The sequence below is a fragment of the Bufo gargarizans genome, chromosome 6, assembly GCF_014858855.1.
Source record: "Bufo gargarizans isolate SCDJY-AF-19 chromosome 6, ASM1485885v1, whole genome shotgun sequence".
In the NCBI taxonomy this organism is placed as follows: domain Eukaryota; kingdom Metazoa; phylum Chordata; class Amphibia; order Anura; family Bufonidae; genus Bufo; species Bufo gargarizans.
The window spans coordinates 280,029,263-280,101,351 of NC_058085.1; the positions used below are offsets into that span (position 1 = coordinate 280,029,263).

At 42.8% G+C, this 72,089-nt stretch overlaps 2 protein-coding genes across 5 annotated transcripts; one reads left to right on the forward strand and one right to left on the reverse strand.

The window, feature by feature from the left end:
- Positions 1–21,127: 21,127 nt before the first annotated feature.
- PPP1R3D (protein phosphatase 1 regulatory subunit 3D) lies at positions 21,128–32,657 on the reverse strand. 2 transcript variants are annotated; one of them, XM_044296908.1, is made up of 2 exons: positions 31,288–32,657; positions 21,128–21,631 (listed from the first exon to the last, which is right to left on the reverse strand). In XM_044296908.1, exon 1 carries the CDS (start codon positions 32,269–32,271, stop codon positions 31,363–31,365), a length of 909 nt encoding a protein of 302 aa, XP_044152843.1. In that variant the 5' UTR covers positions 32,272–32,657; the 3' UTR covers positions 21,128–21,631; positions 31,288–31,362. The 2 variants fall into 2 exon arrangements, with proteins under 2 accessions (XP_044152843.1, XP_044152842.1); XM_044296907.1 differs by lacking the exon at positions 21,128–21,631 and adding an exon at positions 28,173–29,591 and having other exon boundaries at positions 29,934–32,657.
- A 26-nt stretch (positions 32,658–32,683) lies between these two features.
- Positions 32,684–57,101, forward strand: FAM217B (family with sequence similarity 217 member B). Of its 3 annotated transcripts, none has more exons than XM_044296905.1 (3): positions 32,684–33,134; positions 38,437–38,509; positions 55,924–57,101. In XM_044296905.1, the coding sequence occupies exons 2-3, from the start codon at positions 38,472–38,474 to the stop codon at positions 57,044–57,046; spliced, it is 1,161 nt and encodes a 386-aa protein (XP_044152840.1). In that variant the 5' UTR covers positions 32,684–33,134; positions 38,437–38,471; the 3' UTR covers positions 57,047–57,101. The 3 variants fall into 3 exon arrangements, with proteins under 3 accessions (XP_044152840.1, XP_044152839.1, XP_044152841.1); XM_044296904.1 differs by lacking the exon at positions 32,684–33,134 and adding an exon at positions 33,239–33,376; XM_044296906.1 differs by lacking the exon at positions 32,684–33,134 and adding an exon at positions 33,395–33,510.
- The last annotated feature ends 14,988 nt before the right edge of the window (positions 57,102–72,089 follow it).

Here is a 72,089-nt window from a genome sequence, read left to right on the forward strand (position 1 = left end):
GGCGGAGGTTTGACATGTTGCTGTAGCAGCAGGTCACCACCACACATGACTCGCGTATGTGGCGGAGGTTTGACATGTTGCTGTAGCGGCAGGTCACCGGCACACATGACTCACGTATGTGGCGGAGGTTTGACATGTAGCTGTAGTGGCAGGTCACCGGCACACATGACTCAGGTATGTGGCGGAGGTTTGACATGTTGCTGTAGTGGCTGATCACCGTCACACATGACTCACGTATGTGGCAGAGGTTTGACATGTTGCTGTAGCGGCAGGTCACCGGCACACATGACTCAGGTATGTGGCGGAGGTTTACAAGAGTGGACAGAAGCGCCATTCACACGTCTATAGTTCTGGGTCCACATCCGTTCTGTAATTTTCTGGAACGGGTGCGGACGCATTCATTTCAATGGGGACAAAAAAAGATGCCAACAGCACACCGGCCAAATGCGGAACGCACGCGGCTGGTGTCCGTGTTTTGCAGGAACAGTCTGCAATAAATGCTCAGCAATACTTACCTAGTGGATCCAGCGCCGCCACCTTTGGTTCTCCTGGCCATGCCCAGTTTACCCATTTGCAGAGGTGACATCCACAACATATCATTGCTTCAGCCAATCTGTGGTCTCTGGCAGAAGCTGGACGACCCCTGTAACACCTAAAGCGCCTGTCTATTCTCAAAGGTGGGGTGTGCATCTGTATGTCATAGCCTGTAAACAAGCCGTAAGTGTCTGCATCAGGAATAGCCCTTTAGGGGTCATTCACACGACCGTATATTTGGTCCGCATCCAATCAACATTTTTTGTGGATTGAATGTGGCCCAATTTATTTCAACGTGACCGCAAAATATGCGGACAGCACATCGTGTGCTGTCCTCATCCGTATGTCCATTCCACTGCCCTGCAAAAAAAATAAAAATAAAAAAAATAGAACATATCCTATACTTGTCCATTTTGCAGACAAGAATAGGCATTTCTTACATAGTTCATCAGCTGCGGAAGAGGAAAATGCGGGATAGACACGGCCGGTATCCATGTTTTGCGGATCTGTCATTTGCAGACCGCAAAACAGATATGTTGGTGTGCATGAGCCCTCAAGTAAACCTTTCAGACTTACCAACGTTTCTGTTGTTTTCCTGCAGAGTTACTTGGCCTCAGCAGTGACATATCTTAGGGTACTTTCATACTTGCCTGCTGGATCCGTCAAAACGTATGCCAACTGATGGCATTTGTAAGACTGATCAGGATCCTGATCTGTCTTACAAATGCATTGAAATTCCCGAATCTTTCCGGTGTCATCCGGCAAAATGGATCCAGTATTTATTTTTTTCGGTCTGCACATGAAGGACGGATCCGGCATTCCAGCACTAATACTAGGGATCGACCGATATTGATTTTTTAGGGCCGATACCGATAATTTGTGAACTTTCAGGCCGATAGCCGATAATTTATACCGATATTCTGGGAATTTTCATTTTTGACAAAAAAATAAAAAATTCCCACAAATCTGCTGAAAATTAATGTTTATTGTTAATGTGTATATTTTTTTGTAAATCTTTCTTTTTCATTTATATTTAATATTTTGGTGTTATTTTTATTTTTGTAATTTTTATTTATTTTTTTTACTAACTTTTAGTCCCCTTAGGGACTAGAACCCTTGTCCTATTCACCCTGATAGAGATCTATCAGGGTGAATAGGAGCTCTCACTGTCCCTGCTGCTCTGTGCTTTGTGCACACAGCAGCATGGAGCTTATCATGGCAGCCAGGGCTTCAATAGCGTCCTGGCTGCCATGGTAACCGATCGGAGCCCCAGCATTACACTGCTGGGGCTCCGATCGGAGGAGCAGGGGAGAGGGGATCCTGGGGGGGGGGGGGGGGCGCACTGCGACTGGGGTGGGGGGGCCCTATGCGCCACCACTGCTTAATACTGGGGGGGAGGGGGGACGCACTGCGCCACCACTGCTTAATACTGGGGAGGCTTGGGGGGGGGGCGCACTGCGCCACCAATGTCTAATACTGGGGGGGGGGGGGACGCACTGCGCCACCAATGTCTAATACTGGGGGGCTTGGGGGGGGGGGGGGGCGCACTGCGCCACCAATGAAGCTTAAGCTCTAATTTATTCATATACAGGAAGCGGGAGCTGGCTGCAGGATCACATAGCCGGCTCCCGACCTCTATGAGCAGTAGCTGCGATCCGCGGCACCTGAGGAGTTAACTACCGCAGATCGCAGCTACAGCTCATAGAGGCTGAGAGCCGGCTATGTGATTCTGCAGCTCCCGCCTCCTGTATATGAATAAATAAGAGCTTAAGCTTCATTGGTGGCGCAGTGGCCATAGCTCCTCCCCTCCTCTTGTCCCCTGCCCTCTCATTGGCGGCAGCAGCACAGGGGGAGGAGACACTGCTCCTTCTCCCCTGTGCTGCTGCTGAGGGAACACGGAGAGCGCTGAGAGCAGCGCGATCTGTGTTCCCAATACGCTATTGGAATATCGGCAAAATAAATGCCGATACCGATAGCGTTCAAAATCCTGAATATCGGCCGATAATATCGGTAAATCCGATAATCGGTCGATCCCTAACTAATACATTCCTATGTAAAAAAAAATGCTGGATCCGGAATTCAGGCAAGTGTTCAATTATTTTGGCCAAAGATAAAACCGCAGCATGTTACAGTATTTTCTCTGTCCTGTCTCTGTCCTGAACAGTCAAAAAGACTGAACTGAAGACATCCTGATGCATCCTGAACAGATTTCTCTCCATTCAGAATGCATTAGGATAAAACTAAGGCCTCTTTCACACTTGCGTTGTCGGATCCGGCGTGTACTCCACTTGCCGGAATTACATGCCGGATCCGGAAAAACGCAAGTGAACTGAAAGCATTTGAAGACGGATCCGTCTTCAAAATGCTTTCAGTGTTACTATGGCAGCCAGGATGCTATTAAAGTCCTGGTTGCCATAGTAGTAGTGGGGAGCAGTGTGTCCGTGCGGCTCCTGGGGCGCTCCAGAATGACGTCAGAGCGCCCCATGCGCATGGATGACGTGCCATGCGATCACGTCATCCATGCTCGTGGGGCGCCCTGACGTCACTCTGGAGCGCCCCGGGAGCCGCACAGACGGTAATTATACTGCTCCCACGCTCCCCACTAAACTTTACCATGGCTGCCAGGACTTTAGCGTCCCGGCAGCCATGGTAACCATTCAGAAAAAGCTAAACGTCGTATCCGGCAATGCGCCGAAACAACGTTTAGCTTAAGGCCGGATCCGGATCAATGCCTTTCAATGGGCATTAATTCCTGATCCGGCCTTGCGGCAAGTGTTCAGGATTTTTGGCCGGAGCAAAAAGCGCAGCATGCTGCAGTATTTTCTCCGGCCAAAAAACGTTCCGGTCCTGAACTGAAGACATCCTATGCCGGAAGAAAAGAACCCAGGTGTGAAAGAGCCCTACACAGTTCTTTTCCAGTATTGAGCCCCTAGGACGGAACTGAGTGCCGGAAAAGAAAAACGCTAGTGTGGAAGTACCCTTACCTTACATGTGACCGCAGCTGGTGGTGATGTTCATATGGTGCTGTGTGATCAACTGAACCTGGTAAATGTTGTGCCCAGTATGAAAGCTATTCCCTATCTACAGGATAAGGGATAACTGATAGGTGGAGGTGTGACCGCAGGGACCACCAACAACGAGGTCCCATGTTCCTGTCCCGATGAAGTAACAGGCCGAGCGTGCTCCTTGCCACTGCATTCATTCTCTATGGGACTGCCGGAAATACCCAAGCGCTGCATTCTGCTGTGTCCGGCAGTATCATAGCTATGCTCGGCCTGCCGCTCCATCAGAACTGATGGGTGCAGTCTGAACGTTTCAGTTATCTCCTGTCCTGTGAATACTGGACAACTTTCTAAGGCTACTTTCACATCTGCGCTTTCCCTTTCTGTCATCTCAATACCGGAGGAAAACGCTTCCGTTTTTTCCCCATTCATTGTCAATGGGGACAAAACTGAACTAAAAGGAACGGAGTGCACCAGAATTCGTTCCATTCCGTTTCAGTTGCACAAAAAAGAACTGCAAGCAGCGTTTTTGAGTGTGTCCTGGGATGTGGAGCAAGATGGATCCGTCCTGACACACAATGTAAGTCAATGGGGACGGATCAGTTTTCTGACACAATAGAAAACTGATCCGTCCCCCCATTGACTTACATTGTGTGTCAGGACGGATCTGTCAACATACAGACGGTTGTATTATCATGATGGAAGCGCTTTTGCTCATCCATGACGGTTCCAGCAAAAACGCAGATGCGAAAGTAGTTTAGATGGACCACAAAGAAGAGGTAAACATTATAGTTTTTTTAAATAAATATGTTATGCTTGGTTAAAAAAAATATTTATTTCCATCCTTTACTTTAGTGACAGAAGCTAGTGTGCACCACTGCCAGCATGTCATCTGTTACTTGGAAACAGTCAACAAGCTGGTTCACAGATCCAACTTAGGGTACTTTCACACTTGCGGCAGAGTGATCCGGCAAGCAGTTCTGTCGCCGGAACTGCCTGCCGGATCCGTCAATACGTATGCCAACTGATGACATTTGTAAGACAGAGCAGGATCCTGATCCGTCTTACAAATGCATTGAAATGCCGGATCAGTCTTTCCGGTGTCATCCAGTTTTCTTTCATCTTTTTTTTTCGGTCTGCACATGCGCAGACCGGAAGGACAGATCTGGCATTCGGCACTAATACATTCCTATGGAAAATAATGCCAGATCCGGCATTCAGGAAAGGTTCAGTTTTTTTGGGCCGGAGATATAACCGTAGCATGCTGCGGTATTATATCCATCCTGAACAGTGAAAAAGACTGAACTGAAGACATCCTGACCGGATTGCTCTCCATTCAGAATGCATTGGGATGAAACTGATCAGTTCTTTTCAGGTATTGAGCCCCTATGACAGAACTCAGTGCCGGAAAAGAAAAACCCTAGTGTGAAAGTACCCTTATTTGAGCCTCCTGTAACATAGAGGAGCCTTTAGTTTTTACTGTATCAGATTATTGTACAGTACAAAGGATAAAGAGTTCAGGTAAAGTAATATATGTACTTAGTGACTCTGAGAAATGTGACCGTCTCCTCCTCCCTGTACTGATGCTATTGATTAGTATACAGGGCGGCTCAATGGAGCAGCAAAAATGTGCCTTATCTCATCGGGTAAACATTGGCTACAGTGCCAGGTACTGATTTTGAAAAATAAAATCACATGAAAGGTGCTCTTTAACCCCTTCAACGCCGGGCCTGTTTTCACCTTCCTGCCCAAGCCATTTTTTGCAAATCTGACTTTATGTGGTAATAACTTTAAAACGCTTTTACTTATACAGGCCATTCTGAGATTGTTTTCTCGTCACATATCGTACTTCATGACAGTGGTAAAAATGAGTAAAAAAAATGAATCATTTTTATTCATAAAAAAAATACCAAATATACCAAAAATTAGCAAATTTCTCTATTGTTATAATAGATAGTAATACCTCCAAAAATAGTAGTTACTTTACATTCCCCATATCTCTACTTCATGTTTGGATCACTTAAAAAATGACATTTTATTTTTTGGGGACGTTAGAAGGCTTAGTAATTTGGAAGCAAATCTGGAAATTTTTTGGAAAATTTCCAAAACCCACTTTTTAAGGACCAGTTCAGGTCGGAAGTCACTTTGTGAGGCTCACATAATAGAAACCACCCAAAAATGACCCATTTTAGAAACTACACCCCTTAAGGTATACAAAACTGATTTTACAAACTTTGTTAACCCTTTAGGTGTTCCACAAGAATTAATGGAATATGGAGATGAATTTTTTTTGGCAGATTTTGCATTTTAATCCATTTTTTCCAGTAGCAAAGCAAGGGTTAACAGCCAAATAAAACTCAATATTTATTACCCTGATTCTGCGGTTTACAGAAACACCCAACATGTGATCGTAAACTGCTGTACGGGCACATGGCAGGGCGCAGTAGGAAAGGAATGCCATATGGTTTTTGGAAGGAAGATTTAGCTGAACTGGTTTTTAGATGCCATGTCCCATTTGAAGCCCCCCTGATGCACCCATACAGTAGAAACTAAAAAAAGTGACCACATTTTAGAAACTACGGGATAAGGTGCCAGTTTTATTGGTACTATTTTGGGGTACATATGATTTTCTATTGCTCTATATTATGTTTTTTGTGAGGCAAGGTAACCAAAAAAATGTATGTTTTGGCACCATTTTTATTTTTACAGCATTTTCCTGAGGGGTTAGGTCATGTGACTTTTTTATAGAGCAGATCGTTACGGACGTGGCAATACATAATATGTCTACTTTTTCTTATTTAAGTTTTACACAATAATAGCATTATTTAAACTGAAATAATGATATTTTAGTGTAACCATAGTATGAGAGCCATACTTATTTTTTTTTTGACTGATTCTCTTAGGTAGGGTCTCATTTTTTGCGGGATGAGGTGACGGTCTGATTGGTACTATTTTGGAGGGCATACGCCTTTTTGATAACTTGCTGTTGCAATTTTTGTGATGCAATGTGACAAAAATGGCTTTTTTTTTTTTTTACACATTTTTATTTTATTTTTTACGGTGTTCACCTGAGTGGTTAGGTCATGTGATATGTGTATAGAGCTGGTTGTTACAGACGTGGCGATACCTAATATGTATCCTTTTTTTATTTTTTTCACTTTAGCACAATAAAAGCAAAAAATCATCATATTTTAGTGTCTCCATTATCTGAGAGTGATAGCTTTAAAAATTTTTGACCGATTCTCTTATTTTTTGCGGGATGAGGTGATGGTCTGATTGGTACTATTTTGGGGGGCATACTCCTTTTTCATCACTCATGACAAAAATGGCTTTATTTTTACCAATTTATTTACATTGTTCACCTGAGTGGTTAGGTTATGTGATATAGAGGTGGTTGTTACGGACGTGGCGATACCTAATATGTATTTTTTTAATGTATTTCACTTCAGCACAATAATAGCAGTTTTGAAACAAAAAAATTATGTTTTAGTGTCTCCGTGTTCTGAGAGCTATAGTTTTTTTTTATTTTTGTGGTGATTGTCTTAGGTAGGGGCTCATTTTTTGTGGGATGAGGTGACTGTTTTATTGATACCATTTTGTGGGACATACGCCTTTTTGATCGCTTGGTGTTGCACTTTTTGTGATGTAAAAAAATGATAAAAATTGCTTTTTTTACACCGTTTTTATTTTTTTATGGTGTTTATCGGACAGGGTGGATCATGTGATATATTTATAGAGCCGGTATTTACGCATGCGGTGATACCTTTATATGTGTGGGTTTTGTTTTGTTTTTCAGTTTTTTTTTATTATAAAATAAGGGGAAAGGGGCGTTTACTTTTCTTTTTTACTTAATTAATTTTATTACTTTATTAATTTTATTAAAAACACTTTTTTTTAGCTTTTTTTCTTTACTTTATTTATGATGTTCACTTTTGGGGGTCTGATCCCCTCTGCTATGCAGTACAATACATCTATTGTACTGCATAGCAGTATTGTAATGCATTGCCTGTTAGTGTTTGACACTGAGTTATACACAAGGTTGCCTAGGAGACCCAACCTGAGGCTGGATCTCCTCGGCACCCGTAGAAGGCAGTTCCCGATGCCATGCAAGACATTGGGCAGCCTCTGCGCGGCATCGGGCTGCCTTGTGTCGCATCGGGTCCCGCCACAGCAGCGCGGGGATTCGATGCGATCACTCACCCGACACAAAACCCTTCTATGTCGCTGTCAGTGCGGACCGCGGCATAGAAGGGGTTAATCCGCCAGCGTTGGCTTTTACAGCGATGCCGGTGGATACAGCAGGGCCCGGCTACCATTGACTGCCGGGCCCCTGCAGTGATTACGCGCGCACCGCTCCGGTCCCCGCGCGATCACTATTATCAATTTGCGAAAACGCAGTGGTTCCCATGACTTAGTAGTAAGTCATAGGTCGGGAAGGGGTTAAGCTCTTTGTTAGGCCTCCTGCACACGACCGTTGTGTGCACCCGTGGCCGTTGGCCCGTGTAACGTTTTTTTCTGCGGTCCCATTGACTTTCAATGGGTCCGTTGAAAACTTGGCTACTGCACCGTTTTGTCACCCGCGCCCGTGACCCGTGTTTCCTGCCCGTCCAAAAATATAACCTGTCCTATTTTTTTCACGGCTAACGGGTCGCGGCCCCATTCAAGTGAATGGGGCCGTGAAAAACGCGGTTGCACACCCGTTTTGACATCCGTGTCCGAGCCCATTTTATTTCATCCTTCTGGCATGGGCAAATTGTCTGGCCAAACTTGTGGCAATAAAATTGAAAAATAATATATACAGGAAGTTTTAGGTGACAGGATATGCTAATTTCTAGCCATCTGTGGTAAACAGCTTGTGTGTGGTGAGGCAGCCATTGCAGCAGGTTATTTTCATCCACCATGCCGCGATGGAATGTTGAAAAACTAATAACCCTCGTCCAGGAGAGGCCCGAGCTATGGGATACCCGTCAAAATTCCTATAGTGACCGATTAAAAAAAGATGCTTCGTGGGAGAAAGTGGCACAGAGCATGCGCAAAAGTGAATGGGCCAAAGCTGATAGCCGAGGCCGGGCAGAATTAGGTAAGTGTTAGCAATGTAGTTGTGCTGTCCTTGCCCTCTGTGTGGCCCTAAGATGTAGTTTTAAATTCCCTTAGGTGACAATAGTGTTTTTTTGGTGGTCCAGCCTCCTTTTGCCTAAAGGCCTGTACATGGTTTTTAAAAGAGACGTCTATTTTTTCCCTTTATTAATGATTTACCTCACAATTGTCTATTATGTCATTTCTAAACAGTTAAACAAACCAAAACCCGCTGGGCGAGTTGCCGGGACCAATTCTGTCTGGAGATGACCAGCAAAGGCCGGAGGAGTGGGGAGGGAACCTCGAGGAAACGGGCCTATATTTATACGGCCCAGTTGCAGTTTCTAAGGCCAGTAATAAAATTGAGGCCATAAGTATTTTTAATGTATTTTTCAAAATGTTTAATATTTTCACACTTACGTTTGATTTTTGACGAGCTAGTGTCCAAGAAACTAATGGATACAGTTGTGTTGTTCTATTGAAGACCTATACTTTCTGTAGGGCAGCCATGTCATAACTGACTACATCCAGCTCTTTACCAACTGAAACTCCCAGCATGATAGAATAGCTGTAAGCTAATCAGTCCTGCTTGGAGTTGTAGTTGGGCATCCGCTGGTGGGCAATAGTTTGTACATGCCTGGTGTCGGTTAGCTGCATCAGTTTTGTGGTGGAGTCAAACCAGGGGCCACCGCTTATGAGCTAAATGATGAGACGACACGTGTAGTGTGCAGATGGCGCCTCCCTTCTCTGTTTTGTTCGTGTAGAAGCAATTTATTGACCCTCCTGGAACATAGCTGTTTCCAATTGGAACAAGAAAAGAGAATAGAGATAACACTTGCGCACTGCACGCATTATTTCCTCATACAGTATATCATCGTGTTTGTCAGCTCCTAGTCACACACCAATATTTTAAAAAGCTTTCAGAAAGCCTCCCGTTTAAATGGGAGCCCTGAATAGTGTTTTTTGGTTAAAAAAAATTGGGGCGACATGAGATTTGTACCATAGCGACCTATTATCTAACTTTTGGATGTTTTGGAAATGGTTACCCTTTAGGTATTGGCATTGTCATTTATATTGCTGAAATGGTATTGCACCAAACACAACATGGGTTCCTTACATTGCTCCTATAAAATGACAATAACCAGATCCTATGCAAAAGGGTAAAACTGATGTTGCAACTACGCTTGACCAGCAGGATTAAAACTACTACTCTCACCATGGTCAAGTGTGGCCTGGTACATGTTGTTTCTCTGTAAATGATGTTCTACTAGGTTCAAATTACATCTTGTATCTTTGGATGGTGGTAGCGGGGCACATACAGATGAGTTGGCCTGAATTTCAGCACTGGTTTTGGTCCTTGAATGAGGAATCCTCTTCAGAGGCTGGACAGCTCCAAACAGCAAACAATATTTTCCCATTTCCGGAACATTAGGCCTTTACAAGACTTATCCCATCGATTAGATTTAAAATGCAATTCAAATTAGATTTCCACATTTCACATTGAAGCTGTTATTCTTTGTGTAAAATCAAATCTCTGATGTATGCTGCCACTCCGTATATATATTGTATTCACACGGTTGTTTTCGACTAATATAATCTATGTACTTTTGTAATGTTGAAATCAAATGATCTAATGTTTTTTTTATTTTTTTTTCAAATACAGTACTGTGGACAGTCTGGATCCGTCCCAAGATTCAGATACGTCGGGCAGTGAAACCCCTGCAGTATTTTCACCCCAAGCAAGTCCTGCTCCAACGCCGGCTGAGGACCCGGAGGACTCCACACTGGCCGAGGCCCCCATACCACTGGCCAGTCCATCCCGGATTGTCCAGCCCCAGCCCAGACGTCGCCGCCAAGTCCCTCCCTCTACCTCTGGGCAAGAGAGTCGGGAAGTTATTGACGCCCGCGTCATCGATTTTCTTGCCCAGAGGAGGAGTGATGGAGTTAAGGAGAAAATGTTACGGGGCTTAGGGCCGCTAATGAAGCATGTCATTCCTTTGGAGCATCATGAGTGCCTTGCTTCATTAGCGGTCGTTATAAAAATGTTTGCTCTACCCAACCATGGTGACATTCTGGGGAAGCTAAATGGCATGAAAGTCGACATTGAGAATGCCGGACAGCAGCAAAGGCCCGGACCCTTTGAATTTGCACCCCAAACATCCCAAGGGCCTTCTTACCAACAACAACCCCAGTATGGACTACCCCAGGGCCCAATGCAACAAGTGGGTCAGCCCCTTTACCCGGGCAGTTTCACATCTGTGGCACCTCAACAGGCCAATGTAAGGCCACGGTCCACGTTTACACCGGCATCATTCACTCAAGACCTTCTGAATTTGTAAACCTGTTTTAACTTTTTGTTAGGAGCACTTTATATGTTTTTTCCTTAATGTTGGAACCATTGGCTTCCATTCGATTATGTTGATCTCAAGCTTCACCATAAATGTTGTTTGGGCCAAAAAGTAGTCGACTGTTTTTTATTTGGCACACTACACAAAACATTTCCTTTTCAAATTTCTATATAAAAAAGAAACACCACACACTTTAAGCAACACTTTATTTGGATGAGCAACATCTTTATTTTGGGATACGGTCATGATGAGGTATTAGAAAAAATTTGGGACCAGAAAATACAAATATAAAGATGTTAGTCAATTTACATTTTGACCTAAAGATCATTTATATTGCTTTATATGCAGATTTAAATGTGTGATGTCCAAAAAATCTCAACCCGTAAGCCCACGTCAAGGGTCCTCATTATCTTGCGAGTCCCTACACTCAACTACCACAATAATTTTTAGTATTCGATCTACAAAATAAAAAAAAGCTAAAGAGCCCAGAAGATTTCAAAAACTGCCACGAATAGCGTCCCTCTGCCATGGCACGGACTCCTTTGGGCTGTAAAAGTAGTCTGCATAGAGTTCCCGAACTGCAATGCCTGCAGTCCCAGGTCGTCTATGCAGGGTCCTTTCCAAACCCAAATCTGAAGACGTAGGAAGCTCTTCCATGTCAACAGAAGAGGAAGCCTCGTGAATCCTGGTGAAGTTGTGTAGAACAACACATGCTTTAATCACCAGGGTAGCATTCTCCGGAGCCATCTGTATGGATGACAAAAACACCCTCCACTTGCTAGAGAGTATCCCGAAAGCGCACTCAACATACCGACGGGCACGATTCAACCGGTAGTTGAATATTCGCCTCCTGACATCCAAACCACGCTTTGGAAAGGGCCACATAACATGTGGAGTCAATGCAAACCCTTCATACGCCACGATGACAAATGGAGCCGGCGGACCTGCATATCCGGGCAGTCTTCTGGAATCTGGCAGGGCAAGCTGGTTGGCACGAAGCCGCTCACCCATTCTAGAAACACTAAAGATGCGAGCATCCGCAGTGCTTCCATAGGCCCTGATATCAACCATTATAAACCGGTAGTTACTGTCAGCAACAGCCATCAGCACTACCGAAAAATATTGTTTATAATTGAAGAAACGGCTCCCTGAGTGTGGCGGCTTCTTCACACGGATGTGCTTGCCATCCATTGCCCCAATGCAGTTTGGAAATTGCGCAGAATTTTGGAAGCCCTCTGCGATCCGAACCCAATCGTCCACCTTGGGCTGCGGCATCACCGTCTCTCGGAGTTGCTGCCTGATGACATGGCAAGTGTGTCGTACAATACTCGAGATCGTCGAGGTTCCTAAAAGAAACTCAAAATGCAGTGATGCAAAAGAGTTCCCAGTTGCAAGGAATTTGTTGAGGAAAAAAAGAAAAAACCCCAGTAAACTGCAAATATAAGGGAACAACAGATTCCAGATTTAAGTATAATGTTGTATACACCATGATTGTAAGCACCCTATGTCTAGTGGTGGTGAACCTATGGGACGGGTGCCAGAGGCGGCACTCAAGGCCCACTGTGTGTGCACCCACACCCATTGAAAAGACTATGGTTTCCAAATATAGACCCTTGAGTTTACAAAGCAGTCATCAGCACAGGGCACACTATGCAAACTACCGGCAGCACTGATTTGAAGCCTGAAATTATAGAAAAATGCAATGACGTTAAACTATATTGTAGTACAGTATTCATGCAAAATTGCTGTGTTGAAAATTTGAAAAGAATTCTACGGATCTGGCTACAACATTGCCAACTCAGTCTGATAACGTCTCGCCATCACTGCCCTATGTCCTTGGTTGATTAAACAGAAAAAAAAAAGGTGTATATGAGCTAAACACTAACAGCTATTGGGGTGTGGGCAGTACTACCACAACTAAGTTACATCAACTATGTTTAGCCCCTTTATAAATGCGGAGAGTGTTGTGCACGTTCTAAATATTGTGAACATTAGGCATGATGAAGACGTTTAGCTGGAAATCTCAGGGGTTCGCAGCAGCACAATCCTACGAAATAGGGTACAGACTGGTATATAGACTTCTAACAGGATGGTGCACGCAGATAGAGATCCTGACTGAGGGACCAAATTATTTTCTAAAAAAGAAAAAACCCTGCACTCGCCAGTAATTCAAGAAAAATATGAAATTATTCACTCAGACAGGCAGGATACAGCCTGCTGTAACATGGCTGACTGAATCAAACAACATTTTAAACAAACTACTGGCGAGTGCAGAGGCTTCATGGATTGTCTGGAGGCCGTTAGCTAAACACAAGTTTGAAACTTGCACAAAAGCAAACCCAAAAAAACAATATTGGGATGTTAGGTACCAGGGATTAACGGGATAAAAAAACAACCACAAACAAATGAAAGAAAAAAAAAAAAAGGGGAAAGAAATGTTACTTCTGCAAACATTAGCACGTCTAACAGCAGCCATTTTCTAGCACATGTTCCTCCTGACGGAAGCAGTGCACATTACTGCTTTAACTATAAAAGTACTATACTGCTTACCTCAACGTGACGATGAGCCTTTCCTCAGGAGTAATGCTGCACCTCATATTGGTGTCCATGAAGGTAAGGACAGTACGTAGAGACGACAGCAAGTGATCAAAGGTACCCACTGACATCCGACAGAAGGAATAGAACTTCGCAGGATGCAGGCGGAGATCTTCGTAGAGGGAATGAAAGTGTCCTTTCCGGTACCGTTGGGAAACTATCGGATGGACCCCAAATCGTCGCCTTCTACTCGGTTCCTCAGTCAACAAAGGAGTGCGCGGTCCCCATTGCCAAGGAACGAGCCAATGCAGTAAGACCTCTTCCTCTGAATCAGACATGGTGAAACAGCAAAGAGAAGTAGCCAAATGAATCTCTGTACTCTGTGAAAACTACAGAAAATGGCCACAAATGCATACTCAGGTGCCCTTGATTTATACCAGTATCCTGGGTGGAGTTATTAAAATTACTTTTTTTTCACCATGCCAAGTTTTCTGACGGTCCGCAAAAAAAAACGGGAACACGGACACACGGAAGCACAACGGGAGAAAAAATGGGCACGGATCACGGAACATCGGAACCACGTTTTGCGGGCCGTTAAAAAATACTGTCGTGTGCAGGAGGCCTTAGGCAGGGTTTAATAGGAATGTGGCAACCTGCAATCTGGTTTGTGGACCCTTCAGGCCCCTCAGTCTAAATGACAGCTCAGGTGCCGTGGTTGCAATTGACTATCTCATCCGAAGAGCTAAAATGTCCGAGATTAGAGTTGGACACTGCTGGCGGGTCTCTGCTGTGTAAAAAACATATGGCAGATGTTGGGAAGGAGTTAGCAGTAGGTGATGTGAGGCGTTCAGAAAACCCTGTTTCATTCTCCGCCCCTTAGTTCTGTACTTAATATTACTGCATCATGTCTGTGCAGAATGCACCCTCTACAGGTGAAACTCGAAAAATTTGAATATCGTGCAAATTTCCTTTATTTCAGTAATGCATCTTAAAGGGCTTCTGTCACCCCCCCAACCCCCAATTTTCAGTTTTTGACTTATTATATTTATTAATGTAAGCAGATTCCATATATGCCCCTCTTACCTCGGGCTGTGCAGTAATTACAGTAAAAAACGTACTTTCATTATATGTAAATTTCTTCACTACCAGCAAGTTGGGTGGACTTGCTGGTAGCCACCGCATCCTCCACTTGATTGACAGGGCCAGCGAGCGCTCTCCTCCTCTCGCTGGCCCTGCCTGCAGCCTCAAATCCCGCGCCTGTGCCGTACTGGTCGTCATTCGGCGCAGGCGCTCTGAGAAAAGGATGGCCGCTCCTTCCTCAGTGCGCCTGCGCCGATGACGTCAGCCCCCCGGAAGAGAAGACTTCTCTTCAGGGTGTAGGGCTGACGTCATCGGTGCAGGCGCACTGAGGAAGGAGCGGCCAAGCCGAATGACGACTGGTACGGCACAGGCGCGGGATTTGAGGCTGCAGCCAGGGCCAGCGAGAGGAGGAGAGTGCTCGCTGGCCCTGTCAATCAAGTGGAGGAGGGGGCGTTTTTTCAAACAGGATGCGGCGGCTACCAGCAAGTCCGCCCAACTTGTAAAGTAGCACCAAACACCACTACACTACACCCCCCCTGTCACTTATTAACCCCTTATTAACCCCCTGATCACCCCATATAGACTCCCTGATCACCCCTCTGTCATTGATTACCCCCCTGGAAGGCTCCATTCAGATGTCCGTATGTGTTTTGCGGATCCACGGTGTCCGTGTTTTGCCGATCCACGGATCCGGAAAACACATACGGACGTCTGAATGGAGCCTTACAGGGGGGTGATCAATGACAGGGGGGTGATCACCCCATATAGACTCCCTGATCACCCCCTGTCATTGATCATCCCCCTGTAAGGCTCCATTCAGACGTCCATATGTGTTTTACGGATCCACGGATCGGCAAAACACATATGGACGTATGAATGGAGCCTTACAAAGGGGTGATCAATGACAGGGGGGTGATCACCCCATATAGACTCCCTGATCACCCCCCTGTCATTGATTACCCCCCTGTAAGGCTCCATTCAGACGTCCGTATGTGTTTTACGGATCCATGGATCGAATCCGCAAAACACATACGGACGTCTGAATGGAGCCTTACAGGGGGGTGATCAATGACAGGGGGATGATCACCCCATATAGACTCCCTGATCACCCCCCTGTCATTGATCACCCCCCTGTAAGGCTCCATTCAGACATTTTTTTGGGCACAAGTTAGCGGAAATTGATATATTTATTTTTTTTTTTTTCTTACAAAGTCTCATATTCCACTAACTTGTGACAAAAAATTAAATCTCACATGAACTCACCATACGCCTCACAGAATCCAAATGCATAAAAATTTTTAGACATTTATATTCCAGACTTCTTCTCACGCTTTAGGGCCCCTAAAATGCAGGGGCAGTATAAATACCCTACATGTGACCCCATTTCGGAAAAAAGACACCCCAAGGTATTTGCAGAGGGGCATATTGAGTCCATTAAAGATTGAACTTTTTGTCCCAAGTTAGCGGAAAGGGAGACCTTTGTGAGAAAAAAAATATATATAATAATTTCCGCTAACTTGTGCCAAAAAAAAATAAAAATGTATGAACTCGCCATGCCCCTCATTGAATACCTTGGGGTGTCTTCTTTCCAAAATGGGGTCACATGTGGGGTATTTATACTGCCCTGGCATTTTAGGGGCCCTAAAGCGTGAGAAGAAGTCTGGGATCCAAATGTCTAAAAATGCCCTCCTAAAAGGAATTTGGGCCCCTTTGCGCATCTAGGCTTTAAAAAAGTGTCACACATCTGGTATCGCCGTACTCAGGAGAAGTTGGGGAATGTGTTTTGGGGTGTCTTTTTACATATACCCATGCTGGGTGAGAGAAATATCTCTCTATAATGACAACTTTGTATAAAAAAAATGGGAAACTATTCCCATCAGCAAATCCCTTAGGGTGTCCTACTTTCCGAACTTTTACCCAAACCATTTTTTTTTTTACCCAAACATTTTTTTTAATCAAAGACATGTAGAACAATAAATTTAGAGAACAATTTATATAGAATTTTTTTTTGTATTATTTACAACTGAAAGTTAAAAATTTAATTTTTTTGCAAAAAATTACAAAAAAAGTAAAAATGTCAGCAGCAATGAAATACCACCAAATGAAAGCTCTATTAGTGAGAAGAAAAGGAGGTAAAATTCATTTGGGTGGTAAGTTGCATGACCGAGCAATAAACGGTGAAAGTAGTGTAGTGCAGAATTGTAAAAAGTGGTCTGGTCATTAAGGGTGTTTAAGCTAGGGGGACTGAGGTGGTTAATAAAAGTGTAAAATGATTATTGTGTTGTCTATGTTTGTGCAACATAAAAAGATAATTATGCCCTGTATATAATAAAGTGAACAAACTATAAAAATTTGGAACTAAAAACTCTGTTTATTAACATAGAAAATCGTCAACTAGATTATTTTAGTTTTTGTAATGTAAAAAAATAAACATTTTGGCAAAGAAATACATTATAAATTTACAAAACCCCCTAGATGGCGAAGGGGGACCCTGATGCTGAGAGGCAGGGTAGCCAGTTTGGGAAGGGGTTCCAGAGTATTGGGATGGCCCTGTTTGAGAAGAGGGGGGCATATGGTGGCCGTAGTTGGTTTCCCCTGATGCTGAGAGGCATGGTAGCCAGTTTGCGAAGGGGTCCCAGAAGTACTGGGATGGCCCTGTTTGAGAAGAGGGGGGCACATGGTGGGCATAGCTCGATTTCCCCCTGATAGTGGGGCCCATATTGTGGAATAGGTGGGCCATAATGAGCCTTGTTGTGGACCCTGTGTGGGCTGATGCATTGGCGGGGGGCAAAACATGTGCCCATGGAGGTGCAAATTTTCAAGGGCAATAAACTTCTCTGTAGGGTCTTTGGGGGGAGTGGCTGTCTCCAGAACAATTTCAATTGCCATTCATAGTAACATAGTACATAAGGCCGAAAAAAGACATTTGTCCATCCAGTTCGGCCTGTCATCCTGCCAGTTGATCCAGAGGAAGGCAAAAAAAAACCCTGTGAGATAGAAGCCAATTTTCCCCACTTTAGGGGAATAAAAAATTCCTTACTCCAATCAGGCAATCAGAATAACTCCCTGGATCAACGACCCCTCTCTAGTAGCTATAGCCTTTAATATTATTACGCTCCAGAAATACATCCCGGCCCCTCTTGAATTCCTTTATTGTACTCACCATCACCACCTCCTCAGGCAGAGAGTTCCATAGTCTCACTGCTCTTACCGTAAAGAATCCTCTTCTATGTTTGTGTACAAACCTTCTTTCCTCCAGACACAGAGGATGTCCCCTGGTCACAGTTACAGTCCTGGGGATAAATAGATGATGGGAGAGATCTCTGCACTGACCCCTGATATACAGGGAGTGCAGAATTATTAGGCAAGTTGTATTTTTGAGGATTAATTTTATTATTGAACAACAACCATGTTCTCAATGAACCCAAAAAACTCATTAATATCAAAGCTGAATATTTTTGGAAGTAGTTTTTAGTTTGTTTTTACTTTTAGCTATTTTAGGGGGATATCTGTGTGTGCAGGTGACTATTACTGTACATAATTATTAGGCAACTTAACAAAAAACAAATATATACCCATTTCAATTATTTATTTTTACCAGTGAAACCAATATAACATCTCAACATTCACAAATATACATTTCTGACATTCAAAAACAAAACAAAAACAAATCAGTGACCAATATAGCCACCTTTCTTTGCAAGGACACTCAAAAGCCTGCCATCCATGGATTCTGTCAGTGTTTTGATCTGTTCACCATCAACATTGCGTGCAGCAGCAACCACAGCCTCCCAGACACTGTTCAGAGAGGTGTACTGTTTTCCCTCCTTGTAAATCTCACATTTGATGATGGACCACAGGTTCTCAATGGGGTTCAGATCAGGTGAACAAGGAGGCCATGTCATTAGATTTTCTTCTTTTATACCCTTTCTTGCCAGCCACGTTGTGGAGTACTTGGACGCGTGTGATGGAGCATTGTCCTGCATGAAAATCATGTTTTTCTTACCTTGCAGACTTCTTCCTGTACCACTGCTTGAAGAAGGTGTCTTCCAGAAACTGGCAGTAGGACTGGGAGTTGAGCTTGACTCCATCCTCAACCCAAAAAGGCCCCACAAGCTCATCTTTGATGATACCAGCCCAAACCAGTACTCCACCTCCACCTTGCTGGCATCTGAGTCGGACTGGAGCTCTCTGCCCTTTACCAATCCAGCCATCTGGCCCATCAAGACTCACTCTCATTTCATCAGTCCATAAAACCTTAGAAAAATCAGTCTTGAGATATTTCTTGGCCCAGTCTTGACGTTTCAGCTTGTGTGTCTTGTTCAGTGGTGGTCGTCTTTCAGCCTTTCTTACCTTGGCCATGTCTCTGAGTATTGCACACCTTGTGCTTTTGGGCACTCCAGTGATGTTGCAGCTCTGAAATATGGCCAAACTGGTGGCAAGTGGCATCTTGGCTGCTGCACGCTTGACTTTTCTCAGTTCATGGGCAGTTATTTTGCGCCTTGGTTTTTCCACACGCTTCTTGCGACCCTGTTGACTATTTTGAATGAAACGCTTGATTGTTCGATGATCACGCTTCAGAAGCTTTGCAATTTTAAGAGTGCTGCATCCCTCTGCAAGATATCTCACTATTTTTGACTTTTCTGAGCCTGTCAAGTCCTTCTTTTGACCCATTTTGCCAAAGGAAAGGAAGTTGCCTACTAATTATGCACACCTGATATAGGGTGTTGATGTCATTAGACCACACCCCTTCTCATTACAGAGATGCATATCACCTAATATGCTTAATTGGTAGTAGGCTTTCGAGCCTATGCAGCTTGGAGTAAGACAACATGCATAAAGAGGATGATGTGGTCAAAATACTCATTTGCCTAATAATTCTGCACGTAGTGTATTTATACATATTAATTAGATCTCCCCTCAGTCGTCTTTTTTCTAAAGTGAATAACCCTAATTTTGATGATCTCTCAGGGTACTGTAGTTGCCCCATTCCAGTTATTACTTTAGTTGCCCTCCTCTGAACCCTCTCCAGCTCTGCTATGTCTGCCTTGTTTACAGGATGCCAGAACTGTACACAGTACTCCATGTGTGGTCTGACTAGCGTTTTGTAAAGTGGTAGGACTATGTTCTTATCACAGGCATCTATGCCCCTTTTGATGCAACCCATTATCTTATTGGCCTTAGCAGCAGCTGCCTGACACTGATTTTTGCAGCTTAGTTTGCTGTTTATTAAAATTCCTAGATCTTTTTCCATGTCAGTGTTACCGAGTGTTTTACCATTTAGTAAACTTGCATTATTCCTTCCCATGTGCATAACTTTACATTTGTCAGTGTTAAACCTCCACTGCCACTTATCTGCCCAAGCCTCCAATCTATCCAGATTCATCTGTAGCAGTATACTGTCCTCTTCAGTGTTAATTACATTACACAGTTTAGTGTCATCTGTGAAAATTGATACTTTACTATGCAAGCCTTCTACAAGATCATTAATAAATATATTGAAGAGAATAGGGCCCAATACTGACCCCTGAGGTACTCCACTAGTGACAGTGACCCAATCTGAGTGTGTACCGTTAATAACCCCCCTCTGTTTTCTATCATTGAGCCAGTTACTTACCCACTTACAGACGTTTTCTCCCAGTCCGAGCATTCTCATTTTATATACTAACCTTTTATGTGGTACAGTATCAAATGCTTTGGAGAAGTCCAGATATACAACATCCATTGATTCGCCGCTGTCAAGTCTAGAACTTACCTCCTCATAGAAACTGATTAAATTAGTTTTGCATGACTGATCCCTCATGAAGCCATGCTGATATGGCGTTATTTGCTTATTTCTGTCGAGATGCTCTAACATAGCATCTCTTAGAAAACCTTCAAACAGTTTACCCACAACAGATGTTAAACTTACCGGCCTATAGTTTCCATGCTCTGTTATTGGAGTCTTTTTGAATATTGGCGCCACATTTGCCATGCGCCAATCCTGTGGGACATTCCCTGTCAGTATAGAGTCCGCAAATATCAGAAATAAGGGTCTGGCTATGACATTACATAATTTCCTTAGGATACGGGGGTGTATGTTATTCTTGTTCGCATTAATCGTTCTGGAGGCAGCTGGTGCAAAAAATGGGCCAGACTCCGGCCAAACTGATCATGATGATCCTCCTGCCGGGCTCTAGATAAATAATCTAGAACTTGCATATTTTATATTTGTCTCGGGAGGAGGCGTCGGTCAGCGTCTGGCCCGGCTGGGTAGAGCCAAATGAGGGGGTTTGCTATGACGCCGTGCACTCCAGGCGATTGGCCTTAGTTGCCCACCCACCTTTCACCAACTTACCTTTCCAGCAGGGCCACCCGCTACAGACCATGGACGTGCCGTTGAGTGTCTAGAGGCCCCCTGTTGGAAAGGTGAGTATTGTGGGCCAGCGGGAGACTACGGAGCAGGAGTAATAGCAAACACTTCACTCCCACTCCGTGGTCACGTGACACAAAATAATCATCAATGCAAAACATTTACCAAAAGGAATTGTTGATGTCTAATTACTCAATCTAATCTACTCATGGTTTCAGCCCTAGTCAGGCCACACATAGGGCACGACTACATGTGTTGTGCAACATTGATGTTGCACCAATGTGGCACAACACATTTTATAATGAAAGTCTATGGTGTTGCACTGCAAAATGCAACATGCTGCAAATGCGACGCCACATTCGCAGAAAATTACATCTTGCATGAATTTATTACTACTGTTGTGTCGCTGTCGCTGGATGTTGCAGTGCAACACCATAGACTCTGTATGAAATTTGTCACGCCACATTGGTGGAACAAAATGTCACGCAAAAAATGTTGTTGTGTACATCTAGTCTAACATGTAGTAGCCAGTGTGTAAAATGTACTAACGCACGGAGCTCCAAGACTTTAGAGAGGAACATCAGCTGCTCCTTAAATATATAAGGCCTTTTCTTTGGTTGTGGCGGAACCACTGCATCCATGATGTTTGATTTCTTTGCAAAATTGGTCTCGGCAGCTCCGCTGACGATTCTTGACCTCTTCAACTTTAAAAAAAAAAAAAGAGAGAAGAAATGAAAATGTAGGCAAATATAAAATTCGACAGAGGATTACATATTACTTGGCCTCTATACTAGGGAGGATAAACGTATGTGTCACGGAAGGTGTACAGAAAACTAGAAGACACAAATGAAGATCTGACTGGCTTGATCCAAAACTAAGGAACAGGAGGGTAAGCCCTGTAAGAGCCCTTGCTCTCTCCCTTACTGCTCAGCCTATGCAAAAATCTCATTGGTAGAAAATTGCATATCCTCGTTCCTCGACTGTATGCACCTGAACACCCTATAATAGTGAGGGGACACGACCACCGGCTCCCTACACTAAATACAGAGGGAGTCAGGGTCACCTAGGATCAAGCCCACAGGCAAACAGAAATAAAGAAAACAGACTTATCTGTGGATGCAGTAGTAACAGCTTCTAGCATCAGCACACTCCAGGAAGTTGTATAAACCGCAAAGTGATGCAGTATGGGAAGGGATTTAAAGGGATGCAATCAGTGCAACTACATGACAGCTGAGAGAGGCTAACGAGATGAGAAAACGAAAGCAAAACAAAAGGAATCTCAAGCAGGAGGTTCTGAAGAACATCTGTCAGAGCTTCTCAGATGTCTGGTGGTGACAGTATGACATGGACAACATACGAGGGAGGATAACCTATGACATGGACTAGATACTGAAGGAGGACAGCAAGGATCAAACATGTATACATTGTCTACTACTCAAATTATTACGACTTTGCCCTTGGGTTTTCTCCCAGATGGTGGTGAATAGCTGTTGTGTTACCTACAACCAGGCCGCATCCTTCTTATAGCAGTCCTGGTGCTCTGCAAAACGCAAATCACCGTCCTGCACAAGGACTATCAACTTCTAGCCTGTGGTGTCTTTGGCATTTTTGCTCCGCAAGGGCTGAGAAATCTTGCTGCAATATTTCAAGCTCCTGTCTCAAGCCAGACGATGAGAAACTCCTACTTCCTGTCTGAGATCCCTTGAGTGTTGCATCTGGATGCAATGCGTTTTTCACGCAGCCCCATTCACTTCTATGGAGCCTGCGTTGCGTGAAAAATGCAGAATATACAAACCAGATTCCCAAAAAGTTGGGACACTATACAAATCGTGAATAAATACTGAATGCAATGATGTGGAGGTGCCAACTTCTAATATTTTATTCAGAATAGAACATAAATTTGTTGACACCGTGAAATTTTGAATCAACGTATTTTTCCTTTAAAATTATACATTTACTCGGATTAAACGTTTGATCTGTCATCTACGTTCTATTGCAAATAAAATATTGACATTTGCCATCTCCACATCATTGCATTCAGTTTTTATTCACGATTTGTATAGTGTCCCAACTTTTTTGGAATCCGGTTTGTAGAACCTGCTGCGATTTTCGCACAAGTGATGCGTGAAAATCACTGCTCATCTGCACAGCTTCATTGAAGTGAATGGGTCCGGATTCAGTGCGGGTGCAATGTGTTCACCTCACGCATTGCACCCGCACGAAATTCTCGCCCGTGTGAAAGAGGCCTAAGGATTGTGCCGTAAGTGGGGCATCAATAAACAGAAAAATAGCAGAGTTGGATTCTGCTGACATTAGCACACTACTAATGTCAGACAGTTTAAGAGGGTCATTCTGGTGACAGAAACCCTTTAACACAGTCAGTTTGCTAAACTCAGTACTGATCAGCTCCAGCATGAGCCAAGCGCTGGAGTCCATTCAGTACCTAACACAAGTCCTGAAGTCACAACATTACTGAGCACCTAACTATCCGCAACTCTTTCCCCCCAACACGATTTCATTCTGTACTGTATATATGAGGACTGTGGAGTCCAGAGCGCAGCGTGACCTGGAGCTGCTCAGTGCTGATTTTAGCAAAATAATTCAAATACATGACCCAGCATTTCAATCAAGGTCGCTGCTCTGTCATCAGCCTCTCGGACACATAAAACAGAACAAACATACCACAGTAAATGTGCATAGAAAGTTTATTGTGTAAAGAGTTGAAGTCAAATTCCAAATACACTAATTATTCTGTGATAACCAAAATATAAAATTACAAAATTGAACAAACGTATTAGGCTACTTTCACACTGGAGTTTCTGGGTCCGCTTGTGAGATCCGTTTCAGGGCTCTCATAAGCGGCCCAAAACGGATCAGTTCAGCCCCAATGCATTCTGAATGGATAAGAATCTGTTCAGAATGCATCAATTTGGCTGCCTTTGGTCTCCGTTGCGTTTTCTTGGACTTTTCTTGTTTTATTCCGCGTCCGTTGTTCTGTTTTTCGTGATTTTCTGCGGACCCATTGACTTTCAATAGGTCCATTGAAAACTCAGCTAATGCACCGTTTGTCATCCGCGATCCGTGGTTCCAGTCCGTCCAAAAAATATAACCTGTCCTATTTTTTTCACGGAAAATGGTTCGCGGACCCATTCAAGTCAATGGGACCGTGAAAAAACACACAGGCACACAAGATTGTCATCCGCGTCCGGTTTTTTTCCCTATTGTTTGCATGGCAAACTTGACTTGGATGTTGTTTTTTACTTTCCTTCATGTCTGGAGATCCTCCAAAAATAAAGGAAGACACACGGAAACAAAAACGGAACAACGGAACCCCATTTTGCGGAACGGAACAGAACAATGGTCGTGTGCATGAGGCCTAAGTCAAGACAGATCCGTTTTGACTTAGTCTTTTTTTTATGAATAATGCAAACGGATCCGTTCTGAACGGATACAAGCGTTTGCATTATCGGTGCGGATCCGTCTGTGCACATAGAAAACGGATCCGCACCGAACGTGAGTGTGAAAGTAGCCTAAGACATAAAGGTCCAACAGTCTGATCATATTGTTACCAGTATAAGGCTTAATAACCAAAATAGCACTTAGATGTCAATTGACATATTTGGCACAAAACTTTGAACCAATACAAGTTTATTATCTAGAAGCCAGCAATGTGATGTACTATTATTTACTGTATGTGGGACGCACAGTGGTACAGATCTCCCAAGTGGTCAAATTAGCCAAAATTACAGATGCCAGAGATGGGAGAAGGATAACACCCCAGACTTCCTCCAGGAAGTTTTACAGATCTTGTAAAGTTACAGTAATTGTATGCAGACAGCAGGCAGTGTGGGGCGGTAATATTTCACGATGTAGGAGGAGTATGTAGCACACAAGATTTCTTACAACATCTGACTTGCCCATTATACACTTCTCGTATCCAGGGGTTATGAACACCCTGCAATCCATCAGCGGTGGCCGTGCACACTATAGGAAAATTGCCCATTCTAGCAGCTTATATGGAGTCAGCTCTCCATCATAAACTAATGGCAGGACTTTCCTGTATTTGGATTAGCGACAAACCTTAAAGGGCTTTCCGGGACATTATAATTGGTAGCCTGTCCCTAAGATCAGATTGCTGGGTGTCCGACTCTCAACATCCCCATGACTAAGCTGTTTGTATGGCCTGCAGAGCTCGGGATAGTGCTGAAACCTACTGGTTGGCAGATCAGTGCCGTACAGTCTTTGTGGCTGTATGTAGCTCTGTCCTTTTCACTTGGATGGGATGGAGCTGCAGTACCACGCACAATGTAAAGCGCTGGAGGGTCGCTCAACTGCCGAGGCTGATCGGTGGAGGTGCCGAGAGTCAGACCCCCTGCCATACTGATGATTTATCTTGAAGACCTGATTCTAGGGGACATGATCCTTGTGACAGTGTTGAATTACTGTAGTGTCAGATCACTCCAGAAGCCAATGTGACTTTTAGTAAGACGTGAATACCATAGCACTATTATGGTGGAGCCACATGTTTAGGTTTTCTGATGAAGTTTTTGAAGCCAAGATCAGATGTGTATCATAAAGGGAGAGTACATTTGAAGAACACACTCTATCTCCACTATTTTTTTAATCCACATGACTCCAAAAGGTGCATCAAAGCACCTGAAAGTCTAAACCCAGTATAACTGACCATGGATTTGCATTGCATTATGTTTCAAAACCACAGTAATAAAATGTCACAAAATTCCAACTTTAGTTGCAGTAGTTGGTTTCTTATAACTGATAAGGCTAAGTTCACAGTTGAGTAGGGCAATCCAGGATGCTGTTATGGCAGACAAGCATAGCCGTACACCACCACAGCCCCGCTGGATGCTTATCCTCTATAATGGAATCGGTCAGATTACTGCTGCATGCACTCGAGTCTCGACGGATCTCATTATAGCCAAATGGTATCCGCCCTGTCAGTGTCCTGCCGTGCCAGATACAGCAATTCCAGTATTCTGCTCAGAATATCAGAATGCCGTATACTAATGTGAATGTAGCCTGTTGTATAAACTGGCAGCATGTACACACTGTTACTGAGGAATACTGCATTCCCCTCTGCATTGCCGGCTATACTGTGTGTCACACAAACCGCCAGTCTGTGCCGAAGACCTTATTCATGCACACTAATACTGAAACTATGCTGCAGGTTCAATTATCCATATTTGTATAGTATGCTAACCACAGCTCCTTGTATACACAGGTCCATGGTCTTGTATGATCCTAACAAAATGGCTGAGAAATTATGGAAAATATTGCATAAAAACAGACAATACGGTAGAGGAGGTTGTCTGATTAAAAAAAAAATTTTTATTTCAGATATGGTGCCAACCCTTGTAAACAGGCAATGTCTGGATGTAGGGCTCATGCACACGAACGTATTTTCTTTCCGTGTCTGTTCTGGTTTTTTTGCGGACCGTATGCGAATCCATTCACTTCAATGGGTCCGGAAAAACAAATAATGGAAGTTACTCCTTGTACATTCTGTTTCTGTATGTCTGTACTTTCGTTCCTCAAAAAAATAGAACATGTCCTATTATGCACACAGATGTCATCCGTATTTTTTGTGGATCCGTTTTTTTGTGGACCATAAAATACATACTGTCGTGTGCATTAGGCGTTACAGCTCATCGGTGTTCACTTAAATGCCAAAAAAGGAAGAAATCAATTTTTAAATAATACTAATTGTGGAGGGGGGACTATAGAAGAAACATGCGGTACTTTCAGTCTGTATTTATCAGCATGTTGAAATACATTTCTATTAATAAGCCCTAAGCTATTTACTTTGGGCATTATAAATTTGTGGGTAAAGAATTGATTAATGTGATCCCTATACAAACTAACATACTGTATGCAGTCTGTGCGGCGTGAAACAGCCGTCCCCTCATAAATCATTGTATGTTTCTTAGCTACTGAAACATTGAAGAGAAGACTTTACCCTGACCTTTCATTTTACCAGTTCAAAGACCAGCGATTTAACCCCCTTCCTGACCAGGTGCACTTTCATTTTTTTTTGTATATGTGCCTCTGAAAGCCATAACTGTTTACATTAGGTTATGTAAATAATTTTTCCGCCTTTTTGGTGATACATGGGGCTTTATTTTTTATGTCACTTTTATTTTAGTTTCTTGTTTTTATGTTTTAGACATGTGAAAAAGTAAAAAAAAAAAAAATGGAAAAATAGTGCAACTAACATACTTTTTCAAATTATATCCCCTTTCCATAGTGGTCATTTTGATATAGGGGGTGTATGGGTTATGGTTGGGAAGGGGCAGGGTTAAAAGCAGCAGTGTGACTTTTTATTTATTTATTTATTTATTTATTATTCATTTTTTTATATACTTTGTGTCCCCTTTGTTATGGGGGAATACAGTACCCAGAGGCTTTACAAAGCTTTGAAGCCTCAGTGCAGAGCTGATCTAGGTCGACTAAGATCCATCAGTTCATGCAGACACCTGGTCCACAGCAATCACTTGATCACTAGGGCAGGAGGCGGCAGCATTGCTGCCTCCTGATTAGTATATACAGTGCTCATTGACTCCCTGTAAAAACTTCCCTGGGGGGAGCCCAGCTGTCGCCGACAATGTTCTCCCCACTCCCCCAGCTGCACAATTATAGGCTCCTTCACACCTGCGTTATTGTCTTCCGGCATAGAGTTCCGTCGTCGGGGCTCTATGCCGGAAGAATCCTGATCAGGATTATCCTAATGCATTCTGAATGGAGTTTTTTGGCCGGAGAAAATACCGCAGCATGCTGCGCTTTTTGCTCCGGCCAAAAAAACTGAAGACTTGCCGCAAGGCCGGATCCGGAATGAATGCCCATTGAAAGGCATTGATCCGGATCCGGCCTTAAGCTAAACGTCGTTTCGGCGCATTGCCGGATCCGACGTTTAGCTTTTTTAGAGTGGTTACCATGGCTGCCAGGACGCTAAAGTCCCGGCAGCCACGGTAAAGTGTAGTGGGGAGCGGGGGAGCAGTATACTTACCATCCGTGCGGCTCCCGGGGCGCTCCAGAGTGACGTCAGGGCGCCCCAGGCGCATGGATGACGTGATCGCATGGCACGTCATCCATGCGCAAAGGGCGCTCTGACGTCACTCTGGAGCGCCCCGGGAGCCGCACGGATGGTAAGTATACCGCTCCCCACTACTACTATGGCAACCAGGACTTTAAGCGTCCTGGGTGCCATAGTAACACTGAAAGCATTTTGAAGACGGATCCGTCTTCAAATGCTTTCAGTACACTTGCGTTTTTCCGGATCCGGCATGTAATTCCGGCAAGTGGAGTACACGCCGGATCTGGACAACGCAAGTGTGAAAGAGGCCTATCTCTGCTAGGATGTTCAGGAATGTCCTTGCACATAAGCACAGACCGCCTGGGAGTATATAGTCAACCGGTGGTCCGTTTAGCTAACAGACTTATATATTTTAACTCCAGCTGAGTACAATCAGATATAAGTGAAAACTATAGAGGTTGAAGAATTAGTAGTCACAACCAGCTGCTATCAGCATAGAGGCTAACAACTTATCAGTGAACAGTCATGCAAGGCCTTGTTCACATCTGTGTTGGAGGTTCCAATCAGGGCCTCCGTTGCAGATTCTGTCAAAAAGAGCGGACAAAAAAGTCCTAAAAAAGCTGACATCTCAATCGGTTCATCTCCGTTGGTTTTAGTTATCTGCCTAATTCAGCCATTCCATTATTTTCATTGTTCTGCTCCATTAATGGAGCAGAACTGCAGAAATAACTAGTGCAAATGTGAACATGACCTGATCATGTCACTCTAATGAATGCGTCATTTTCCAGTGTAAGCAGCTCCTGTGCGTTGTGGTGTGTAGTTCTGGCCGGAGCAGAGAAGCTTCCAGCAAGTCATTTACCTCCAGTGAATGAATTCACACTTCATTATTAGATTTACACAACCTGTCTACAACTTAAAAAGCCTACTACAAGTTTAGACGAGGTGGGTTAGTGTACATTTGGGGCATTTTGCTAGAAGTTAGCCGCTCTCCCTTACGTCAGCTGAAGCTGGCAACTATATATCTCATGGTTAGGAGATAAATGTTGATGAATACAAGACCCATTTGTTTTCAGGCACATCTTGGGATCTCAGGCAAGTTGAAGCAAGTGTATTTGTGACTACAACAAACAGGCAGGTTGCTTGGCCACAGCTCTATGCCGCACAGCCAGGCTATGTAACAGCTGCCTGTGACTAGTGACGTTTGTTTCAATAAAGTCATGTAAGAAGACAAGTCAATATTCTGTAGTATGAATTATCCTGAAGATTTAGTACAGTTGCATAACATGGAGCCCTGCAGTCCTGTCGCTGTGATTTCTTGTGTGCATAGTTGAGGCAAGTTGTATATAAAATAAGAGTTTGCATAGTTTAATATCCCATTATCCAGAAATGGCCTGTTGATCTGAGATAATTGCATGTTGCATCAAGCCATACTATAGGCAAAGGTCCAGATTACTCACCGTTTTTTCCTGAAGCTGTTTATCTGGGTAGTTTTGACCTGAGATTTTTTTTTAAATCATGCCCATGTTTGCCATTCCCTGAAGAACTGCAAACCTTCAAGTTTTAAACTGGGTTCTAACTATCACTGTTTTAGATCTCTTTTTGAGTTTAAAGGGAACCTGTCACCGGGATTTTGTGTATAGAGCTGAGGACATGGGTTGCTAGATGGCCGCTAGCACATCCGCAATACCCAGTCCCCATAGCTCTGTGTGCTTTTATTGTGTAAATAAACCGGTTTGATACATATACAAATTAACCTGAGATGAGTCCTGTATGTGAAATAAGTCAGGGACAGGACTCATCTCAGGTTAATTTGCATATGTATCAAATCGATTTATTTACACAATAAAAGCACACAGAGCTATGGGGACTGGGTATTGCGGATGTGCTAGCGGCTATCTAGCAACCCATGTCCCCAGCTCTATACACAAAATCCCGGTGACAGGTTCCCTTTAAGGGACTTGTGCAGCTCATGCTCAAATGTGCTTAACAAGACAGCCATTCTCCGAAGTAACGGTCCCTTTACACTGGATGATAATACAGCAGATTGTCAGGAAAGAAGCGTTTCTTCCCGCCAATCTGCTGATCGATAGCAGAGGAGACCAATGCATTTACATGCAGCGATCTCCTTCAGAGTATGGGAAGGAGCGATCGCTAATGCCATGGCTCTTCTCCACAAGGACTTGTTTGCCGGCAGGATATTGTGTTTACAGCTTTAATTAACAGTGTTAATTGGGTTATGGATTCCGTTACCACGGACCATAACGAAATTCCATGACGGAATGCATTCCATGGCGTTATTCATTTCGTCATAATAGAAGTCTATGGCCTGCATAACGGATCCGTACGGTTTCCGTTATGCAGGAGAGGACTCCAGCATAACGTAAACCGGATGTTTCCGTATACAGGCCATAGACTTCTTTTATGACAGAATGAATAATAGAATGCCTCTAAAGTAATTTCTTTATGGAATTGCGCTATGGTCTGTGGTAACGGAATCCATAACGCAATTCAGTAGGTACTACAACACGAACCCGCACACGAACTTCAAAATATGAAATTTGCTCATCCCTATATATAATGTTCTTTTCATTGGAGGCTGTAAGCATAAATCTTATGCTTTTGTTATACAGTGGTCCCTCAAGTTACAATATTAATTGGTTCCAGGACGACCGTTGTATGTTGAAACCATTTTAAGTTCAGTAATCGGTTCCGAAGCCCCGAAATGTCATTCAAGATAAGGCAAAATTAGGATTTAAGAAAAATAAGCAGATAACTAAGACAGATAAAACAAGTCCTTACATATAATAGTCAGGAATAGCTGCTAACTAGAAACTAATCCAGCATTTTTACCAGAGAAGTGGCCTTGATTGCTTGGCTCTGAGACATTGTAGGTTGAGACTAGTTTCAACTTACGAAGGGTCAGAAAAGACCACTGAGTGTTGAAAAGATTGTATCCTGAGGGATCACTGTATATTAATGATTGAGTAAAACCTTTAGGGTACGGGTCACACGGTCAGGTTTCTGGATGCAGTTTTGGAAGCCAAGACCAGGAGTGAATTTAAAAAGGAGGAGAAGTTGTATCTGTCTTTTATACTTTCTCTCCTTTCTGATCCACTCCTGATTCTAAAACTGCATCAGGAAACCTGACCTTATGGCCGTCCCTTTACTCGTCATGTCCTTATCTAATATCTCCAGCACAATAGTTAACAGCATGCACTAGCAGGCTACACACAGCACGTAATACATAGTCCAGCAGTAATTACCAGTGACAGGGCTTATTCTAGATGGTGTTTATCCTGTGTCATTACAGACCTGAACACACTGGAAATCTATTGTATCCAGGTTATATTTTCAGTAAAAGATTGTAACTGCATGAGAGCTACTCGATCAGATGAAATGGATCCAGCTTTGCTCACAGTCTTTTGGTATTTTAAGTCTGTAGCTTTTTGATATAAAGGTATAGTTTTTCCCGTAGTTGTTATCCCAGTAATCTTTGCTGCCAACCTGGTACTTTATGGCAAATTGTACCATCGAGCAGATTTGCTGGAGAAAAGGTGGTAATGGAATAACAAAGGCAAATATGTCAGTGTTAGGAACAGCCATGTCATCGCTTTTTTGCCAAATTGCCCTTACTTCAAAATGAGTTTTCCAGTTGGTGAATGAATACCGCACTGAAACCATTTTCTCAAAGGCAAGATTTATCACTCGAATCGTGCCAGAAATCCCTAGCTCCTCCGAACTAGTAACTTGCTCTAAGCAGACACAGTATTCCTGCAGACGCTCCGAGAAATCTTCACACTCTGCAGGCTGCTTGAAGTCTGGCTCCAAATATTCAATGGAAACTTCCAAATCTTGGCTACAGCACAAGTCTGAGTTGATCGACAACCGCGAGAGAACGTGTAGAGGGATGGTTGGGTTGTCACCAGCGTTGAATACCTTCACCTCAGCCAATTCCAAACCAAGTGAATCTGTAAACCTGACTTTATGGCACTGAGGCCGACATTTGCCGGTGTTTCTTCTCTCTGGAGAACAAGGCAGGGACTTTGTTCTGCGGCGCATTATAGGTCGCAATTCCGGATCGCAGCTGATGCTCACCTTTTTCTCTGGCCGATGGGGGCGGCCTGCTGTGTGCTGCTCTTTGGTTAAGCAGACTGCTGGTCGGCCAAATCCTTCTGCCAGTTGTGCATTTTGGTAAAGGGTATTAATGTAACTTAAGCTGCGGGGGAGGCCAAGCTCAGCTTGTACTTTGCGGCTGCGAAGCATTATAGAAGGATGCAGCATGGAAGACATGGTCATCTGATGACGAATGGTGAATGTCTACATAATGGAGTTTATCCAGTAGCTTTTTATCCTATTTGGCTGCCCTGTGAGAAGTTGGATGCAGCAGATGCTTTAGTCCCAGTAGCAGTCCAATCTGCGCAGAAGCCCCTGATCTGCAAGAATGGAGGAGAGTAAATGCACCTTTTCCAATTCCGGGTCTAGCAGAAGCTGTGTGCTCACACCCCCAGTCTGGGTGGAGGCACTGTCAGCGGCAGATGACCTTATGAATGAACACTCCCACCTTTTCTCCCAGATGGCAGACAGCACTGGAGGACATGATTCAGCTCGTGTTCATTGCTGTGCAGGCAGGAACAGCAGAGCTATAACACCCTTACCGTGCATTTCCTTTCTGTGCAGCAGCCATAGGGGAGGGAATGGTATTGTTGCGTGTCAGCTGTGTACATGTCCTTCCTGGTGATTGGATCAGTGCATTTTCATATTGTCCTGGCTCGGCCTCTCTAGTAGAACATTCCTTCCCCTTTGGCCACACAGTCAGGATTCTGCATGCAGTTCTGGAAGCAGAAATCCTAAGGAGAGAAAGTATAAGGGACAGATACAACGCCTCCTCTTTCCAAAACTGCATGCAGAAACCTGACCGTGTGGCTGTGCCCTTCCTGCTGTTAAGAAATTAGATTTTGCAGAACAGCGTGTAGACGATTTTCTGTGTGCTAAATGAATTCCCTGACAAAATCAAGGAACTATGTATCAGTCCGGACATTGAGGCATTACTTTTCATCACGTACATGTGCCTTGCCACTGTGAACAAGCTTGGGCAGCTGCACATACATCACATGCGTCTCCTGTCTACACTGAAGAAGCAGCAGAATCTGTTGCCTCAGGTATCCGTGCTAATCTATATTGTGCCAGGCTCTGCCCATAATCCTTTGCTGTGGTAATGACAGCCCTGTCCCTCTGAGGTTTGGGGGTGGAGTTGTGGTTTATTTACTCATCTCACAGCAAGAATTTCTCCAGGGCCAGCACATAGAAACATAGAATGTGTCGGCAGATAAGAACCATTTGGCCCATCTAGTCTGCCCAAGCAGTGCCAGGGTGATGGCAGATAATGGAGACGGGCAGGCAGGTAAGGAGGGTGCAGTGAGGAGGACGGCTTCTGTCACGCTGGGCATGTGCTTTATGTTTTGCAGTAGGGGGCTACTTTCAGCAGTGAAATGCAGGACTGACACAGTATGACCAGGAACAGAGCAGAAAAGCATGGTAACGTAAGAAAGGATGCCTGTAATTGCACTATGGTGAAGTAACATGAAGATGCTGTGATGCATGTATGTTTATTACTTCTGCTTTTCTGCCCCATAGTATCACTAAAGACCAGGGACTAAAGCGCCTACTTACAGTTCTCATTTCAGGTTGTCATTGTGAGAAGATTGCATTCTCTTGTGATCAGTATGAAATATTGATAAGGCACATATGAAGCGTGTGCGTATGTCTTCTTCATGAAAGCTGTTATCTGATTTACATATTTAAATGATTTGTATAGTGAGAATTATTTGGAATTAATGGAAGTCTGAATTATTTATTTGATGTCCGTACTGTTACATTCTGAAATTAATTAAATGAAATGTGTATTTTAATGATTGTATATAAGCTTTGGTGAGTTAAAGAGGACCCGTCACCACTCCTGACATCCTTGTTTTAAGGCTTCTTTCACACTAGCGTTAGGCTTGTCCGGCGGGGGACGCTGCATCTCCCGCCCGTCCTCATTATAGTAAATGGGGCGGGGCCGGGCCGGACTTTGAGCAGCACACATGTGCAAGCGTAACGTCAGTGTGAAAGAAGCCTAATAGCTTCATGCATTCCCCATCTAATAACAATTCTGGAGCATCTATTCTGATGTCTGTATGTTGTCCCATTCCTTTATTATTTTACTAGAAGTTATGAATGAATTGCTATTAGCCTTCAGTAAGGGTACAGACGGGGGTAACCAGTTGGGGGGGTGTACCTGCACAGACTGACCCTATCCAATCAGTGCTGCCATTGTCAGACCATTAGGTGGTAGTTCAGTAAAGGTCCCTTTATACGGGTCAACACAGCAGGCAATTATCAGGAACACTCCTTCCTGATAATTGCCCTGATCATATGAAGGGGCCTTTAGACTACATTCACAAAAATGACCATGAAAAAAAGGACACACTGTCAGTTTTTCACGGCCATATGTCTACCATTTTTGCATCCATTTTCTGACCCCCAGCAGTAATAATGTCCCCCATAGGGGCCCCCACCAGTAAAGTCCGGATTAAAAATCCAAAGTCAGAATTGTAACACGTCACAAAATTTTGCTATGCATAACTATGCCTAAATGAATAAAGCAATTGGAAAGCATTAAATAATTTTGAACAGAACAAGTTTTACTCCAACTATTACCTGATCTACATCAAAGTTTGCATAGTAAACCCCTAAAAGACCATATTGCACAAGTGTACCCATTTTTAACGGACGTTAGACAGGTGTACTCTTGTCTAAGTGACTATGAAAAACGGCCCCATTGTTTTCATTGGGGTCTGTCTGGCCATGAAAATTGCCAAAAATAGGACATGTCCTATTTTTTTATGGCAGCTGTTCACTGGCCGGTAAAAAGATGACCATGTGAATAGCCCTACAGAGGTTTGTGTGAATGTAGCCTTAGGGCTCATGTTCACGTTGCGTTTGAACCTTCTGTTGGATATATACAGTACAGACCAAAAGTTTGGACACATCTTCTCATTCAAAGAGTTTTCTTTATTTTCATGACTATGAAAATTGTAGATTCACACTGAAGGCATCAAAACTATGAATTAACACATGTGGAATTATATACATAACAAAAAAGTGTGAAACAACTAAAAATATGTCATATTCTAGGTTCTTCAAAGTAGCCACCTTTTGCTTTGATTACTGCTTTGCACACTCTTGGCATTCTCTTGATGAGCTTCAAGAGGTAGTCACCTGAAATGGTCTTCCAACAGTCTTGAAGGAGTTCCCAGAGATGCTTAGCACTTGTTGGCCCTTTTGCCTTCACTCTGCGGTCCAGCTCACCCCAAACCATCTCGATTGGGTTCAGGTCCGGTGACTGTGGAGGCCAGGTCATCTGGCGCAGGATGCTGTGGTAGCCATGCTGGTTCAGTATGCCTTCAATTTTGAATAAATCCCCAACAGTGTCACCAGCAAAGCCCCCCCTACACCATCACACCTCCTCCTCCATGCTTCACGGTGGGAACCAGGCATGTAGAGTCCACCCGTTCACCTTTTCTGCGTCGCACAAAGACGGAACTAAAGATCTCAAATTTGGACTCATCAGACCAAAGCACAGATTTCCACTGGTCTAATGTCCATTCCTTGTGTTCTTTAGTCCAAACAAGTCTCTTCTGCTTGTTGCCTGTCCTTAGCAGTGGTTTCCTAGCAGATATTCTACCATGAAGGCCTGATTCACACAGTCTCCTCGTAACAGTTGTTTTAGAGATGTGTCTGCTGCTAGAACTCTGTGTGGCATTGACCTGGTCTCTAATCTGAGCTGCTGTTAACCTGCGATTTCTGAGGCTGGTGACTCGGATGAGCTTATCCTCCGCAGCAGAGGTGACTCTTGGTCTTCCTTTCCTGGGGTGGTCCGTATGTAGGCCAGTTTCTTTGTAGCGCTTGATGGTTTTTGTGACTGCACTTGGGGACACTTTCAAAGTTATCCCAATTTTTCGGACTGACCGACCTTCATTTCTTAAAGTAATGATGGCCACTCATTTTTCTTTACTTAGCTGTTTTTTTCTTGTCATAATACAAATTCTAACAGTCTATTTAGTAGGACTATCAGCTGTGTGTCCACCTGACTTCTCCACAACGCAACTGATGGTCCCAACCCCATTTATAAGGCAAGAAATCCCACTTATTAAACCTGACAGGGCACACCTGTGAAGTGAAGACCATTTCAGGTGACTACCTCTTGAAGCTCATCAAGAGAATGCCAAGAGTGTGCAAAGCAGTAATCAAAGCAAAAGGTGGCTACTTTGAAGAACCTAGAATATGACATATTTTCAGTTGTTTCACACTTTTTTGTTATGTATATAATTCAACATGTGTTAATTCATAGTTTTGATGCCTTCAGTGTGAATCTACAATTTTCATAGTCATGAAAATAAAGAAAACTCTTTGAATGAGAAGGTGTGTCCAAACTTTTGGTCTGTACTGTATATGGTGCTAGGTTTTAATTATATATTCCTCCTATGGAATGCTTTGACTCCTGTTACTGTATAGAATTACCGTTATACTTCTTAAACTTTCATGGAGATAAAATCTTTGACTACTCATTAGTACTCAGTTCAAAAAGGTACACTGACTTATACCAGCCTTTCATTAGACTAAATAAGGTGCACTGACTTATACCAGCCTTTCATTAGACTAAATAAGGTGCACTGACTTATACCAGCCTTTCATTAGACTAAATAAGGTACACTGACTTATACCAGCCTTTCAGATTAGACTACATAAGGTACAATGACTTATACCAGCCTTTCATTAGACTAAATAAGGTGCACTGACTTATACCAGCCTTTCATTAGACTAAATAAGGTACACTGACTTATACCAGCCTTTCAGATTAGACTAAATAAGGTGCACTGACTTATACCAGCCTTTCATTAGACTAAATAAGGTGCACTGACTTATACCAGCCTTTCATTAGACTAAATAAGGTACAATGACTTATACCAGCCTTTCATTAGACTAAATAAGGTACAATGACTTATACCAGCCTTTCAGATTAGACTACATAAGGTACAATGACTTATACCAGCCTTTCAGATTAGACTACATAAGGTACAATGACTTATACCAGCCTTTCACCAGACTTCATAAGGTACACTGACTTATACCAGCCTTTCACTAGACTACATAAGGTACACTGACTTATACCAGCCTTTCACTAGACTGCATAAGGTACACTGACTTATACCAGCTTTTCACCAGACTTCATAAGGTACACTGACTTATACCAGCATTTCACCAGACTCCATAAAGTATAATGACTTATACCAGCCTTTCACCAGACTACATAAAGGTACACTGACTTATACCAGCCTTTCACCAGACTCCATAAAGTATAATGACTTATACCAGCCTTTCACCAGACTACATAAGGTACACTGACTTATACCAGCCTTTCACTAGACTACATAAGGTACACTGACTTATACCAGCCTTTCACCAGACTTCATAAGGTACACTGACTTATACCAGCCTTTCACCAGACTACATAAGGTACACTGACTTATACCAGCCTTTCACCAGACTACATAAGGTACACTGACTTATACCAGCATTTCACCAGACTCCATAAAGTATAATGACTTATACCAGCCTTTCACCAGATTACATAAGGTACACTGACTTATACCAGCCTTTCACCAGACTACATAAGGTATAATGACTTATACCAGCCTTTCACCAGACTACATAAGGTATAATGACTTATACCAGCCTTTCACCAGACTACATAAGGTATAATGACTTATACCAGCCTTTCACCAGACTACATAAGATATACTGACTTATACCTGCCTTTCACCAGATTACATAAGGTATAATGACTTATACCAGCCTTTCACCAGACTACATAAGGTATAATGACTTATACCAGCCTTTCACCAGACTACATAAAGGTACACTGACTTATACCAGCCTTTCACCAGACTTCATAAGGTACACTGACTTATACCAGCCTTTCACCAGACTACATAAAGGTATACTGACTTATACCAGCCTTTCACCAGACTCCATAAAGTATAATGACTTATACCAGCCTTTCACCAGATTACATAAGGTACACTGACTTATACCAGCCTTTCACCAGACTACATAAGGTACACTGACTTATACCAGCCTTACACCAGACTACATAAGATATACTGACTTATACCAGCCTTTCACCAGGCTACATAAGGTATAATGACTTATACCAGCCTTTCACCAGGCTACATAAGGTATAATGACTTATAAAGTCCTGATGCATATGCCAAATGCTCACTGTTCCTCTTTCACCTTCTCTCCTCTGTTTGGGGCTTTGTATATTAGTCTTATTTCTTTTAATAAATATGAAAGAACATTATTGCCTGGTACATCACAGATTGTCCTGATTTCTGATATCTCTTTTTGTTTCCCCAGAGGAAGTGAATATTTGAAATAAAATAATAAATGCTATGAAAAAAGTCAGCAGACCTACAGCCATTCACGAAAGGTAGTTGTCTACTTTTTTAAAGTTGTTTTAGCCTCCTAGAAACACATTGGACTCTGTTTACTCTCACACCAGTTTACTTCCACTCTTAGATCCCTTTTGACACAAGCGAGTTTTCCGCGCGGGTGCAGTGCGTGACTTGAACGCATAGCACCCGAACTGAATCCTGACCCATTCATTTCAATGGGTCTGTGTACATGAACGTTGTTTTTCACGCATCAGTTCTGCGTTGCATGAAAATCTCAGCATGTTCTATATTCTGCATTTTTCACGCAGCCCTGGCTCCATAGAAGTGAATGGGGCTGCGTGAAAAACGCATTACATCCGCAAGCAAGTGCGAGTGTGATGCGTTTTTCACTGATGGTTGCTAGGAGATGTTGTTTGTAAACATTCAGTTTTTTTATAACGCGCGTGAAAAACGCACCAAAACGCATTGCACCTGCACGGAAAAAAGTGAACAACTAAACGCAATCGCAGACAAAAAGGACTGAACTTGCTTGCAAAATAGTGCGAGTTTCACTGAACGAACCCTGAACGCATCCAGAGCAAATCCATCATGCTCATGTGAAAGAGGCCTTAGGGCTTCTACATGCATGTTTGTACTGGCGTTTTTCTCGCTATGGCTTCAGCTGTGTGAACTACCGGTAAAAAAATTTACGGCTTTTTGCCCCTCAAAATGACACCTACGGTAATTAACAAAACATCACTATTTAAAGAAAAAACGTTCACATTATATGCTTTTTTGTAGCATTTTTTTGGGCATTTTGCCCATATAGTTGGTGTCATTAAACTGGTGTAAAGTAGAACTGGCTTATTTGCCCATAGCAACCAATCAGATTCTACCTTTCATTTTCCAAAGGAGCTGTCAAAAAAGAAAGGTGAAAATTGTTTACTATGGGCAACAGTTTGATGAATGACCTCCAAGTGTTTTTTTATGATGTTTTCTTCTGTGCCCTGTTTTTTTTTTTTTTTTTATAGGATAGTATGTACTCCTATGATGTCGCATCCTATGTAGCAGTAAAACAGCATTAAAAAAACAAAACACACTTGCACATTCAAATGGGATAAAAACACCAGACAATTAGGGAAATAATGCATCAATGAAAAAAATGTTATTGGTCCGAAAAATCCACTTAAGGGTGAAAAAATGGCACTGCAAAAAAATGCCTGTTTATGCTACCAGTTAATCCTATGTGTGACGCTGGCCTTAAACAAGTTGTCCTGGATTTTTATATTGATAGCCTTTCCTCAGGATTTACCATCAATATCTGATCGGCATGGGACTGACACCCTACACCCCTGCTGATCAGCTGTTCCAAATGGTTCTGGTGCTAGAACTACACAGCTCTGTCTTTTCCATCGTGGTCAGACTTGGCTACCTCAGAGCGGCTCCCATTAAAGTGAGGGCTCATACACATGACCGTATATGTGTTTTGCGGCCCGCAAAAAATACAGATGGAGTCCGTGTACATTCCATATTTTGCGGAACATAGTGTGCTCTCCACATCCATTCCGTCCCAATAGAGAATGAATGGGTCCGCAATTCTGCAATGATATGGAATTGTGAATGAAGCCTAATTTCAGTTTTTTTTGTGGACCCATTGAATTGAATGGTTTCGCATACGGTCCGCAAAAAAACCCAGAATGGACAGGGAAATAAAATACGTTTGTGTGCATGAGCCCTGAATGTAAGCAACAGTGCAATTACTAGATTGATCCTCTATACCAGGGATCAGCAACCTCCGGCACTCCAGGTATTCTGAAACTACAACTCCCACAGTGTTCCATTCACTTCTATGAGAGTTAGAACTACAGCCAAGCAGTTTGCATGCTGGGAGTTGTAGTTTCACAGCAGGTGGAGTGCCAAAGGTGGCTGATATCTGCTCTATATAGTGGACAGACCTAAGTAGTTCTGACTCTTATTACTGGTGCTGGAAATTCTCCTATGATATAAAAATCCTAGAAAACACTTTTAAAGCTATCCCATTAAACTCTTAAGCAGCTTCTTTGCAAGAAAAAAAATATATAGTTTTTGTACTAGCAACATTTTAATTCTGTTAGACTTGAGGTCATAATAGGATAGGTTCAACCTTTTGACTTTTGTTGAGTCCAGTGTTGTCATGCATAAGCGACATATGTCAGCAGAATCTCATATTGCAGCCTTAGGATTTGGTCCTGTAATTTCAAAGTATATGAATATAAAAATTAAGATATTACACAATGGTTTTCACATTTTTAATGTGCATCCAAAACCCTTGTTTAACTCCTTAAGGACACAGCCATATTTCACCTTAAAGGGAACCTGTCACCGGGATTTTGTGTATAGAGCTGAGGACATGGGTTGCTAGATGACCGCTAGCACATCCGCAATACCCAGCCCCTATAGCTCTGTGTGCTTTTATTGCGTAAAAAAACGATATACCCAAAATCCCGGTGACAGGTTCCCTTTAAGGACCAGGCCATTTTTTGCAATTCTTACCAGTGTCACTTTAAGTGGTGATAACTTTAAAACGCTTTGACTTATCCAGGCCATTCTGAGATTGTTTTTTTCGTCACATATTGTACTTCACGACACTGGTAAAATGGAGTAAATAAAATGCATTTTTATTTATAAAAAAATACCAGATTTACCAAAATTTTAGAAAAAATTGCAAATTTCCAAGTTTCAATTTCTCTACTTCTATAATACATAGTAATACCTCCCAAAATAATCATTACTTTACAGTCACCATATGTCTACTTCATGTTTGGATCATTTTGGGAATGACATTTTAGTTTTTGGGGACGTTACAAGGCTTAGAAGATTAGAAGCAAATCTTGAAATTTTTCAGAAATTTTCAAAAACCCAATTTTTAGAGACCAGTTCAGGTCTGAAGTCACTTACTTTTTGGGGACGTTACAAGGCATAGAAGTTTAGAAGCAAATCTTGAAATTTTTCAGAAATTTTCAAAAAACCAATTTTTAGAGACCAGTTCAGGTCTGAAGTCACTTTGTGAGGGTTACATAATAGAAACCACCCAAAAATGACCCCATTCTAGAAACTAGACCCCTCAAAGGTATTCAAAACTGATTTTACTTACGTTGTTAACCCTTTAGGTGTTCCACAAGAGTTAATGGAAAATGGAGATAAAATTTCAGAATTTACATTTTTGGGCAAATTTTCCACTTTTGTCCATTCCTTCCAGTTTCAAAGCAAGGGTTAACAGCTAAACAAAATGCTATATTTATTGCCCCGATTCTGCCGTTTGCAGAAACACCCCATATGTGGTCGTAAACTACTGTACGGGCACATACAGAAACTACACCCCTCAAGGTATTCAAAACTGATTTTACAAACTTTGTTAACCCTTTAGGTGTTGCACAACAGTTATTGGCAAATGGAGATGGAAAATTTGCCCACAAATTTAAATTCTCAAACTTCATTTTAATCAATTTTTTCCAGTAAGAAATCAAGGGTTAACAGCCAAACAAAATGCTATATTTATTGCCCCGATTCTGTAGTTTGCAGAAACACCCTATATGTGGCCGTAAACTACTGTACAGGCACACAGTAGGGTGTAGAGGGAAATGTGCGCTTTGTGGTTTTTGGAAGGCAGATTTTGCTGGACTGGTTTATTTATGCCATGTCCCGTTTTAAGCCCCTCTGATGCACCCCTAGAATAGAAACTCCATAAAAAGTGACCCCATTTTGGAAACTACTGGATAAGGTGGCAGTTTTGTTGGGACTATTTTAGGGTACATATAATTTTTGGTTTATCTATATTACAATTTTGTGAGGCAAGGTTACCTTTTTTTTTGCACCATTTTATTTTATTTTTTTGACCTGTGTTCATCTGACGGCTTAGGGGGGTATTTTTATAGAGCAGATTCTTACGGACGCGGCGATACCTAATATGTCAACTTTTTAAATGTATTTTAGTTTTACTAAATAATATTTTAGAATTTTTTTTAATTTAGTTTTAGTGTCTCAAGTCTGAGAATCAGTTTTTTATGCGATTGTCAGTGGCTAAATTGGGATATAAATTTAGTACTCCATGGAAGTGTGGTACTCCCTGAAGCAACCAATAATGCAGAGGCCCGGATGATCGGGGCACGTGTCACAGTAAGTAGTGGTGTCCTTTCATAACCCCTCCTGTGACACACTCTGCACCTTTTTTGGGTCCATCCCTTCTTTCCAGTATGGGGGACCACACCTGGAAAGTGTTGGCCAGGGAAGATCCGGGCGCCTCCAGTTCCCGAGGTAATCCGGCCTGCTCTTTCCCGGTCAGAAAAGATTAGGTCCTTGAGGACTGCCTCATAGAACTGAAGGAATGTCCCTGTGTTGCCAGCGCTCCGGTACAGCACAAAAGAGTTGTACAAGGCAATCGCAACCAAGTAGATCGCAACTTTTTTGTACCATGCCCGGGTTTTGCGCATGGCGTTATATGGCTTGAGGACTTGATCAGATAGCTCAACTCCTCCCATATGCCGATTGTAGTAGACGATACAATGGGCTTGAGGACCGTTGCCGCAGTACCTCGCACGGGGACAGGGGTAATGCCGTTACCATGAATTGTGGACAGTACAAGGACATCCCTCTTGTCCTTATATCTGACCAGCAACAGGTTTCGACTGGTAAGGGCACGGGTCTCACCCCTGGGGATAGGTACCTAGAGGGGGTGGGTAGGGAGGCTGTGTTGATTTTTCTGCACAGTCTCACAAGTGGACGTGGATCTGGCAGCGAGGGACTGGAACAAGGGGATACTAGTATAAAAGTTATCCACGTACAGGTGGTAACCCTTATCTTGCAGTGGCTGCATAAGGTCCCACACAAGTTTCCCGCTAACACCCAGAGTGGGGGGACATTCTGGGGGTTGAATACGGGAATCTCGCCCCTCGTACACATAAAACTTGTAAGTGTACCCTGAGGTACTCTCACAAAGTTTGTACAGCTTCAGGCCTTACCTCGCCCGCTTAGAGGGAACATACTGGCGGAAAAGGAGTCTCCCCTTGAAAGCAATGAGAGACTCCTTAACCGCCACCTTCCTTCCAGGTACATAGGCCTATACAAATTTGGCCCCAATGTGATCGATGACCAGCCTGACTTTGTACAGGCGGTCATAGGCAGGATCACCTTGGGGGGGACATGCTGCATTATCTGAATAATGCAGGCATTTCCGGATGGCCTCAAACCGGGACCGTGTCATGGCCGTACTGTAAAGTGGGGTCTGGTAGAGGACATCCCCACTCCAGTAATGCCTGACACTAGGTTTCTTGACTAGGCCCATGTGCAGCACGAGGCCCCAAAATGTCCTCATCTCGGCTGCACTGACTGGGGTCCAGCCACTGGGCCTAGACAAAAAGCGGCTTGGGTGTTGAGCAATGAACTGTTGGGTGTACAGGTTCGTCTGCTCCACCATCAGATTTACAAAGTGGTCACGGAAAAAAAGACTAAAATTGTCGTATTCAGTGAAGCCCCCTGTGAAAATCTGGATTCCTGGTTGGCCTACAAAATCAGGAATCACAGGCTCATAACGCTCTGGGGTATACCAGACAAGTTCACCGGCAGGGGGCTCCGGTGGATTTAACTGGTGGGCCCGAAAACTAGTACGAGCCCCAGAGCTGCTCGTACTAGGGTAGGCCACTGGGTCCCTAGCATGGCGGTCCCCTTGCTCCGCCTAGTGCCGTCTCCGCCGCCTTGGGGGCTCATCATCATCGCTTGGCGTATGCCTCCTTGGCCGAGAACATCCGGCGAGCCATAGGGGAGTGTGTGTGTGCGTGCGTGTGTGGAAAACTTTATTTGGTGTGCGTGTCTGTGGGGCCACGGGTGTTCGCGAACTAAACCTAACAGACTAAAGACTAACTAAAAAAAGGGCAAAAAATGTGAAAAATATAATAATTCAAAATCGCTAATCAACCGTCCGAAGTTGATCAGCGGTGGGGTGTGCGATGTCCTTACAGTGACCGGACGCTAAGAGTGCCGGCCACAGTCAGCGTACGCACACATTAAAAAAAAACTGCTTGCCCCCAAACTAAAAGTTGGGGGGGGGGGGCAGGGGGGCAAGTTGCAGCATCCCTGGGGGGTCTAGGGTCACACAGTTGTGCTGTGGACCCCAGACACCCTGATTTAGGGTGATACAATCAAAAAAATGTTTTTTTTCTTCTCACTAAGGCCTCATGCACACGACCGTTGTGTGCATCCGTGGCCGTTGTGCCGTTTTCAGTTTTTTTTCGCGGACCCATTGACTTTCAATGGGTCCGTGGAAAAATCGGAAAATGCACCGTTTGGCAGCCGCATCCGTGATCCGTGTTTCCTGGCCGTGAAAAAAATATGACCTGTCCTATTTTTTTCACGGCCAACGGTTCACGGACCCATTCAAGTCAATGGGTCCGTGAAAAAACACGGATGCACACAAGATTGTCATCCGTGTCCGTGATCCGTGTCCGTGATCCGTGTCCGTTTTTTCCTATCATTTCAATGGCAAACTTGACTTTGATTTTTTTTTCATTTTTCATGTCCGTGGATCCTCCAAAAATCAAGGAAGACCCACGGACGAAAAAACGGTCACGGATCACGGACCTACGGACCCTGTTTTTGCGGACCTTAAAAAAAAACGGTCGTGTGCATGAGGCCTAACTTGCCCTAAAATATCCCTGCCTAATCTAACCAGTCCCTAGCCTTTCCCTAATTACCTGGGTGCTGGGGCACAGATGGGGGTGCTGGGGCACAGATGGGAGTGTTGGCTGGAGATCCGTGCGGCGATCCACGTGCAGCGCTCCTCTCTCCTCGGCTCCCCGGACACAAAATGAGGAGGAGAGGAGCATTGCGGTAATTTGAACCTCCCGCCCCTGCAGCCGACTAATGAGAGTGATCCTGAGAGGTGATGTCACATCACCTCTCAGGATCGCAAAATGGTGATTGGTGGTGTATTATCACACCACCAATCACCATCCTGTTCCGGGTTATCGGGTCCCAAGAGACCTGAATAACCCGTAAATGCAGCAAACCGCAGGTCTAAATTGACCTGCGGTTTGTTGCGATCGCCGACATGGGGGGGGTCACAGGACCCCCCGGCGCATTTAGCCAAGGTGCCTGCTCAATGATTTGAGCAGGCATCGGATTTCCGATCACCGGGCGGCGGTGATCGGAACTATACATGACGTACCGGTACGTCATGTGTCCGGAACAGGTTAAAGAGGACCTGTCACCACAAAATGCAATTGGAAAAAAACATGTTATAAAGCGGGAGAAGCTGACCTATAACATGCTGCTTTCAGATTGCATTGCATTTTGTGGTGACAGGTCCTCTTTAATCCCTTAAGGACCAGTGCTGTACATGTAAGGTGCTGTGATCTGGCGGGTGCAGGAACTGCGCCCGCCCGATCAGAGGCGGGGTCCGGCAGTCACGGACAGCGGGACCCCTGCTGCATGCGCTGCATTGGTGAAATCACCAATGCAAGCGCATTAACCCTTGATATGCCGCGGTCAACACTGACCGCGGCACGTACGATGTGTGGAGGGAGGGAGAGAGCGAGCAGCCATCGGGTCCCCGCGCTGCTGATGGCAGGGAAGGCAGCCCGATGCCTTCCTTAGGCATCGTGACTGCCTTCCGTGACAGCCTGTGAGATCCAGCCCCCTGTATCTCACAGGCAATAGGCTGTAAGTGTATTACATTCAGTAATACACATACAGCCAATTCATCACAATACAGAAGTATTGTGATGCATTGTAAAGGGGATCAGACCCCCAAAAGTTGAAGTCCCAGAGTGGTACAAAATAAAAAAGTGAAAAAAAGATTCAAGAAAAGATTCAAGAAAAAAAAAAAAAAAAAGCATCCTTTTCCCAAAATAAAGTTAATTTAAAAAAAAAAAAAAAATAGGGAAAAAAAGAAAAGTAGACATATTAGGTATCGTGTCCGTATCGACTGGCTCTATAAAAATATCACATGACTTAACCCCTAAAATGAACACCGTCAAAAAAATACCAATCTAACCGTCACCTCATCTTCAAAAAATTAGCCCCTACCTAAGACAACCGCCCAAAAAATAAAAAAAAACTTTGGCTCTTAGACTATGGAGACACTGAAATTGCTCAGAATGGTTATTGATCCCTGCCTTCCAATGTTTACCCGATCCACTGCTGGTCTCCGCCTCTTGGTGGCTCTCGACACAAAAAAGGGAGGAATGCTCAGCCAATCATTGGATGTATCGATTAACTTCCTCAACTACTGCACACAACCACATTTGCATGTTGACAGTGACCAGGAAAAGGAGACTGGCGGGGGACATCATTTTGAACCATTTTTCAAAATTGTTAGTCGGATTCCTAATTTATTGATAGCTATACTTTACCTAAGCATTATGTGTACATAACGTGAGGAATTAATATAGGTGATGTGCCGGAATAGTCTCAAGAAAAATTCTTAACCACTTCCCGACCGCCCATTGACTATGAACGTCTTGGGTGGTCGGGTTTATCTCAAATCATACGTTTTTGAACTTCCTTTCAGAGATGGCTGCGCGCTAATCGTCAGTGACAGCAGGGGACCCCAGAGAGACGGTAAGGACCGTTCCTGGGTGTCCCTGCCTTCTAGATTGCTGTATACACAGCGCTCAACAAGTAAGAGGAGAAATGAATAGTGGAAAAAAAATGAAGTTAAATGTCCCTCAGAGGTCTTGTATGACCTTATAGGGGACACAAAGTGTAAAATAAAATAAAAAAGTGTTTTGAAAAAAATATATAAAAATTTCACATTTAAAAATAAAAATTCCCCCCTAATCATAGTAACATAGTACATAATGCCGAAAAAAGACATTTGTCCATCCAGTTCGGCCTGTCATCCTGCAAGTTGATCCAGAGGAAGGCAAAAAGAAAACTGTGAGGTAGAAGCCAATTTTCCTCACTTTAGGGGAATAAAAAATTCCTTCCTGACTCCAATCAGGCAATCAGAATAACTCCCTGGATCAACGACCCCTCTCTAGTAGCTATAGCCTGTAATATTATTACACTCCAGAAATACATCCCGGCCCCTCTTGAATTCCTTTATTGTACTCACCACCTCCTCAGGCAGAGTTCCATAGTCTCACTGCTCTTACGGTAAAAAATCCTCTTCTATGTTTGTGTACAAACCTTCTTTCATCCAGACGCAGAGGATGCCCCTTCGTCACAGTCCCAGTAGCTGCCTGACACTGTTTTTTGCAGCTTAGTTTGCTGTTTATTAAAATTCCTAGATCCTTTTCCATGTCAGTGTTAGGCTACTTTCACACTTGCGTTCGGGGCTCCGCTTGTGAGTTCCGTTTAAAGGCTCTCACAAGTGGCCCCGAACGGATCCGTCCAGCCCTAATGCATTCTGAGTGGATGCGGATCCGCTCAGAATGCATCAGTCTGGCAGCGTTTGGGCTCCGCTCTGCTCAGCAGGCGGACACCTGAACGCTGGGGTGTCCGCCTGGCCGTGCGGAGGAAAACGGATCCGTCCAGACTTACAATGGAAGTCAATGGGGACGGATCCGTTTGAATTTGACACTATATGGCTCAATTTTCAAACGGATCCGTCCCCCATTGACTTTCAATGTAAAGTCAAAACGGATCCGTTTGCATTACCATGTTAATGCAAACGGATCCGTTCTGAACGGATCTAAGCGCTTGCATTATAGGTGCGGATCCGTCTGTGCAGATACCAGACGGATCCGCCCTGAACGCAAGTGTGAAAGTAGCCTTACCAAGTGTTTTACCATTTAGTATGTACGGATGACTTGCATTATTCCTTCCCATGTGCATAACCTTACATTTGTCAGTGTTAACCTCTTCCGGAGGTTTTATGGCGTTTCTACTCTAGGGGTGCATCAGGGGGGCTTCAAATGGGACATGGTGTTAAAAAAAACTGTCCAGCAAAATCTGCCTTCCAAAACCATACGGCGCACCTTTCCCTCTACGACCTACTGTGTGCCCATACAGTAGTTTACGGCCACATATGGGGTGTTTCTGCAAACTAGAGAATCGGGGCAATAAATATAGCATTTTGTTTGGCTGTTAACCCTTGCTTTGTTACTGGAAAAAATGGATTAAAATGGAAAATTTGCCAAAAAATTGAAATTTGCAAATTTCATCTCCATTTGCCAATAACTCTTGTGCAACATCTAAAGGGTTAACAAAGTTTGTAAAATCAGTTTTGAATACTTTGAGGGGTGTAGTTTCTTAAGTGGGTCACTTTTATGGAGTTTATACTCTAGGGGTGCATCAGGGGGGCTTCAAATGGGACATGGTGTAAAAAAAAACAGTCCAGCAAAATCTGCATTCCAAAAACCAAACGGCGCACCTTTCACTCTACGCCCCGCTGTGTGGCCGTACAGTAGTTTACAGCCACATATGGGGTGTTTCTGTAAACGGCAGAGTCAGGGCAATAAAGATACAGTCTTGTTTGGCTGTTAACCCTTGCTTTGTTAGTGGAAAAAATGGGTTAAAATGGAAAATTAGGCAAAAAAATGAAATTCTCAAATTTCATCCCCATTTGCCAATAACTCAATAAGCCAGTTACTTACCCACATACAGACATTTTCTCCCAGTCCGAGCATTCTCATTTTATATACTAACCTTTTATCTGGTACAGTGTCAAATGCTTTGGAGAAGTCCATATATACGACATCCATTGATTCGCCGCTGTCAAGTCTAGAACTTACCTCCTCATAGAAGCTGATTAAATTAGTTTGGCATGACCGATCCCTCATGAAGCCATGCTGATATGGCGTTATTTGCTTATTTCCGTTGAGATGCTCTAAGATAGCATCTCTTAGAAAACCTTCAGTTTACCCACAACAGATGTTAAACTTACCGGCCTATAGTTTCCAGGCTCTGTTTTTGAATCCTTTTTTTAATATTGGCACCACATTTGCCATGCGCCAATCCTGTGGGACATTCCCTGTCAGTATAGAGTCCGCAAATATCAGAAATAAGGGTCTGGCTATGACATTACTTAATTCCCTTAGGATACAAGGTGTAATCCGTTATTTAAAACATGTTAAAAAAGAAGAAAAAAAATAAAATAGACGTATTTGGTATCACCGCATCCACAATGACCAGCTCTATAATAATATTATATAATCTAAAATTAAAATAAACATTATGCCAAAAAAGATTTTTTAGTTAGCTCACCTCCCAAAAAACATAATGTTAATCAATCAAAAAGTCGTATGTACCCCAAAATGGTAGCAATAAAAAGTTCACCTAGCCCCCCAAACAAGATAATATCCAGAAAAATTAAGAAATATGGCGCTAAGAAAATTGCAACGCAATTTATTATAAAATATTATTATTGTGTAAAACATAAAAAAAATAAAAAAATTGACAAATTTGGTATCGTTGCATCTGTAATGACTGGATCTATAAAAATTATCTACCCCATCAAGTAAACGGTATTAAAAAAAAATAATAGAAAAATGACACCAGTTTTTTTGTGACTTCACCTCCTAACCAGAAAGCTCTTAAAAACCCTGACAGAAAATTCCATGTTAGAGCCCTGGCCTATCCCCAAATAACAGTTGAAGAGCACAGTTGGGGTGGTACTGTATTCAGGAGAAAGTGGGTAGCAAATTGTGGGGGGATATTCTCCTGTTATCTTTTGTGAAAAAGAAAGTTTGGGCCTAAAGCACCATATTTTTGTAAAATAAAACTTTTTTTTTTTTAAATTTTCACAACCAAGTATTAAAAATTATATGAAACACCTGTTGAGTGAAGTGCTTGCTACACCCCTAAAATTCCTTGGGTGGTGTAGTCATTGATCACCCCCTGTAAGGCTCCATTCAGACGTCCGTATGTGTTTTGCGGATCCGATCCATGGATGCGTGGATCCGTAAAACACATACGGACGTCTGAATGGAGCCTTACAGGGGCGTGATCACCCCATATACACTCCCTGATCACCCCCCTGTCATTGATCACCCCCCCTGTAAGGCTCCATACAGACGTCCGTATGTGTTTTATGGATCCACGCATCCATGGATCGGATCCGCAAAACACATACGGACGTCTGAATGGAGCCTTACCGGGGGGTGATCAATGACAGAGGGGTGATCACCCCATATAGACTCCCTGATCACCCCCTGCCATTGATCACCCCCCTGTCATTGATCACCCCCCTGTAGGGCTCCATTCAGACGTCCATATGTGTTTTTTAGGATCCACGCATCCATGGATCTGATCCGCAAAACAAATACGGACGTCTGAATGGAGCCTTACAGGGGGGTGATCAATGACAGGGGGGTGATCACCCCATATACACTCCCTGATCACCCCCCTATCATTGATCACCCCCCTGTAAGGCTCCATACAGACGTCCGTATGTGTTTTACGGATCCACGCATCCATGGATCGGATCCGCAAAACACATACGGACGTCTGAATGGAGCCTTACAGGGGGGTGATCAATGACAGAGGGGTGATCACTCCATATAGACTCCCTGATCACCCCTTGCCATTGATCACCCCCCCTGTCATTGATAACCCCCCTGTAGGGCTCCATTCAGACGTCCGTATGTGTTTTACGGATCCACGCATCCATGGATCGGATCCGCAAAACACATATGAACGTCTGAATGGAGCCTTACAGGGGGGTGATCAATGACAGGGGGGTGATCACCCCATATAGACTCCCTGATTACCCCCCTGTCATTGATCACCCCCATGTAAGGCTCCATTTAGACATTTTTTTGGCACAAGTTAGCGGAAATTATTATTTTTTTTTTTTCTTACAAAGTCTTATATTCCACTAACTTGTGTCAAAAAATAAAATCTCACATGAACTCATCATACCCCTCACGGAATCCAAATGCGTTACATTTTTTAGACATTTATATTCCAAACTTCTTCTCACGCTTTAGGGCCCCTAAAAATGCCAGGGCAGTATAAATACCCCACATGTGACCCCATTTCGGAAAGAAGACACCCCAAGGTATTCGCTGAGGGGCATATTGAGTCCATGAAAGATTTAACTTTTTGTCCCAAACTTTAACTTGTGCCCAAAAAAAACAAATCTTCTATGAACTCGCCATGCCCCTCATTGAATACCTTGGGGTGTCTTCTTTCCAAAATTGGGTCACATGTGGGGTATTTATACTGCCCTGGCATTTTAGGGGCCCTAAAGCGTGAGAAGAAGTCTGGGATCCAAATGTCTAAAAATGCCCTCCTAAAAGGAATTTGGGCACCTTTGCGCATCTAGGCTTTAAAAAAGTGTCACACATCTGGTATCGCCATACTCAGGAGAAGTTGGGGAATGTGTTTTGGGGTGTCATTTTACATATACTCATGCTGGGTGAGAGAAATATCTCGGCAAAAGACAACTTTTCCCATTTTTTTATACAAAGTTGGCATTTGACCGAGATATTTATCTCACCCAGCATGGGAATATGTAAAATGACACCCCAAAACACATTGCCCAACTTCTTCTGAGTACGGCGATACCACATGTGTGACACTTTTTTGCAGCCTAGGTGGGCAAAGGGGCCCACATTCCAAAGAGCACCTTTAGGATTTCACAGGGCATTTTTTTCACATTTTGATTTCAAACTACTTCTCACGCATTAGGGCCCCTAAAAAGCCAGAGCAGTATAACTACCCCACAAGTGACCCCATTTTGGAAAGAAGACACCCCAAGGTATTCCGTGAGGGGCATGGCGAGTTCCTAGAATTTTTTATTTTTTTGTCACAAGTTAGCGGAAAATGATGATTTTTATTTTACTTTTTTTCTTACAAAGTCTCATATTCCACTAACTTGTGACAAAAAATTAAAACTTCCCTGAACTCACTATGCCCATCACGAAATACATTGGGGTGTCTTCTTTCCAAAATGGGGTCACTTGTGGGGTATTTATACTGCCCTGGCATGTTAGGGGCCCTAATGCGTGAGAAGTAGTTTGAAATCAAAATGTGTAAAAAATGCCCTGTGAAATCCTAAAGTTGCTCTTTGGAATGTGGGCCCCTTTGCCCACCTAGGCTGAAAAAAAGTGTCACAAATGTGGTATCGCCGTACTCAGGAGAAGTTGGGCAATGTGTTTTGGGGTGTCATTTTACATATACCCATGCTGAGTGAGAGAAATATCTCTCTAAAAGACAACTTTTCCCATTTTTTTATACAAAGTTGTCATTTGACAGAGATATTTATGTCACCCAGGATGTGTAAAAAGACACCCCAAAACACATTGCCCAACTTCTCCTGAGTACGGAGATACCACATGTGTGACACTTTTTTGCAGCCTAGGTGGGCAAAGGGGCCCACATTCCAAAGAGCACCTTTAGGATTTCACAGGGCATTTTTTACACATTTTGATTTCAAACTACTTCTCACGCATTAGGGCCCCTAAAATGCCAGGGCAGTATAACTACCCCACAAGTGACCCCATTTTGAAAAGAAGACCCCCCAAGGTATTTCGTGATGGGCATAGTGAGTTCATGGAAGTTTTTATTTTTTGTCACAAGTTAGTGGAATATGAGACTTTGTAAGGAAAAAAAAATATTTATAAAAAATCATCATTTTCCACTAACTTGTGGCAAAAAATAGAAAGTTCTATGAACTCACTATTGCTATCAGCGTATACCTTAGGGTGTCTACTTTCGAAATGGGGTCATTTGTGGGGGTTTTCTACTGTCTGGGCATTGTAGAACCTCAGGAAACATGACAAGTGCTCAGAAAGTCAGAGCTGCTTCAAAAAGCGGAAATTCACATTTTTGTACCATAGTTTGTAAACGCTATAACTTTTACCCAAACCTTTTTTTTTTTTTTACCCAAACATTTTTTTTTTATCAAAGACATGTAGAACAATAAATTTAGAGAAAAATGTATATAGAAATGTAGTTTAAAAAAAAAAAAAAATACAACTGAAAGTGAAAAATTTCAGTAAATTTCGATTAATAACAAAAAAGTAAAAATGTCACCAGCAATGAAATACCACCAAATGAAAGCTCTATTAGTGAGAAGAAAAGGAGGTAAAATTCATTTGGGTGGTAAGTTGCATGACTGAGCAATAAACGGTGAAAGTAGTGTAGTGCAGAATTGTAAAAAGTGGTCTGGTCATAAGTGGTCTGGTGTTTAAGCTAGGGGAGCTGAGGTGGTTAAGTACCAGGCCGATTAAGGCTCCTTTCACACCTGCGTTCAGGTGTCCGCTCGTGAGCTCCGTTTGAAGGGGCTCACGAGCGGCCCTGAACGCAGCCGTCTGGCCCTAATGCATTCTCAGTGGAGGCGGATCCACTGAGAATGCATCCGCCTGCCAGCGCTCAGCCTCCGCTCCGCTCAGTGAGCGGACACCTGAACGCTGCAAGCAGCGTTCGGGTGTCCGCCTGGCCATGGCCAAAAAATTTTCTAAGTTATAATGCAGACGGATCCGTTCTGAACGGAGCCACCGTCTGCATTAATATGAGCGGATCCGTTCAGAACGGATCCGATCGAATGCTAGTGTGAAAGTAGCCTTAGTTGTATATTTTCAGGACACCATTTAATTTACCATGTCTGTTTTTGGAAAATGGGAGAAAAATTATGTGGGGTTATCCTGAACAAAACACACAATTTCACCAAGGTTTTGGGGGTTTTGACATCACTCATGGCGTTCACTGTGCGCTAAAAATGAGATGATGACCTTATTCTGCGGCTCAATACAAGTAGGGTGATATTTTTTGTTTTACTTGCTATAAAAAAATACAAATCAGAAAAAATAAAAAAAAATCTTTGCATCGCCATATTTTTTTTTTATTACGTCTACAGAACTGTATGAGGACTTGTTTTTTATGGAACAAACTGTAGTTTTTATTTGTGCCATTTTTGTGCTATGTACGACTTTTATCATCACGGTTATTACATTTTGGGGGAAGGTTGAGGTGACTAAAATGTGGTTTTCATTTTGTTTCCGTTACAGCGTTCACTGCGCAGGAATTCTTTTTAAATATTTTAATAGTTCCGGCATTTTTGGATGCAGCAATACCTGATATGTTTATTTTTTTTATTTTTAATATATTTGTATTTGTAAAATTGGGAAAGGGGAGTGGTTTAAACTTTTAATATTTGAAATTCTTTTTTTAAACTTTTTTTTTTATTTAGGGGCCTAGAATCTGGGACCTTTTGATCCCTTGTCCTATTCTACCTAATAGAGATCTATTAGGGTGAATAGGATTTTGACATGCTCCCTGCTGAGCTGTGCTTGGTGCACAGCATCTCAGAGAGCTTACCATGGCAGCTTGGGAAACTTCAGAGGCGTTCAGGCTGCCATGGTAACCTTTGGACACCCCGCATTTTCTCTACAGAGGCCTTGATCGGAAAGCAGAGGGAGCCGCATCACTCTGCCTTGCCTCACAGATGCTGCAATTGGTGTTGATAGTGGCATCTGAGGCATTCAATGACAGAACTCAGCGTGATTGATGTTCCCTGTCAGTGCAGCCGGGTGTCTGGAGCGGGCAGTTCCCCGTCAGTGCAGCCTGTTTCATACATTCCCTCAACCATGGAGCAGGCTGAGGCCTGTGCTTCTTGCATCTTACCCCAACGCAGTTTTAGAAAATTCCCCTCAAAATCTTATTTGGATAATCGCCAGCGGCTGGTAATGTATGTGTTTTTGCAGAGGATCCTTTACCGATGGCTCATGTCATGTTACTTCCTCGCTTGTGCGAACTGCAGTAAAGAATTCATTATTACTTTCATATTATATTCATGAACGAAAGACCATAAAGCAATTAGTTTCACTACTTTATATACCTGTAATTGGAGGAACAATGCCATCATTACAGCTTGAAGGGATAATGTTGTGAAATCAATTGTCTGTGCTATTGTGTGGACCCTGCTGGGCACATTAACTATGTATATTGCAACTGGAACCAAAACTGTTTACTTTTTTTTTCATTAGACTGCATTTACCTACAGTATACACACACATTGACTAGTAAAGGACCTAACATGAAAATTCACAGCATCCCTCTGGGAGATTTCAGCTCTAAACGATTTCCTTAATGATTGCACAGTGTAGTTTTTTACATTATGCATAGTAATAATCTAAACTCAGATTACAGCAATACAAACTAGGTCCTAAACTCAAAACTTCTTTATATTCACTCACTGTTACTGGAGTCATTTTACTGTATGTGCATTATATATGTACTATAAAATGTTTTTTTTTTTTTTCACAAGTAAACATATACTTTAAATCTTCCAATAAGAGCCTCTATACACAGGCTGAGAATCGGGGCAATTATCAAGTATAAATGTTTGCGCCCAATAGTCATCCCTGCTCATTGTCCACTCTATCACCCCTCTTTTTTAAGACCTGCCGTGAGCGAGGAAAAGTTGCAGATTGCAGCGCAACTAACCGCCTAATATAGGCGTATTTCAGGATAGTAAATGACCCCCATAATGTCAGCACAATTATAAATGTCCACATTAATATAAAGTACTTGTTTTCTTTTTATCCAGTGCTGGTTTTGCTTCTCATGAAAAATGTAAAGCACAAGAAATGAAAAAGGAGTCGTTAAATGAATGTTGTTATGGAAACCAGCTTACAAATGACACCCTTTCTCCGAAAAACAGATCACAGCATTATTCCAGCACGTCAGACAGCAGAATGCTAGAACCAGTTAAATCTACGGAGCGGCATGAGGCAGTTTGGGCTCTAAGTAATAGGTCATCCATTGACAATACGACCAGCTCTCAATATAGTCAGTCTCTGGAAAAACTATTCCTGGGCTTAGAGTCAGTCCGGCTCTCAACAGAAGATGAGGACAGTGCCAGTGACCTTTCAGATTCTGAAAGAGTTCCTATCCCACCATCACCACTGACACCTCCTAAGCTGAATCTACGAGCCGAAGAGATCAATCCTGGTTATTTCAGTCAGCACGTGAAATATGGGTGCGAAGATTATGAGTATTCAGATTTTCTGCCTCCACCTTACAACTCCTGGAACCTTCACCAGGTCTCCATGTTTCTCAATAAGGAAGGCAAAAATACCTTACAGTCGACAGCATCAGCCCCCCTAGAGAGATATGTTGACCGTCTTCTCCAGTTAGAATGGCTTCAAATGCAAACTGTGCAATCTGAAAAGGCAAAAAAGTCTAGACCTCAGACAGTTCCTGCAACATGCCGTAATGGAAAATCTCCAGGAAAATGTAAACCTTGGCAAAGTCCATTGCCCACCAAACTTTTATCTGGTTTAGATAGTGTTCCCAAAACAAACAATGGACAGGATAAAAATTCTCACAAAAAATATGCCCACCGTGAACTCTGTGGTGCAATGTGTTTGCGGAAAAGCTGCTCAACTGTTTCTGGAACAGGAGAGATTCTCCCATCTGCACCGAAACAAACTCATGATGTGAAATGTAAGAAAAAAACTGTAACAAACTGTCAGCAAACAAAAGCCATGTTATTAGCTGACTCCAAGATGCTTTGTGCTGGCAATATTAGACCTGAGAGGCAAATTTCCATTTTGAGTAATACAGAAAGCCTCCCAAAGCAGACCAAAGGCAGTAAAATTAGGAAAAGTGCACTGTCAGTCAATAGTCAGGTCACAAATAGACACTGTATAGCAGAACAAAAAAAGTAAAAGCAAAAAGTCAACAGTCAGGTATTGTCAGTTTTTAAGTAAAATATAGTATATATGACATTGTCTACTCTGCTTCTTTAAAATATAGGAAAATCCGAAAACACAGACCAGTTCCATTTGACAGAATATGGTCCTGTTCACATCTGCGTTGGACATTTTTCAGGAGACTTCATTTTATATTTTGTCACATTTAATGGAAAAATATATAGTGAAAAAGGACCGACCCTCACTTTCTTGACGATATGAAGAGACTTTTTTTCAAAGCATAATCGCATCATCAGTGACTACCTCATAGTAACATGATGACATCACTGGGCGGAGTGTATGTATATAAATCCTGTCTTGCTCACTAATGGAGCATTGCAGGCTTGAGCCAAAACTAGTCACTGATGATGCTATTATGCTTTGAATAAAAGTCTCTTCATATCGTCAAGAAAGTGAGTGCCGCTCCTTCTTTGCTATATACTAGTGGGACGCCTTCCTTGGACACATGCACCACATGCAAACCGCAGTTCCGACCCATCTTCAAATAATGCCACCTTGGCAGGACCCGTAAGACGTCGCTGGTGTGCACCGCATCACGGTTTCAGCACTACTTTCTGTTACAAACAGAGCCTTTTTGTCACAGATAAAACACCATCATTCCCATTCCAGATTCATTATCACGCAGGCAGATTTTTCAACATTTATTATTATCTCTGTTCGCTATTTTGTGTCTCCGTTTGCTATTATTCAGCTTCCTTCTTAATCAATTATCACATCAAATGCTTTATGACCAGTATAAAGTAGCTGCTCTAGTTTCTACTTAATACTGAACATTATTTTGTCCTTATGCTTTACATCTAGCTGTGCATGGTGCCCTATAAGTCAATTTAAAGGGGTTCTCCAAGAATGATTTAAAACTGCCATCAGCAACCAGTCCTGAAATGGGAGCAGGACTGGTTGTAGTAAGGCCCTGCCATCTAACAACCCCCCCCCCCCCTTCCTTTCAGGTGCTCTGGAAGTGGTGGCAACTAGTCCTACTCGCATTCCAGGACAGGTTTCTGGCAGCCATTTTAAATCATTCCTGAAGAACCATTTAATAACCCCTTCTCGTTAAAGGACGATACTGTAAGTGCAGATTGCAAGGGCTGAACCGGAACTCAGGAGCCCTTGGCGCAGTTTTTCCTTTGCCCTTATAGCTTAACTGGTAGTGCAAAACTGACAAGTATAATACACTCCAGTTAGTGCTGGGCGATGTTGCAAAAGAAAAAATAATTTTGATTATTTTCCATTTAAAAGGGTTGTCTGGTAATGATTTAAAATGGTTGCCAGCAAACTGACCTAGTATGTGAGCAGGACTGGTTGCCTCCAGAGCTGCCTAGGGGGTGAAGGGTTGGGGCCTCACTATACACTACACTGCTGTACAATTGATGGTAATGATGTGATCCTGCCTATGCTAGGTCACCATGGATGAGCAGCCTGACGTGAACACTTGCCAATGTGTAGTATATGTGACTGCCCCTTAGGCAGCTCTGCAAGTAGAGGCAACCATTCCTGCTCACATTCTAGGACATATTGCTTGTGGCCATTTTAAATCATTCCCGGAGAACCCCTTTAACTATATTTTGCAGGTCAGTACAATAACAGCAATACAAATTTTAAATAGTTTTTAATGTTTTACAACCTTTACACAATAAAAACAACAAAAAAGTCTCTCATGCCAGGTCTAAAATTGTGGCCGTGGTGTGGGTGGGGAAGGGGACTTCCCAGCAGGCCCATCTCATTCATCATCTTAAATGCCTGTTTTAGGCATAGAAAAAGGTCTAAATGTAAGGCAGCTCAGAAGCTGTCTTACATTTAGAACTGGCGCTGGATCCCCCTGAAGTTATGGAGAGGTCTGTGCCTCTTCATAACTTCGGCGGCTCCAAACCCAATTTAGGGCTTTATTAAGACCGGCGTCTAAAACACTGGTCTTCATAAATGCGCCCCATAATATTTTTATGTCTCCATTTTCTGAAAGCTGTAATATTTTTTTCTGCCTATTGAGCTCCTTGAGAGATTAATATATGCTGGCGGTCATTTTGACTCATTTCCGGAGAACCATTTTAACATGTCATTTATATTGCACATTGAATTCCATGAAAAAATACCTCAAAAACCAGAGGCAGAATTGCTGTTTTTTCTTCATGCTGCCTCCAAAAAAACTAAATAAAAGTTAAAAAGTGTCATCATTGCTTTTATTGTATAGCAAAGCATAAAAAATATATAAATTTGTTATCTCTTTAATCCTACCACTCCTCAGAATAAAGGTAGCTTGTCTTATATACTATATGGTGAAGAACATAAAGAAGAAACCCGAATAAGTGGTGGCTGTTTTTTAAAAAATCCAAATACAACAAGACTACCATTTCTTATTATACCACTAGATAAATACCTTAAAGGGAATCTGTCACCTATTTTGACCATATAAAAACGTTTACATAGCAATGTGCAATAAAGTACCTTCTTACCTACATGTGTCTTCTTTCTTTTATTCAACTTTTCATTCTTATAAAAAAGCGATTTGTCTGATAGCAAATGAGGTTCCAAGGTGCCCAGAGGGGCGTTATTACTCTGCTCTAGTGCCCAGTAATGCCCCCCTGCAGTGCCCAGCTGGCCTCCTAAGAAATAAATGTCCTCCCACATACTTGCCGAATGGCGCCGTCCCCTCCCCACTACGTCATTTAATTTATTCATTGCACAATCGTGCTTCCTCCTCTCTTGGCCTACGGCGCTGCCCCCTCCCCATTACGTAATTTATTTTATTCATTGCACCTGACCTCCCTTCCTCCTCTCTTGTCCTCCGAAATCGCTTTTTTATAAGAATGAAAAGTTGAATAAAAGAAAGAAGACACTTGTAGGTAAGAAGGTACTTTATTGCACATTGCTATGTAAACGGTTTTATATGGTCAAAATAGGTGACAGATTCCCTTTAAGGGATGTAGTTTCCATAATGGGCATCACTTCTCAAAGAGTTTCATTGTACTGGTACTTCTAAGGTGTTGCAAGATCCACATGGTGTCCATAAACCAATCCATCAAAATCCATTCTCCAAAACATGGTCTTTCCCTTCTGAGCCCTGTGATGTGACCAAACAGTAGTTTACATCCATATTTGGTATTGCATTTCTATAGTTGTTCTACTTAATACTTTAAGGGGTGTGTGTCTCTGATGGCACCAACTGGGAGCAACATACTTGGCACTGAAATGGCATAGCAATATAGAATGTAAGAATCCTCAGTTTACCATATACCGTAGGTTCAGTTGTTCTCATTAATCATGGGCTCCTTGTTCTCATCTCCTACATTACGGTTAAAAGCCAATGTCAGCCCTTTCTATCCTTTTTCAACAGCCATTAGCCTCAAAGGCAGAAGTTAAGACTCTTCTCTAAGGGCTAACCCATTCTGTTCCGCCCTATCATCCCCAGTTGGTCCTTGATTCCCTTCAAGCCCATCCAGAAGATTTCCCTTTGTCTTCTTTCATTGAAGGTAGCCTTTTTGGTTGCCATCGCCTCCATTAGACGAGCGTGAGAATTCGTGGCTCTCTTTCTTGCAAAGCCCCCTTCCAAGTCCTTTAAAAGGATAAAGTAGTTCTTCACCCATACATATATGGCACACATTATCTCAACGAGCGAATAAAGCTTGTTACTATCTTTTGCACCTAAATGGGAGTGCCCAAAAAAACTATTCTAGGAACTCGCCATGCCCCTCATGGAATACCTTGGGGTGTCTTCTTTCCAAAATGGGGTCACATGTGGGGTATTTATACTGCCCTAGTACTTTAGGGGCCCTAAAGCTTGAGAAGAAGTCTGGAATCCAAATGCCTAAAAATGCCCTCCTAAAAGGTACTCATTGGAATTTGGGCCCCTTTGCGCAACTAGGCTGCAAAAAAGTGTCACACATGTGGTATCGCCGTACTCAGGAGAAGTAGGGCAATGTGTTTTGGGGTGTATTTTTACATATACCCATGCTGTGTGAGATAAATATCTCTGTAAAATGACAACTTTGTATAAAAAAAAATATGGGAAAAGTTGTCTTTTACAGAGATATTTCTCTCACCCAGCATGGGTATATGTAAAAATACACCCAAAACACATTGCCCTACTTCTTCTGAGTACGGCGATACCACATGTGTGACACTTTTTTGCAGCCTAGATGCGCAAAGGGGCCCAAATTCTAAAGAGCACCTTTAGGATTTCACAGGGCATTTTTTACACATTTGGATTCCAAACTACTTCTCACGCTTTAGGGCCCCTAAAATGCCCGGGCAGTATTAATACCCCACAAGTGACCCCATTTTGGAAAGAAGACACCCCAAGGTATTCCGTGAGGAGTATGGTGAGTTCATGCAAAATTTTATTTTTTGTCACAAGTTAGTGGAATATGAGACTTTGTAAGAAATTTTTTTTGATCATTTTCCGCTAACTTGTGACAAAAAACAAAACAAAAACTTCCATGAACTCACTATGCCCATCAGCGAATACCTTAGGGTGTCTACTTTCCGAAATGGGGTCATTTGTGGGGTGTTTCTACTGTCTGGGCATTGTAGAACCTCAGGAAACATGACAGGTGCTCAGAAAGTCAAAGTGCGTAAATTCACATTTTTGCACCATAGTTTGTAAACGCTATAACTTTTACCCAAACCAATAAATATACACTTATTGCATTTTTTTTTAATCAAAGACATGTAGAACAATACATTTAGAGAAAAAATTATATAGAAATGTAGTTTTAATTAAAAAAAATTACAACAGAAAGTTAAAAATCGTTTTTTTGCAAAAATTTCGGTCAATTTCGATTAATATAAAAAAAAGTAAAAATGTCAGCAGCAATGAAATACCACCAAATGAAAGCTCTATTAGTGAGAAGAAAAGGAGGCAAAATTCATTTGGGTGGTAAGTTGTATGACCGAGCAATAAACCGTGAAAGTAGTGTAGTGCAGAATTGTAAAAAGTGGTCTGGTCATTAAGGGGGTTTAAGCTAGGGGGGCTGAAGTGGTTAAAGGGGTTCTCTGAGATCAGAGCTGAACCTGGACATACTGTACCCAGAATTTTACCCAGGCAGCACCCTGTTATGAGCTCTGTGCTGGATCGCGGCATTTTATGGAGTTCTGGTGACATACCGGGCTCTCTATAAGGACTCCTAGGCGGAGGCTAATGAGCCTGGTGACGTCACCGGCACTAATATTCGGGCCTTAGCACTGCCCTAGCCTGTAAAACAGCTAGGGCAGCGCTAAAGCCCACCCATCAGAGCCGGTGATGTGACTGGGAACACTGCTGGGCAGAAGCCTCCACCTAGTAGTGTGTTATTATAAACAAAAAAGCCCTTGCCTGCGCGATCCAGTGCAGGGCAAGTGAGAGCATCCGAGCATGAAATGCTCCGATGCGAATATCAGGGGGCCTTCCTGGGTGAAATTCTGGGTGTGTCCATGTTCAACTGAACCCAGACAACACCTTTAAGCCTAATGGTAGCTTTCGAAAATGACCAGTCCAAAAAGTCTCATTGTCCATTAACCCTTTCCACAGTGCTGTGCAAATGAACTATATCCAGACTTCAAAGTAGCCCTGCTCCAGTGCACTACACTTTCCCAACCAAAAGAATAAGACAATTTTTCCCCAATTATTTTAAAAGCCTCTGTCACCCTGTAAATTATATAGTTACATGAAAATTAATTTGTAAAGTAGTGCTGTATGGTTTGGTGATACATTTATGCTGTTATTTCATATATGACCACAAGATGTCACCGTAATCTTTATCACAGCACAATTATTAATGCACTGGTGGTAATGGAGAAGAAAACACAATACACTTTTTTTAATGTACAATAAAAGCTAAAAAGCTTTATTCTCCAACCAAAGATGTGACATTTTTCAATTAAGCAATTATCCAAGTCAGTGTACAAATAAGTGTTACAACATATATATAATGACATATTAGTAATGCAATGTGTCTATCAAACTCAGATGAAAATCCTGATATTTCATAGAACTAATGCAAAATCCAAATGCTGCTCCAGGCATTTAGCTCCTTTTATTGCGCATGAGCCAAATTGCTCAGATGCAGCTTCATGGCAACCTTCCTGTACATACACAAGTATGGCTCTGCTGCAGTACATTCTACATGTACTCCAGGGAGCACATTAGTAAATTTTAACAGGGTATGTACGGTATGCATCACTTCTGCTGCAAGAAAAAGTTCAGTATTCTTATAGGGCACATATTCCAGCGCTTGTATAAATGTAATAGTAATTTAGGGGACCATTTAAATGGACTAGTTATTACATGCTAGTATATACTAATTATGTGTCTATATCCCATTAGAAGTTATGTCCTGATCAGAGACAAAGTAATTTTTGGATGCCAATATCAAAGATATTAGTATACCGACAGTCCATACGCAATGCCTCATTCCTTCTAGTGCGTAGTGCAGCCGGAGCACCCACCTGCTCTGCCTAGCGGGTGGAGGTCACCAGCGTCTCTTCCTCTAGGTGGTCCCCACCAAGGTAGCTCTCCACTCTGCACTCCATGCAGGCTGAAACCTATGTTTCACATGCTTTTCCTTTGACTGCCTGTAGAGGTAACACATGTGCATCTTCCTCTTCCCCAGCCTATAACTGGTCGCCTCAAAGTATTTAAGGCATATTCTCCTGTGAGAGGATGAATGAGCAATAGGTTTTAGTTGTCTAGTTTCCTGCAAAGGAGCACTATTTGTGTTGTTTATTTTATTGTGTACTGACTTCTGCCTTTTTTTTGGATTATTTGGATTAAAATACGGCTGCTTTCTAACCAAAAAAGCACTACACCTGTTTATAAGTGTTGTATTGCAGCTCAGTTCCATTTACTTAAAGGGAACCTGTCACCACCTTTATGCTGCCCATACAGTGAGTAGGTGAGTTGATTTCAGCGTTCGGTCATTTAAAAGCTAAAAGTAAGAAGTTGCCGAGAACCAACATCACAATTATTGCAGACTGGGCCTGGAAAAGAGTCACGGACACCTGAGAAGAGTCATAAAGTTCATAGATTCTTGCTCTCCCTGCCCTCCTGCTGATGATTGACATTCTTCTACCTAGTTTTTTCCCTAGGAGAGAACTGACAATCACCAGCACAGATGGGCGAGAGAGCAGGAGATTATGAATAACCAGGACTCTTCTCAGGTAGGTTGGACTCTTTTCAAGGCCTGGGCTGCAATGATTATGATGCTGGTTCTCAGCAACCTCTTACTTTTAGCTCATGTGTCACACACCGCTGAAATCAGCATTTCTGTCACTATTTTGTGCTGCCCTCAGTGAGGTCACCATAAAGTTGATGACAGCTTCCCTTTAAGTGAAGGTGAACTACAATACTAGACACAACCCATAGACAGGTGTGGTGCTAAAAAACAAACAGCCATGTGTTTCTAATCTTGGACAACCCTTTTAACTAGAGAGTAGAAACGTTGAACTGCATATCGTTCTACAAAGCACTGATCATTCACCATGCATCAACATCTGTGTTTCTTCCCAAGACATCAGTACCTGGTCCCCGGATTAACTCTTATTGTCATAAAGGTTGTACAGCACTCTGAGGGCAAACCTGGAACTTCAAAGATGATGATCAAATGTATTGAAAGCTATTGAAATGTGTGATAACTTGGCATTTTGTTCTGATCCTAGACTTTCCTCGGGTAATTGAATTGCTCTGCAGGAATAAAGTAAACAGCAATAAAAGCCCTAGTCGTGCAACCATCATTTTAGCGACGGTGGTCGCATTAATTCAAATGTGAAAGAGTTGATGATAGATTGAGACAATACACAAAATTGTCTCAGCAGATTTGTACTTATGAAGCTGGCTGACTTGTTGCATGTACGCTTGGCAGCTGAACTCATCTATGTTGGTGTTGGCGAACACCCCTCTCCCATAAAAAAAAAACACTCTACATTAAGCTCCACTGAAGTGGAGGTTTACTTTAAAAATATGCTCTAAATAGAGGAGAATCCTATACAGGTTGGTTTACAGGCCTGGGGGCTTTCATGATATTTACAGTAAAAAATATGTTAAAAAATCTTGACAGATGTATTTGTGAATGTCATCAGGGTTATATCGGTTGTTTAATTTTTCAAAGGCAACTTTAAAATGGCATCTGTCAGAAGATTTGTATCTATGAAACTAACTAGCCTGTTTAAGTGTGCTTGTGGCAGCTGAAGACATCTGTGTTGGCCCCATGGTCATACGGGTGAAGCTCAAAAAATTGTAATATTGTGCAAAGTTCATTTATTTCAGTAATGCAACTTAAAAGGTGAAACTAATACAGTTGTGTTCAAAATAATAGCAGTCAGACATCTCTAATCACTGTTTTTGGTAGAAATGATATTTCTACATGGCAAATAATTTACTAGCAAGTGTAGTAGAGTAATAGAAATCCAACAGTCATAACATGCTGTCACGGCCTATGGTATGTTGTGTGACACTTTCCTGCATTTGGTTGTCCGTGGCTACGTGTGGTGTTGAGTGCGTGTGATGGCAGTGTCCCAGCCTTATGGCTGATCCCCAGGACATGATTGTCACACATGCCGTTGCCCACGGCAACAGGTGTAGTGTGTGGTTTATATGTCTATTCCCCTTTAAGTGGCCTTCTTCCCTTGCCTTGTCTTTGAAGGGTTAACTCCCTTCTGTGTGTGTGAACACTGGGTGTGTTTGTTGGGTGTGGCTACTTGGGCCTATAAAGCCTCAGTGTTTAGCACGTGTCTGAGGGTTACTTCAGCCATGATTAGCTGGAGCAGCCTACTGTGTATTCCACCTGCCAGTGGGGGGCCACCCTTGTGGTCATACTGTCACGTGGAATACACAGGAGGCTGCTCCAGCTAACCATGGCTGAAGTAACCCTCAGACACATGCTAAACACTGAGGCTTTATAGGCCCAAGTAGCCACACCCAACAAACACACCCAGTGTTCACACACACAGAAGGGAGTTAACCCTTCAAAGACAAGGCAAGGGAAGACGGCAACTTAAGGGGGAATACACATATAAACCACACACTACACCTGTTGCCGCGGGCAACGGCATGTGTGACAATCATGTCCTGGGGATCAGCCATAAGGCTGGGACACTGCCACCACACGCACTCAACACCACACGTTGCCATGGACAACCAAATGCAGGAAAGTGTTACACAACATACCATAGGCCGTGACACATGCATTCTGCTGCTTCTGTGTAATTGAGTTCAATTAGTAAGGTCAATTAATTTTTGAAAAACAGGTGGCAATTATTGCCCTTATTTAACCACCTCAGCTCCCCTAGCTTAAACACCCTAAAAGGGAGTCTGTCACCTCCATATTGCCATATACAGTACATTACAAATATACAGGATTGTAACGGTACCTTTGTTCTTTTCTTTAGACTTGCACCAGCAGGAAAAACAAAGTTTAATTCATATGCAAATGAGCATTCGCAAGTGCCCAGCCGCGGCGTTCAGTGTGTAAGTGCCCAGGGGTGGCGTTCAGTGTGTAAGTGCCCAGGGGTGGCGTTCAGTGTGTAGGTGCCCAGGCTGCTCTGCCTTCTTTTCACTTTACTCCTCCCCAGTCTCTGCCTTTCCCCGCCCTCCAGGTCTCTTGCCTCATCGATAATGACCAGACCACTTTTTACAATTCTGCACTACACTACTTTCACGGTTTATTGCTCGGTCATGCAACTTACCACCCAAATGAATTTTACCTCCTTTTCTTCTCACTAATAGAGCTCATTTCGTGGTATTTCATTGCTGCTGACATTATTCCTTTTTTTGTTATTAATCGAAATTTACCAAAATTTTTGCAAAAAAAATACATTTCTATATACATTTTTCTCTAAATTTATTGTTCTACATGTCTTTGATAAAAAAAAAATGTTTGGGTAAAAAAACAAAACTAACAAAAATGTGAATTTCCGCTTTTTGAAGCAGCTCTGACTTTCTGAGCACCTGTCATGTTTCCTGAGGTTCTACAACGCCCAGACAGTAGTAAAACCCCACAAATGACCCCATTTCGGAAAGTAGACACCCTAAGGTTTTCACTGATGGGCATAGTGAGTTCATAGAACTTTTTATTTTTTGTCACAAGTTAGCGGAAAATGATGATATATTTTTTTTCCTTAGAAAGTCTCATATTCCACTAACTTGTGACAAAAAATAAAAACTTCCATGAACTCACTATGCCCATCACGAAATACCTTGGGGTGTCTTCTTTTAGTTTAAGCATGCATGGGATAGGCATAAGGCCATCCTTCATATAACATAGGGCCGGGGCTATTCATAGTATTCAGTATATTGGGCAGACTAGATGGGCCAAATGGTTCTTATCTGCCGACACATTCTATGTTTCTATGTTACCCTTTTAAGTTTTAGTTTCAGCACTTAGGATTGGTTCAGTCTAACAATGTAGAACTCTACCAGAAAGACTTGTGCACCCCTTATCTAGACAATCCTCTGTGAGCTACAAACATGGGCTTGTTACAATGTATTAGTGCAGGTAAAATGTATCACCCTTAAGTCCACACTGTTCAGCACCCTTGTCTGAACTATAGAACATTGCAGCAAACTTTGGGGACTATAAAACGTTTCAGCCTCTGGATTTTACTATTGACTGACAGCAAACAGAAATATTGAAATTATCTTCGGAACCTTATTAGAAAGTTGCAGAACTTTATTTTAACATAATTTTTTACAGATGACCTGGCAGCTCTTCTGACATATCTGGTTTACTAAATATTTTTTAGAATTCTGCATTCCTCTGTTGTTCCTCGTGGAAATGCATGAATTCATTGACTATTGGTTGTTACCATTTCCCATCAATGGAAGTGTTACATTGTGTTTTGGGACCAACCATATTGACAAGAGAAATGGTAAAACCCAGTTGTCAAAATGTTCATATATTTCCAGGAGGAATTTCATGAGAATACAAGTACTTACTAAAACAGTCATATCGTCCTCCATTTAAAAAAAGAAGAAACCAACCAATATCCCCCCCCCCCCCCCCAAAAAACATTTTCCTGGCGAAACACACATCGAGGTACTGCTCTGCCCAGATATCCGGCGCTACCACACATCATGGGTAATTGATACACTCCTATGTCTTTCTCTTGTGTGATTATGAATAAGGGATTGTTGTAATATACCTACCACTGCTGTGTCTTCACCTGATTATAAGTCTGTACAGCTGTGACCAGGCCCCTTGCTTTTTAGCAATTTGTGGCTGGTCAATGATTCTTTACGCGGTCACATTGGTGGCAGTGGATACAATTTACATCTATCTATTTGGGTATGTATCTGGTCATATGTAATGTATGGGTATTTATTATTGGGCCCACTATGTGTGGTTGATTATAGTCAGATTTTCTGGTTTGTCTCCCTGTTATTGCGGTACGTGTGAGGGTGGGGGCAATTTCCCTGTTACACGGGGTTCCCTGTTTTCCCATGACCTTGTGCCTTATATTATTTTTTGTGTATACTTTAATTATTAATAAAACTGCATATATTTTATATGAATGTTTTCCTATTTTTGGGGGGTTATTGGTTTCTTCTTTTTTTGGTTATAGTATTGTACACTAGACCCCAGTGTATTTTATATGGTACTGGAGTTCTCCATTTAAAGCCATATTAGGTCCACAAATCCATGTATCCACAATCTGACACATTTCAAACTTTATGGCTCTTGGTATTGCATCGAAGGTGGGGCTAACTTTGGGACTTCCGATGAACTGAGTTTATAGCCCAAAGAGCAATATCTTACATGTTGCTGCTTATACACATGATCTTACCAAGTACGAAATATGATGTAGATATTTCTATATTTTATGGTCTGTCTTTATAGCTTCCATTACCCAAGTCTGGTATTATGTTGTCATGACTCATGCAAACACAGTCATTTTCAATCATTATAGGAATGTGTACTAGTATAGTCCTAAGCCAGCACTCCCACACTCTATGTGAAAGTCTTGGGCCACATCTGACATACATCCTCTAGGCTGTTATGTTGTGCACGGGTGAAACATTTTACCTAGGGCTTAGAACACACTTGTGTTGATCTGTGTAAAAGGTGCTGTTTAACATGTTTGTTTTGTGTGTGCACTGTATAGTAAATGAAATAATAGCTAGTATTGGAAGCTGGCAGACTTCTATAGTCTCTCTTTGCAGCTGTGTAAGGAAGAAACTATAGTTGTCTTTGAAGTAGGGATGAGGGAACTGGAGGTCTTGTGTTTGAAATAGGGTTGACCACACTGCCAGCAAGCTGCTCACCAATGGGGATGAGGGTGAATCCTTATGTGTGTAGGGGCGTATCCCCCAGAGTTTAAGCCTCTCCTTGGAGGTTAAAAGGTGTTTCTCTAAATTCAAACAAAGGTTCTGTGAGTGGGAAGTAGGGTTATACTCCTGCTCAATTGCACTGCTTTTTAATAAAGGTGGATGTCTGGGAGTCCAAAGCCACCAAACCTCTTTTCTTTAGTCATGAGAGAGTAGGCTATTCTAGAGGGTTTCTCACCCTAGAGGAAGAGAGAGAATATCTTGCGAACGTCAGTATAGAAAGTGTGGGAGAGCCAGATAGGGAGAGCCTGCAACAGATACAGGAACTTGGGAGCTATATAAGTCTTGAGAAAGTTTTTCCGACCTATCCAGGAGATGAATGGGATTTTCATGGATTTGAGATGTAAACGTATGGACTGGAGGAGGGGCGCATAGTTGAGGGCAAAAAGCTCCTCAACATTAGCCGATATATGAACTCCCAAAAATTGCACACTTTTAGAAGCCCAAGTTAAAAGGGTCATTCGTTTCAGGGGGATAATCGTTGAGGTTGGGTATGATGTATTCAGCACCATGGATTTACTGTAGTTTATTTTAAAGTTGGATATGAATCCAAATTCATTAACGATGGACAGGATCCTTGGGAAGGATGTCAGTGGGTTAGATGTCATAAAAAGAAGGTCATCGTCAAAAGCGGCAGTTAAGTGGTTGTGTGAACCCACTGTTACTCCTTGAATCAGGGGGTCTTGTCTGATCCGACAGAGAAGGGTATCCATTACTATGACAAATAGGGCTAGTGATAATGGGCAACCTTTCCATGTACCGTTAAGGATACGGAAGGGGGGTGACAGAGTACCGTTGACCTTAACTATCGCTGAAGGGGCTGAGTATAAGGTGAAGATCGCTTGTATGAACTGGTTAGGTATGCCAAAACGTGACAGAGCTGCCGACATACAGTACAAACCAAAAGTTTGGACACACCTTCTCATTCAAAGAGTTTTCTTTATTTTCATGACTATGAAAATTGTAGATTGACACTGAAGGCATCGAAACTATGACTGACCTCCATTTCTTAAAGTAATGATGGCCACTTGTTTTTCTTTACTTAACTGCTTTTTTCTTCCCATAATACAAATTCTAACAGTCTATTCAGTAGGACTATCAGCAGTGTATCCACCTTCCTTCTCCACAACGCAACTGATGGTCCCAACCCCATTTATAAGGCAAGAAATCCCACTTATTTAACCTGACAGGGCACACCTGTGAAGTGAAAACCATTTCAGGTGACTACCTCTTGAAGCTCATCAAGAGAATGCCAAGAGTGTGCAAAGCAGTAATCAAAGCAAAAGGTGGCTACTTTGAAGAACCTAGAATATGACATATTTTCAGTTGTTTCACACTTTTTTTGTTATGTATATAATTCCACATGTGTTAATTCATAGTTGTAATGCCTTCAGTGTGAATCTACAATTTTCATAGTCATGAAAATAAGTAAAACTCTTTGAATGAGAAGGTGTGTCCAAACTTTTGGTCTGTACTGTATAAGGCCTCTTTCACACTTGCGTTGTCCGAATCCGGCGTGTACTCCACTTGCCGGAGGTACACGCCGGATCCGGAAAAACGCAAGTGAAATGAAAGCATTTGAAGACGGATCCGTCTTCAAAATGCTTTGAGTGTTACTATGGCAGCCAGGACGCTATTAAAGTCCTGGTTGCCATAGTAGGACCGGGGGGCAGGGGAGCGGCATATTTACAGTCCGCACGGCTCCCAGGGCGCTCCAGAGTGACGTCAGAGCGCCCCATGCGCATGGATGACGTGCCATGCGATCACGTCATCCATGCACGCGGGGCGCCCTGACGTCACTCTGGAGCGCCCCGGGAGCCGCACGGACAGCGAGTATGCTGCTCCCCCGCTCCCCACTACACTTTACCATGGCTGCCAGGACTTTAGCGTCCCGGCAGCCATGGTAACCATTGAGAAAAAGCTAAACGTCGTATCCGGCAATGCGCCGAAACGACGTTTAGCTTAAGGCCGGATCCGGATCAATGCCTTTCAATGGGCATTCATTCCGGATCCGGCCTTGCGGCAAGTGTTCAGGATTTTTGGCCGGAGCAAAAAGCGCAGCATGCTGCGGTATTTTCTCCGGCCAAAAAACGTTCCGTTCCGGAACTGAAGACATCCTGATGCATCCTGAACGGATTTCACTCCATTCAGAATGCATTAGGATAATCCTGATCAGGATTCTTCCGGCATAGAGCCCCGACGACGGAACTCTATGCCGGAAGACAATAACGCAGGTGTGAAAGAGCCCTAAGACAGAACTCTATGCCGGAAGACAATAACGCAGGTGTGAAAGAGCCCTAAGTAACACAGAGCAGAACTACCGGCTCTGTGTGAGGGAGACAGAAAGAAGCAGGTGGCAATCTATTCCTATACACTCCAGCCTCACTAGCTGATCTTAAGGATGTAGATACTCAAAGCCCTGCTTATCTATTCCTCCTAGTTATACAGATTACACATGCTACTGGCCTTAGACTTCTAGAGACATAAGATGTCTCCTCACTGCAGCACTGTTCCTCATGGTCTGACTGACTGTTTACAAAACAAACCTTGCACTGAATCCCTGGGGTTTCTGGAGCAAAGCAGCAGGGGCAAAGAGGCTAAATACACTACATCTCAGCAGTATTAGGCCTCTTTCACACTTGCGTTGTCCAGGTCCGGCGTGTACTCCACTTGCCGGAATTACACGCCGGATCCGGAAAAACGCAAGTG

Bases quoted from the DNA above. Each gene is read 5' to 3' on its own strand.
- PPP1R3D (XM_044296908.1), bottom strand. From the start codon at position 32,271: ATGACCATGTCTTCCATGCTGCATCCTTCTATAATGCTTCGCAGCCGC.
- FAM217B (XM_044296905.1), top strand. From the start codon at position 38,472: ATGAAAAAAGTCAGCAGACCTACAGCCATTCACGAAAG. The intron at 38,510-55,923 runs GTAGTTGTCTAC...CTTTTTATCCAG, and splicing joins CCTACAGCCATTCACGAAAG to TGCTGGTTTTGCTTCTCATG.